Source organism: Sapajus apella, unplaced genomic scaffold, assembly GCF_009761245.1.
Source record: "Sapajus apella isolate SASKATOON/1434 unplaced genomic scaffold, GSC_monkey_1.0 scaffold1, whole genome shotgun sequence".
In the NCBI taxonomy this organism is placed as follows: domain Eukaryota; kingdom Metazoa; phylum Chordata; class Mammalia; order Primates; family Cebidae; genus Sapajus; species Sapajus apella.
In genome coordinates, this window is record NW_022436941.1 from 11778174 (window position 1) to 11850262 (window position 72089).

Below are 72089 nucleotides of genomic sequence, written 5' to 3' on the forward strand. Positions count from 1 at the left end.
AATCATCTTCACAAAAGCTAAAGTGAAACTGAACAAATTAGATAATGTGAGTTTAAAGAATGTACAAGATTGGCCGGGGGCGGTGGATCATGCCCCTAATCCCAGCACTTTGGAAGGCGAAGGTAAGTAGATCAACTGACGTCAGGAGCTTGAGACCAGCCTGGTCAACATGGCAAAACTCTGTCTCTACTAAAAATACAAAAATTAGCTGTGCGTGGTGTCAGGCACTGGTAATCCCAGCTACTTGGGAGGCTGAGGCAGAAGAATTGCTTGAACTCGGGAGGTGGAGGTTGCAATGAGCCAAGATTGTGCCATTGCACTCCAGCCTGGTGACAGAGAGAGACTCTGTCTGAAGAAAAAAAAAAAAAATGTACAAGTGTACAAGATTTAGGTTTGTCATTCTAAAACTGAAATTACAACATCTCAATTTGCAGGAAGAATCTGTAATGAAGCTCCTATTTTTAATAAATTTAAATTATATACTGGAATGAAATAGGATTAAAATGGGCTATAGTTTTATAACATTTAAATTTGGCAAAATATTGAAAAGTATCATACATAGGATTTTTTCATGAATTTTTTGGAGTAATATTTGTCAAAGATGGTTTCCTGAATTGAGAAAAAAATAAACCTAAAATATGAAGCTGAAAATTTCAGTTTAAATGAAAAGTAATTTAAATGGAGAGTCTTCCATTTAGTAGAATTTTCTCTGAACTTATTAAGCATGTCAACTTTCATAGGCAGAATACTTCATCAAGTAAAACTATCATAAGCTACAGACAAGTCAGGCAAATTCAGCATCATAAAATATAATTTTCAAGAAGACTGTGGAGAATTTTATGAAAAATCAATGATAAGAACACTACATTGAAAAGTTATTCTCTATAAATTAACAATGACAAAGTATTAAAAGCAGAAATAACTATAAACTGACTAAATTATATAAAATATATATCACAAAATCAATTATTTTGCTTATGTTATTCTAAATTTTCAGCTAATTAGTTTTGTTTTAATGTAAATAAATATATCTTTGAAAATAAATTTTAAGTAGGATAAATTTTTATAGTTTATCAAAAATATAAAACCAATTTACTATCCTATGTTTTCAAAATGTATGACATTTTGATGATTTTAGTGCCCAAGTTTGTTCTCAAAAATATCCTAATTTGGGGTATAAATTACTTGGCTACTTTACTTATTTCTAATCAGATTTATTGTTTTTATACGCTTTGCTCTGCTCATTATATAACCGCATGCCATCATTAGCAGATTATTTTTCTTTCTTTACACCACAGAAAAAGTCAATTTTCTTATACTCTTTTCCAGTCTAACATTCGCCTTCATTTTCTATGTATCCTCTGGAATATGTTTTTTCCCCTTTTGATGTCTAAGACATTGCTAATCTACTTACCTGACCTCTTGAATTCTTCTTTACCAAGACAACTTGCAGCAATCTTCTTCATCCTTCAACATCTAGCTCAAATATTTTCTCCTCTCAGATTCTCTAAGACACATTAATCTCATCTGTTTTATTCTTTCCCAAGAGCTTTACTTAAACATCTGTTGGAGCATATATTTGCTTTACATAGCAGCTAACTGCATGCCCAGTTTTCTTCCTCTAAAACATTGTGTTCTTTAAGACACCATATTTTTTGGTTGATTTCTACATTTCTTCCCTTCCAGATCCTCCCTACAGTGGTACAGTGGATTAAGCAGAGTGGTGCTCTATGGTTTGTTCAACTAATTATAATCTTCTATAAATATTTCTGATCTATCTCTCTGTACGTGTGCAATCTCTATTAGTTTTATGTTTTTAATGAATAAAATCATAGACCCTTTTCACAATGTACATTCTAATTCAAGCTCTTAACTACTCACATTCAAAAATGGCCTAAGTTTTTTCTCTCAAAAGGATACATTTTCCTGTTTCATTTACCACTCTTAGTTTTGCCCCAAAGTCTATGTAATCTTTCACATTCTAATTCTAATGCCTCTGACAAAAGGTAACAATTTCTTCTCAGTTTAACCTTCACTATTTCTCTGCACAAATAACATGTGGAGAGAGGTGGAACAAGATGACACAATAGAAAGCTGCCCTGAGTGTACCCCAACAGGAACACCAAGTATAACAACTATCTACACACAAAAAGCACCTTCATAAGAACAAAAATTCAGGTAGCATTCACGCCACCTGGTTTCAACTTCATATTACTGAAAGAAGCACTAAAAAGGGCAGGAAAGGCTGCCTTGAATCACCAATACTACCCCTCCCACCATCTCCCAGCAGTGGCTGCATGGCATGGGGAATCAGTGCTTGGAGAGGGAGAGCACAGCAATTGAAAGACTTTTACATTGAACTCAGTGCTGCCCTGTCACAGGGAAACGAACTGTGCTGTACGTAGCTAACACCTGCCCACAGAAGGGGCATTTAGACAGGCTATTGTCAGAAGGGAATCACCTATCCTAGTGGTCAGAACATGCGTTCCAGAAAGCCTCATCACCACAGGCCAGAGTGTCCTGGGGCCCTATATAAACTTAAAAGGCAGTATAGGCCACAAGGACTGAAACTCCTAGGCAAGTCCTAGTGCTGAGCTGGGTTCACAGCCAGTGGACTGGGGGACACATGACCTACTGAGACAGTAGCTGGGGTGGTTAAGAGTGTGTTTGTGCCACCCCTTCCCCAACACCAGCTTGCATAGGGCACGGCTCCAAAAGAGACCCCCTCCTTCTGCTTTAGAAGAGGAGGGGGAATGGTAAAGAGAACTTTGCCTTACATTTTGGATACCAGCTCAGTCATAGTATGATAGGGCACCAGACAAAGTTGAGAGGCACCCATTCCAGGCCCTAGCTTAGGGACAACATTTCTAAATACACCTTGGGCTAGAATGGAACCCACTGCCTTGAAGGGAAGGATCCAGTCATGGCAAGACACATCATTTGCTGAATAAAGAGCTCTTTGGCCTCAAATAACCAGCTGTGATGCACAGGAGGTATACTGTGGGCCTTGGGTGAGACTCTGAGATGTACTGACTTCAGTTACAAGCTTAGCCACAGAGAAGTAGGGAATCAAAAGGGCTCTTGTGGTCACCAGTTCCAGGCCTTAGTTTCTATGGCACTCCTGAACCTTCTCTCAGCCGAAAGGAAGCTCACCATCCTAAACGGTGGGCCCAAGGACTGGCAATATTCACCACGAGGTGACTGAAGCACCCTTGGGCCTTCAGTGAAATCAGTGGTAGCCTGGCAGTAGTCTCCATGGGACTGCTGGTTATAGCCATAGGCTAGATCTCTTTTGCCTGTGGAAAGAGGAAGGAAGCGTGGGAAGGAATGTGTCTTGTGACTTGAGTGCCAGCTCAGCAGCAGTACAATAGAATGCCAGGTAGACTTCTAAGGTTTTGACCCAAGGACCTGTTTCCTGGACAGCATCTAGATGGCTCAGTATGGAGACAGCAAGACTGTTTATATTGGGGAGAAAGTAAGAGAAGACAACACGAGTCTTTGCCTGGTAATCCAGAGAATTCTTTTGAACTTTATTAAAGACTCCCAGGTGGTACCTCTAGGAGTCTGCAAGAACCTCAGTGCTACACAGTGAACCCTAATGCAGATATGGCTTAGATCATACCACCTAAGTTCTTTTGAATACCTGTAAAGCATTTCAAAGAAGGATGGGTACAAATAATCTAAGCCTTCAATGTCTGCAGTAAATATCTAACTTTTAAATGCCTAGACACTGATGAATATCTATAAGCATCAGCACCATCCAGGAAAACATGATATTACTAAGCAAACTAAATATGGCATTAGGGACCAATCCTGGAGAAACAGAGATATGTGACCTTTCAGACAGAGAATTCAAAATAGCTGTGTTGAGGAAACTCAAAGAAATTCAAGATAACACAGAAAAAGAATTCAAAAGTCTGCAAGATAAATTTAACAAGAGGTTGAAATAATTACAAAGAATAAGTAGAAATTCTAAAGTTGAAAAATGCAATGGACATACTAAAGAACACACTGGAGTATTTTAATAGCAGAATTGATCAAGAAGAAGGTAGAATTAGTGAGCTTGAAGACAGGCTATTTGAAAATACACAGTCAGAGGAGACAAGAGAAAAATGAATAAAAAACAATGAATCATCCTTGCAGGATCTAGAATAGCCTCAAAAAGGGCAACTCTAAGAGTCATTGGCCTCACAGAGGAGACAAAAAAAGAGATAGGGATACAAAGTTTATTTAAAGGGTTAAAAACAGAGAACTTCCGAAACCTATAGATACTAATATCCAAGTATAAGACAGTTACAGAATACCAACTAGATTTAATCTAAAGAAGACTACCTCAAGGCATTTAGGATTCAGTCTCTTAATGGTCAAGGATAAAGAAAGTATTCTAAAAGTAGCAAGAAGAAAAACAAATTACATACAAAGGAATGCCAATGTGTTTGGGAGCATACTTTTCAGTGGAAATCTTACAGACAAGGAGAGAGTGACATGACATACTTAAAGGGTTGAAGGAAAAAACTTTTACCTAGAATAGTATATCTGGCAAAAAAAAATTCTTAAAATATGAAAGAGAAATAAAAACTTTCCTAGACAAACAAAAGCTGAAGGTCTTCATCAACACCAGGCCTGTCCTACAAGAAATATTAAAGAGATTTCTTAAGTCAGAAAGAAAATGACATTAATGAGCAATACAAAATCATGTGAAGGTACAAAACTGGTAATAGTAAGCACACAGAAAAAAGCCAGAATATTATAACAGTATAACTCTGCTGTATAAACAACTCTTAAGTAGGGGTAAAAAATGAAACTATCAAAAATAATACCTACAACAGGACATAAGCTGTACAATAACATATAGATAAACACATCACAACATTAAAAAGTAGGGAGACAAAGTTAAAGTGTAGAGTTTCTGTTAGTTTTCTTTTAGCTTGTTTTTTTAAAATTTATGCAAGCAGTGTTAAGTTGTTACCAGCTTGAACTAATGGGTTATAAGATAGTATTTGCAAGCCTCATGGTAACCTCAAACCAAAAAACATACAATGGATGCACAAAAAATAAAAAGAAAGAAGTTAAATCATACCTCCAGAGAAAATCACCTTCTTTAAAAAGAAGACAGGAAGGAAGGAAAGAAGAAAGAGAAAACACAAACCAACAGAAAAACAAGTAACTTATCAATAATAGCATTTAATGTAAATGGACTAAACTCTCTAGTCAAAAGACATAAAATGGCTGAATTGATAGAAAAATGAGGCCCATTGATTCTGTTGCCTGCAAGAAATACATTTCACCTATAAAAACACATATAGACTAAAAATAAAGGGATGGAAACAGATATTCTATCCCAATGAAAACCAAAAAAGAGAAGTAGCTATACTTACATGAGAAAAAAAAATATATTTCAAAACAAAAACTTTAAGAAGAGACAAAGAAGTTCACTACAATGATAAAGGAGCCAATTCAACAATAGAACATAATAATTATAAATGCATATTCACCCAACACTATAGAACCCAGATATATAAAGCAATTAGTATTAGAGCTAAAGAGACAGATAGGCCCCAATACAATAATAGCTAGATGCCTTAACACTCTGCTTTCAGAATTGAACCATTCTTCCAGATAGAAAATCAACAAAGCAATGTCAGACTTAATATGCACTATAGGCCAAATGGACCTGATAGATATTTATGGAAAATTTCATCCAATGGCTGCAGAATATACATTCTTTTCCTCAGCACACAGATCATTTTCAAGGATAGACCATATGTTAAGTCACAAAACAAGTCCTAAAACATTCAAATAATTGAAATAATATCAAATATCTTCTCTGACCAGAATGAAATAAAACTACTAATCAATAACTAAAGGAATTTTGGAAACTATACAAATACTTGTAAATTTCACCATATGCTCCTGAATGACCAGTGAGTCAATGAAGACATTAAAAGGAAAATTTAAAAAAAAAATTATACAAATAATAATGAAAACATAACATACCAAAACCTGTGGAATACAGTGAAAGCAATATTGAGGGAAGTTTACAGCTATAATTGCCTACATCAAAAGAAGGAGAAACTTCAAATAAATAACCTAATGATTCAGGCCAGACAAGGTGGCTTCTGCCTGTAATCTAGGCAGTTTGGGAAGCTGAGGCAGGTGGATCACTTGAGCCCATGAGTTCAATATGATGAAACCCTATTTCTACTAAAGACACAACAATTACCTGGGTGTAGTGGCATACACCTGTAATCCCAGCTACTCAGGAGGCTGAGGCAGGAGAATTGCTTGTACCCATGAGCTGGAAGTTGCAGTGGGCCAAGATCATGCCAGTGTACTCTGTCCTAAGTGGCATAGCAAGACTTGAGGGAAAAAAAAAAAAGAACAAACTAGAAAAGCAAGAGCAAATCAAACCCAAAATCAGAAGAAAAGAAATAAAGATCAGAGCAGAAATAAATGAAATTGACATGAAGAAAACAATACAAAAGATCAATGAAACAAAAAGTTGGCTTTTTGAACAATTAAATAAAATGGACAAACTGTTAGCCAGAATAATAATTTAAAAAATGGAGAGAAAACCTAAATAAATAAGTCAGATATGAGAAAGAAGACACTGCAACTGATAACACATAAATTCAAAGGATCATTAGTAGCCCCTATGAGCAACTATATCCCAATAAATTGGAAAATCCTGAGGAAATGGATGAATTCCTAAATAAATACAACCTACCAAGATTGAACCATAAATAAATCCAAAATCTGAACAGATGAATAAAAGTAATGAGATTGAAGCTATAATTAAGTCTTCTAACAAAGACAAACCCCAGGACCCAATGACTTCACTGCTGAATTCTACCAAAAATTTAAAGAAGAACTAAAATAAATACTACTCAAGCTATTCTGAAAAATAGAGGAGGAGGGAATAATTCCAAACTCATTCTGCAAGACTGGAATTACCCCAATACAAAACCAAACAAATAAATATCAAGAAAGAAAACTACATGTCAATATCACTGATATGCAAAAATCCTCAATAAAATACTAGCAAACTGAATTCAACAACACATTGAAAACCTCATTCATCATGACCAAGTGGGATTTATCCCAGAGATGCAAGGATGGTTCAACATATGCAAATCTATCTATGCAATACATGCAATATATCATATTTTATGTAAACAACATTACATATCAGCAACATATGAGGGATACAAATAATATGATCATTTCAATTGATGCTGAGAAAGCATTTGATAAAATTCAACATCCCTTCATGTTAAAAACCCTCAAAAAACTGGGTATAGAAGGAACATATCTTAATATAATAAAAGCCATATGTGACACACTCACAGCTAGTATTATACTGAATGGGGAAAAACTGAAAGCTTTTCTTGTAAGATCTGGAACATGACAATGATGACCACTGTTACCACATTCAACATAGTACTGGAAGACCAAGCTAGACCAATCAGACAAGAGAAAGGTATAATGGGTATCATCTATATTGGAAAGCAGGAAATCAAATTATTCTTACTTACAGATGATATAATCTTATATTTGGAAAAACCTAAAGACTCCACCAAAAAATTATTAGGACTGATAAACCAATTCAGTAAAGTTGCTGGATACAAAATGAGGGTATGTATTCTCTTCCAAGGTCCACACGGGGGTGTAAGGGCAAGAACTTTCCAGCACTATACCACCCCCCTCTCCACCTGGGATCTTAAAGGTCTTTGTTTAAACTTTTGTGCGTGCAAGAAAAAATCAAAGATCAATCACTCCAGTGGAAGTTTAAAGGAACTCCTTTCATAGGCCCAGAAAACCTGAAAGGGGCAGGAATTCCTCCCAGGTTAAACGTCCCCTTCTTCCACACCTCTTTGGACTCCATGTCTGGATCCTCTTCCACAATATCATGGAAGCTTCTCTCTCTCATCTTTTCTCTCTCCTTTTTCTCTTTCTCTGCCTAAATAAATCACTTTCTGCAAAACTCTTTGGGGTCTGATATTTACTTAATTGCTCACTGTGCCCAGTGTGGTCCCCTCTCCCATTCTTGGATGAGTGAAACCAAGAGCCTGGACGAACACCACCCACCAAGGAGCAAGCTGAGCCTCCCCCAGGTCCCAGAACCCAGTATCAAAAATCAACATACAAAAATCAGTAGCATTTCTATATGCCAACAGTGAACGATCTGAAAAAGAAATCAAAAAAGTAATCCCATTTACGATAGCTACAAAGAAAATTAAATACCTAGAAATTAACCAAAGAAGTGAAAGATCTCTCCAATGAAAACTGTAAAACATTGATGAAAGAAATTGAAGCAGATACACACAAAAATAGAAAGATATCCCAAGTTCGTGGATTGGAAAAATCAATATTGTTAAATTGTCCATACTACCCAAAGCAATCTACAGATTTAATGCAATCTCTATCACAATACAAATGACATTCTTCACAGAAATAAAGAAAATAATCCTAAAATGTATTTTGAATCACAAAAAAATACAGAATAGCCAAAGTTATTCTTAGTAAAAATAGCAAAACTGGAGGAATTACATTACCTGACTTCAAATTATAGTGCAGAGCTATAGCAACCAAACAGCAAAGCACTGGCATGAAAACAGACATGTAGATTAATGGAACATAATAAAGAACCCAGAAACAAATCCACACACCTACAGGTAACTCATTCTCAACAAAGTTTCCAAGAACATTCACTGGGGGAAAAGACAATATATTCAATAAATGGAAAAAGGTATCCATATGCAGAAGAATGAAACTTGATCTCTATTGCTTGCTTTATACAAAAATCAATTCAAAATTGATTAAGGACTTAAATCTAAGATCTCAAACTATGAAACAACAAGAAAAAATAAACATTGGGGAAACTCTACAGGACGTTGGAGTGAGCAATGACTTCTTAAGTAATACCCCATAGGCACAATCAACCAAAGCAAAAATGGACAAATGGATCACATCAAGTTAATAAGCTTCTGCATAGCAAAGTAGACAATCAACAAAGTGAATAAACAACACATAGAAGTAGAGAAAATATTTGCACCATCCATCTGATAAAGGATTAATAACTAAAATATCTAAGGATTTCAAACAATTCAATAGAAAAAAAATTTCATAATCTGATTAAAAATAAAGATCTGAGTAGACATATAAATGGCAAGCAGATATATGAATAGATCTCAATATCCTTGATATAAGAGAAATACAATCAAAACTATGAGTTATTATCTCACCTTAGTAAAATGGCTTTTATCCAAAAGACAAGCAATAACAAATGCTGGTGGGGATTTAGAGAAAAGTGAATCCTCCTACATTGTTGGTGAGAATGTAAATTAATACAACTGCTGTGGAGAACAGTTTGGAGGTTCTTCAAAAAACTAAAAGTGGAGCTACAATATGATCAAGCAATACCACTCCTAAGTATATACCCCCCAAAAAGGAAATCAGTATATTAAAGAGATATTGGCACTCCTGTGTTTATTGTAGCACTATTCACAATAGCCAATATTTGAAGTAACCTAACTGTCCATCAACAAACGAAGAAATAAAGAAAATGTGGTACATATATGCAACAAAATACTATTCAGCCATAAACAAGAATGAGATCCTGTCATTTGCAATGACATAGATGGAACTGGAGGTCATTATGGTAAGTAAAATAAGCCAGCCACAGAAAGACAAATATTCCACATTTTCACTTACCTGTGGGACCTAAAAATTAAAACAATTGAACTCATAGAAATAAAGAATAGAAGACAGTTACCAGAGGCTGAGAAGCGTAGTGGGTGTGGTGGGCAGGAAGTAGAGATAATTGATGGGCACAAAAAATTGTTCAGAAAAATAAATAAGACCTACTGTTTGCTAGCACAGGAGGGTGACTACAGTAAAAAATAATTTAATTGTACATTTAAAAATCACTAGAAGAGTATGACTGAATTGTTTGAAAGTCAAAGGATGGGTGCCGGAGGTAATGCTTATTCAATTTGCCCTTATGTGGTTATTACGCATTGCATGCATATACACATCCCACAAATATGTACACCTACTATATACCCACAACAAATTTATACCCATAACAAAATCCTATAAATATGTACACCTAGTATATACCCACAACAACTAAAAATTTTAGAATAACAACACATGATTTCTTCATAAATTGAATACCAAGAGAAACAAACACATACATTAATTGGCACAAATAGGTGAGAATAATAAAGCTATGGATATTTTAGTATAATGATGTTACATAGATGGTAGCATTCAGAAGATATAAATATAATCATATTTAATCAAATGCTTTTAATCATAACTCACCAAAAAAAGATGTGAGAATTTGTTTAGTTAACACGAACAATGAAAAATTGCTTGAAATTAATTTGTTGTAGGAGTTTTGTTGTATACTTAAAATTTCACATCATAAAATTCAAAAAGTAAATAAGAGAAAATTATATGCTATAAAAGTCTATGTAGTAATATGTATTAAAATGGAAATCAGATATTGAGTATGAATGATGAAAATATTACCCCCTTTATTTGCAGCTTCACATTCATTATAACTTCACGTACTTTATAATTTGTAAGTCATACTTAGTATTTTCAGTTTTATATGTCTATTGCTTTGGAAGTTATACATTCTAGTTCTATTTTATTTTGACTTAAAGTTTAAGTGTGCATGTGTGATCTAAAATCTAATAACATTTAATATCTCTGTTATTCCTAAAGGATCAAGGGCTTCTTCGGCATATTAAATTACAATCACCAACCCCTTCAGCCTCTCATACTTTATTTTGGTGCTTTTTTGTTGTTTTGTTAACTACAATATTAGGAATTGCTATTATTGTTTTAAACAATTGATGTTAATTTAAGTTTGTCTACAAGTTCAACTATTTATTTGAACATCATTTTATCCTACATCTCAGACATTCATTTCTCTTTTAAAATTTCTTTAGTTAAAGTCGACTAGTAATTAAATACAAAGTTTTTGTTGTCTGAAAATGGCTGTGTTTCAACTCTGTTGTTGAATAAAAATGTACCTGGGAATACAGTTAATGTCAACAGTTGTATTTCTTTTACATTCTACAACTTATACTTCACTACCTTCCAGTTTCCCTAAATATTGTTGAAATTATCTGTTTTATTTACAAACTGACTTTATATTCAGTCTGAAAATCTTTACTTTGCACAATTTCCTAAGGTTTGCTCCTGAATCTTCATTTTCCACCAGTTCTGTAAGATTCTCTATCCCTTTAAACATCATCTCTTCTTCTCAACTACCTTCTTTGTGACTCCCATTAAACATATATTAGACATTTTCAATCTACCCACTATATTACTTGGCTACTCATATATTTTTCATTTCTTTTTTTCACAATATTGCAATTTGAGTAATTTCTTCATATCTTCTGCTTTACTAATTATCACTAGTCAATCTTTTATATTACTCTAACTTTTCATCAGATATTATATTCTTTCAAAGAATATGCTTTGCTATTTTAAAAATATTATTTTAATGATTATTTCTTTAGTTGAAAATATCTTATTTTCCTTCTTTCTTGGAATAAGGTTTACATGGGACCATAATTTGGTTTTGGCCATTTTTTTTAGCTCTCTGAATATAACCTTCCCTTGTTTCCTGGCTTCTCTTATTTCTCAAGAAGTTTGTCAATAGTCAGTCAAATACGTGCTCCTTCGGCAATAATATGATATTGTTTTCTACCCATTTTTGAATTTTTTTCTCTGTGTCTTTAGATTTTAAACATTTTTATTGTATATCTGGGTGGGGTTTTGTTACTCCACTTGGAGTTCATGAACCTGTAGCTTGAATCATTTTCAGTTATGGAAAATGCTTAGGCATAATCTCTTCAACTATTGCTTCCACTCTTTTCTCTCTTTTTCTCTTTACTCTCTTTATAGGACTCTAACTGTATTTGTGTTAGACTTTTTACCTTGTCCTTTATGCTTTTATCCTATTTTCTTCTTTTCTATCACTTTTCTCTTAGTTGTTCATCGTGGATATTTTTTCTAAATTATCTTCCAGTTTGCAAATTCTCTGTTTAACTATCTCTACTCTGCTGTTTTCACCATCTACTACTTTTCATTTTTATTATTGTTATTTCCAATTTGAGAACTTCTATTTGGCTCAATTTCCAATGTGCCATGTTAGTTGTTTAATTGAACTATGGTAATTATTTATTTTGAGACATAATTTGCATACCATATGATTATCATTTTGATGTGGTTTTAGTATATTCATTGGGTTATGCAACCATCAACACTATAGCATTTTGGAACATTTTCATGACCACCAAAAGAAATTCTATATCAAAAGCAGGTACTCCCCATTATTTCTACATCCACCTTCTGACAACCCCTAATCTATACATTCCCTAGGTTTGCCTATTGTAGATATTTCATATAATGCAGGCATACACCATGCAGGCATTTGTGTCTGGCTTCTTTCAGTTAGAATAATGTTTTCAAGGTTCATCAATATAACATGTACCAGTACTTTGTTATTTTTTATCGACGAATAATAAATATTCTGTTGTATGGATAAGTCACATTTTGTTTATTCATTCACCCATTGATAAAAATTTCAGTTATTTCCATTTTTTGACTGTTTGACTAATGCTATCTTTTGCAGACAACATATAACTGAATAATTTTTTATATCTATTATTTCAATCTCTGCCCTTTAACTGAAGAATTTGATGCATTTGAATTTAATGCATTTAATATTAAAGTAGGATTTGTGTCTGCCATTTCGTTATTTGTTTTCTATATGTCTGGAAATTTTTTTTCTCCACTATCTATACAGTTCACTCTCTCAGAGTTCTTTTGTTTTGTTTTTTCTCAAATATCAGCTCCTCAATGAGATCTTTCCTGGCCACTCTTCAAAATGTAAGTGTTTTCAACATGCATACATTTCCCAACTTCTTTCCCTTCTCAATGCTTTCTTTTCAATATTTATCATTATCTAGTAAACTGTATAGTAAATTTATTTGTTTAATATATATTATACTGTGCGAAAACAAATATAACTTAATAAATTGTAAGCTCTTTGTGGGTAGATGTTATTTTTTCTGTTTGTTTAGTGCTGTATCTCCAGCACCTGGAAGACAGTCCTGCCTGTAGTAGAAGTGCAATAAATATTTTGTGGAATGAATCACCAAATTAACTGGACAATTTTCTATAAAATTGTTAATGAAGGCTAATTGTTGGGAATTTTTTTCAATCAACAATACTAAAAAATTATAAAATGTAATTTTAAATGCCACATTTATAATAAATTAAAAGAGAAGTCACTTATGATGTTTACTATATGTGCTATACGATAAAGTTCAGGCTTTTCGAAGGTAAGGAATGCAAAATAAAATTCAATACATGCATTAAAATCTCTACATGTACATGATCAGAAGGTAAACTTGGAGCTCGAGGGAGCTCCAATCTCAGCATGCCATTTTATTCTTACAGATGGAGCAAGAGGTGTTAAGTGGCTCTTGACATTCCAGACATATTCACTGAGCTCAAAATGCAGATATCTTTCTGCCACTTAACATTCTCTCTTTGGTATTTCAAGGGCTCGCAATCTCAACACATCTAAAACCAAAATACATTTCTTTTTACACTGGGATCTCATCCCAAGAATGCCATCTCATATCACCTTTACTCAGCTTCCTACAATAGATTCTTAACTGGTCATTTGTATTCCTCTCCAATACATTCTACACAATGCAGCCAGCACAAATTTTGCTAAAACATATCTGCTTAAAATATTTTATTGGATTCTCAGTTCTTCCTCTTTAAAAAAGAAATCCTGAACTGGGCCTAAAGCTCTGAAATTGGTTTGCTTTCTGCCTGCTACTTCATTTTAAACCACTCTCCCCCACTCTTCTTTATACAGATGCTGCACTCACCATTTCTTATTTCTTAGAATACACCGTATTTCCTCCTGTCATTGTATTCCTGTTTCCTGGCTCTCACTCTCTTACTCTGTCTCCACATACATTTCTTCTCTCCCTACTCACCTAGAGAGAGCTATTACTACACAGACACCAGATCTTAGCTCAATCCTTTCACTTTCAAAGAAGCATCCCTTGTCCATCTCCCCCTTCCATATCTCCACATATGTGTGTTTGTGAACATCTCTCTCTCTCAGATATCTTGGCTTAAATACCCTAGAAATCATGTTCCTTTTTCTTTATGGTACTTGTTGTAGTTGTAATTCAATACTACTCTTCTATGAGATTATTTGATTAATATTAATATTTTAAGCTCTACAAGGTCAAGGCCATTCTTGTTTTGTTCTTTATGTTTTGCCCAAATACAATGCCCAGACAGTAACTATTTATTAATGTATTATATACCTCCATATCAAGTAGACTGATACCTAATGTTATGGTGTCTCTATGATTTCCTTTTTGTATTACCTTCACTAACATTAACCTCTCTTGACCCCAGAGACTCCTCCACCTAGCAGATACAGTTATCTCAAGCTGTTGGGACTAATGAAGAGAGGACTGCTTAATTATGTGCTCAACTACTAGTAATACAAATATGACTCTATCAGGCAGACACATGGGGCACCACATACAAAAAAGATAGTTACATCATAAGTTACTGATACCCACACACTCTTTTATATCTGATACGTATAAAGATTATATTTTCTATAAGTAAATAAATATATATATATATATATATATGCATGTATTAGAAGTGTGTTTATGTATGTAGACAGAAAATCAGTAATGATCAGAGATGTAGATAAGTTACTCAACTCCCTTCTTTTACTGTTGACCACAGACCCAGCTATCTGAAAACTATGAGGTTGACAAACTTGTTTACGACGTGCGTTTCCACCATCCTTTTTAACTATCATTGTCCCTACTCTCATTCTTTTCTCATGACATCTCAAGATCTCCTGAGATCCTCTAGATACCTAACCACCACGTCTATGTCTTCCATCTTTGCTTCTTTTACCTTTCTTTTCTAGTATTGCATGTAAAAAAGTATATGGCATTCAAATTGATAAAAATGAACTCAAACTGTTGCTGTTTGCTCTTGATATGATAGTATCATCATATCACGACAATAACTTAGAAAATCCCAAAGACTCATCCTAAAAGCTCCTAGAACTAGTAAATGAATTCAGTAAAGTTTCAGGATACAAAAGTAATGTACACAAATCAGTAGCTCTATTATATACCAACAGTGACCAAGCTGAGAATCAAATCAAGAACTCAACCCCTTTTACAATAGCTGCAAAAATGAAATAAAATACTTAGGAATATGCCTAACAAAGGAGCCAAAAGTCTTCTACAAGGCAAACTACGAAACACTGCTGAAAGAAATAAAAAACAAAACAAACAAATGGAAACACATCCCATGCTTGTGGATGAGTAGGATCAATATTGTGAAAATTACCATACTGCCCAAAGCAATCTACAAATTCAATGCAATCACGTTGCACATAGCACCATCATTCTTCACAGAACTGAAAACAAAACAAAACAAAACAACAACAACAAAAAAACAAACAAAAAACACTACCCTTAAGCTCATATGGAACCAAAAGGAGCCTGTATAGCCAAAGCAAGATTAAGCAAAAAGAACAAATCTGGAGGCATCACATAACCCAAAATCAAACTATACTATAAGGTCATAGTCACCAAAATAGCATGGTTTTGGTAGAAAAATAGGCACATAGACAAATGGAACAGAATAGAGAACCCAGAAATGAAGTCAAATACTTAGAGCCAACTGATCTTTGATGAGGCAAACAAAAACACAAAATGGGGAAAGGATACCCTATTCAACAAATTGTGCTGGGATAATTGGCAAGCCACATGTAGAAGAACAAAACTAGATCCCATCTCTCATGTTATAAAAAATCAACTCAAGTTGGATTAAATACTTAAATATAAGATCCAAAACCATAAAAATTCTAGAAGGTAACATCGGAAAAACCCTCTTAGACACTGAGGCAAAGACCAAGAACTCAAAAGCAAACACATACACACACACAAACAAAGATAAACAGATAGGACTTAATTAAAGTAAAAAGCTTCTGTACAGCAAATAAATAATCATCTCAGCACTTTGGGAGGCCGAGGTGGGCAAATCATCTGAGGTCAGAAGTTTGAGATCAGCCTGACTGACACGGAGAAATCCCATCTCTATTAAAGTACAAAATTAGCCAGGCATGGTGGCACATGTCTGTAATCCCAGCTGAGGCAGGAAAATTGCTTGAACCCAGGAGGTGGAGGTTGTGGTAAACTGAGATCATGCCATTGTACTCTAGCCTGGGCAACAAGAGTGAAACTCCATCTCAAAAACAAAAAAAAAAAGGAAGAAAGAAGTAATCAGTAGAGTTAACAGACAACCCAGAGTGAGAGAAAATCTTCACAATCTATACATCTGACAAAGGACTAATAACCAGAATCTACAAAGAACTCAAACAAATCAGCAAGGAAAAAAAGAAAAGCCCATTACAAAGTGGGCTAAAGACATGAATAGACAATTCTCAAAAGAAGATATACAAATGAGCAACAAGCATATGAAAAACTGCTCAACATCAGTAACAATCAGGGAAATGCAAATCAAAACCACAATGCAATACCGCCTTACTCCCACAAGAATGGTCATAATCAAAAAATCAAAAAATAATAGATGTTGGTATAGATGTGGTGAAAAGGAACATTTTACACTGTTGGTGGGAATGTAAACTAGTACAACCACTATGGAAAACAGTGTAAAGATTCCTTAAAGAAATATAAGTAGATCTACCATTTGATCCAATAATCCCACTACTAGGTACCTACCCAGAAGAAAAGAAGTCATTATACAAAAAAGATACTTGCATAGATAGATAGATAGATAGTAGTATTCCACAGTGTGTGTGTGCATATATATATGTGCAAATATATATGTATATACACATATATATGTATATGCACATATATACACACATATGCACATATATATGTGCAAATATATATGTATGCACACACACACCATGGAATACTACTATCTATCTATCTATCTATAGATAGATAGATAGATATGCAATTTTTTTGTGTAATGCATATATATATATATATATATATATATGCACACACATACACCATGGAATACTACTCAACTACTCAACCATAAAACAGAGCAAAATACTGGCATTTGCAGCAACCTGGATGGAATTGGAGACCATTGTTCTAAGTGAAGTAACTCCAGAATAAAAAAGCAAATGTCGTATGTTTTCATTCATTAGTGAGAGCTAAGCTATGAGGGTGCAAAGGCATAAGAATGATACAGTAGGCTTTGGGGACTCTGGGGAAGGGATGGAAGGAGGTGAGAAATAAAAGACTACATATGCATTAGGAAGAGTGTACACAACTTGGGTGATGGTTGCACCAAAATCTCAGAAATCATCACCAAAAACCATCTAACCAAACACCACATGTTCCCACCAAAACCTATTGAAATAAAAAATAAAATAAAGGCAATGTAAAAATAATTACCGGATGATTTGTAAATATTCTCAGAAAAACAATTTCTAATGGTGAAATTTCATTATATAAAATAGACTGTCAGCTGGTAATTTTTGGAGCAAGAAATATGTATGTATCTCTTATTCAACAGTGTAGGTATCCTTCAACAACCAAAGACAGTACAGTTCTTTTCCCAATGGTGCTGGTGTTAGCTAGTGTAGGGAAAAAAAATCAGCCAGTATAACATATAAGGAAATATATCTTTTTACAACTAAAAAAGTATTTTAAACGAAAGAACCCCATGCCTAAAACTAAACATTGCAGTCCTTGTTATAGATTTTTTCTCTGTCTTTGGAAACTGCCCAACTATTTTCATATGGTGCTTAGTAGTAGTTCTCCACCCCCATGATTGATGTGGTTTGAATGTTAAAGTTTCCTTGTCGTCCAAAGTGATTTCCCAAGATGATCTGTTTCCTCTCAAACTTCAGACATTTTAACTCACACTCTGAAAATAGCTGAGGCAGTTCTTAAGAAAATCAAGTTAACTTACCATCAAGAGTATACGAAAAAAAAGGTTTTTTTTCTGGATCTGAGTCAGTGTTATTGGATGTTTTTGGACATGACTGAAGGTCTAAAACATGTTCTAACTGTAGTCACTAAGGAAAACAAATTCTTTTTATTTAAAGTTAAAGGAGATTAAATTTTAAACATTCATTGTTCCTCTATAAAATCATTTAAGCTTTGCTTTGATTACAGTTAATCAAACAAAGAAAGGCTTTAGGGTCATTGCTGGGATAACAGAAAAATGTCTCTCACTATTTTATTTTTGATTATCTGAATAGTTCAGGTAACAATCTGTGTTTTTGTCTAAATTGCTCAGGCTGTTCCTCAGCTATGGACATACCATGATCCACTTGAGTGGGTAACTTTAAAATAGCAACTATGGGAGTGTTTCTAATTTTCTCTTATCCAAGTTTTATTTAGAGAAAAGTGTTCAGTTTTGTACAAAAGAGACTATAAAGGGAAAAGGATTCCCAAATTAATGTAATGTGAAGATGAACTAAAATGTGTAGAATTATTAGTAATGGTGAAGTAGATGGTGGGATTTGACTGTGGAGGTCAGGCTCAGACATCAGACCAGATTGAGGACTAGATAAAACAGGGAAGAGTTGGAACCACCTCTCCATAAGGCATGCCCAGGAGTATGCCATGTCAGTTTGCCACTGCCATGGCAAAGCCCTGAAGTCACTACCCCTTTCCATGGGAATGACCCAACAACTTGGAAGTTAGTGTTCTATTTCTAGAAACTTCTGCATAATCTTCTCTTTAATTAAAAGTGGATGTAAATATGACTGCAGAACTGCCTTTGAGCTGCTACTCTCAACACAGTGCCTAAGGGGAAGCCATGATCTACAGGAACAGTCATGGAGCTTTAACACTGCCACCTCAATAAAAACCCTAGAAGAAAATCTAGGCAAAACCATTCAGGACATAGGCATAGGCAAGGACTTCATGGCTAAAACCCCAAAAGCAACGCAACAAAAGCCGAAATAGACAAATGGGATCTAATTAAACTCCAGAGCTTCTGTACAGCAAAGGAAACAATCATTAGAGTGAACAAGCAATCAACAGAATGGGAAAAAATTTTTGCAATCTACCCAGATGACAAAGGGCTAATATCTAGAATCGACAAAGAAGTAAAACAGATTTATAAGAAACAAACAAACAAACCCATTAAAAAGTGGGCAAAGGACACGAACAGACACTTTACAAAAGAAGACATCGAGAAGGCAAACAAACATATGAAAAAATGCTTATCATCACTGGTCATTAAGAAATGCAAATCAAAACCACACGGAGATACCATCTCACACCAGTTAGAATGTTGATCATTAAAAAATCTGGAGACAACAGATGCTGGAAAGGATGTGGAGAAATAGGAACATTTTTACACTGTTAGTGGGAGTGTAAATTAGTTCAACCATTGTGGAAGACCGTGTGGCAATTCCTCAAGGACCTAGAAATAGAAACACCACTTGACCCAGAAATCCCATTACTGGGTATATATCCAAAGAATTATACATTGTTCTATTATAAAGACACATGCACACATATGTGCATTGAGGTACTGTTTACAACAGCAAAGACCTGGAACCAACACAAATGTCCATCAATGATAGACTGGATAAAGAAAATGTGGCACATATACACCATGGAATACTACACAGCCATAAAAATGATGAGTTTGTATCCTTCATAGGGACATGGATGAATCTGGAAACCATCATTCTCAGCAAACTGACACAAGAACAGAAAACCAAGCGTAGTATGTTATCACTCATAGGTAGGTATTGAACAATTAGAACACATGGACACAGGGAGTGGAACATCATGCACTGCGGTCAATAGCAGGGGGCTAGGGACAGTGGGGTGGGGAAAGTTGGGAGAGATAATGAGGGGAGAAATACCAGATATAGGTGATGGCAAGGCAGAAAGCCACCTTGCCATGTATGTACCTATGTAACAATCCTGCATGATCTGCACATGTACCCCAGAACCTAAAGTACAATTAAAAAAAATAAAAAATACAAATAAAACTGTTTCCTTCTACTACCAGTTTGCTCGTGAACTCTTTCCTTACCAAAGCCAAGAACCCTCCTGAGCTAAGCCCCAATTTGAGGCTTGACCGCCCTGCACCAACAGTAGCCTCTGCCTCCACCCATTATCTGTCTTGACCACATTTGCCAAATACACTTCTTCATATGTAGCACCATTTCAGAGACTGGTAATACCAGCTTCTTATTGCTTTAATTGAATACTGGGAAAAATCCTTGACTTTGGTCTTTTCTTCTCTATCTATAAAAGACACAGCCTCTTCTTGCCTTTACTCTTGTTAATATTTCTAGAATTCCCTCATTTCTCATCATTCCCATCAGCTCTATTTCAGTTGAAACTATGACCTCCTCTTGCCAGAATATAGAAGAATCTTTGTCTGACTTCTCCAGCCACCTCTCTTAATAGTTGGAACTTTCAACCCCTTCTTTATACCATGTTCTTCAACAAAGCCGACTATCTTCACTACTACCTCCCTTCATACAAGGTTATATATCATAATCACCTTGATTTCCAGGCTTTGTGAATTTTGCTTTTTTTTTTTTTTGTCTGGACCACTGTCTTCACCCTGCCATTACTTCTTCTTACTTCTTTTTGTCTTCTATTTGTGATGCAATGTGGGGCTCAGCAATTAGCCTTTTTGACTCTTCTCACCATCAGAGGTTTGCTAGGTATCCTTCCTCTGTCTATTTTCAGTCAAAAGAAAAATTTTTAAAAACCAAGCATGTTTTAACTAACACAATATAGTTTTATTCTGTTAAAATATATTTTTCAACAGACTTTATGAAGTAATGAAAAATAATATTCATCCTTTACTTTTTAACTTTTGTGCTCCAGAAGCCAAGTTGCTGTTGACACAGCACTTTATTAAGGCAATGCTGTAGATGAGGTCTCATGGCCTGCCTCACAACAGATCCTTCTTGGGACTGGATTACAGACTTGTTTTTAAAGGAATACACCTCTCTGTAATTTTGTAACCTTTTCTGTTACTATCCAGAAGAGAATATAGATCATTTAACTCATTAGAATTTAAGCACTTAGGGCTAGGCATGGTGGCTTATGCCTATAATGCCAGGATTTTGGTAAGCCGAGGCAGGTGGATCGCTTCAGCCCAAAAGTTCAGGACCAGCCTAGACAACACAACAAAACCCTGTCGCTACAAAAAATACAAAAATTATCCAGGGGTAGTGGTGCACACTTGTAGTCCCAGCTGTACAGGAGACTAAGATAGTAGGATTGACTGAACCTAGGAGGTTCAGGCTGTAGTGAGACTAGATTGCACCACTGCACTGCAGCCTGGGTGACAGAGTAAAACATTGTCTACACACACACACACACACACACACACACACACACACACAAAAGAATTTAAGCACTTACGATTGTTTTCCCTCAATCAAAAAGCCTCAGAGCTAATATTTGTTCTATAATTCTGGTGTATGGCTCACATTTTTTCCTTATAAAGTTTTCCATTATTACCTCAAATTGTAGTTATTCAAAAATACTTGTGGATTAAAGAAGAGGCAAGTGAGTTTAGCAAATTTGACTTATTTCACCTAAAAGGAAAAGTAATCAGTTTTCAAAAGACCTTGCAAAAGCAGGACATAAATAAAGTCTAAAAGCTATCAAAGCTGTATCTCATAACTTCCCAGGCTGTGCTCTCTTCAAATCTTCCTGTTAGGTATCCTGGTTTCCTGAATCTCTCTGCTTACCTTAGGAAAGTATAACATTAGCACAATGAAATTAATGTAAAGAATTGATTCATTCAGCTGAAATAGACTTTTTCTTCTACTTGCATTTGGGAGTTGGTGAACCCTAACTAGAAGAAATAAGCCTTAGGAGAAGCACACTTGGGAAAGGAGGACCTTGAAAACCTCTCAGACCTTAATTGTCTATAGGTTATGTCACACTCTTTACCTGAGGGACAAAGGATTAGTTTAGAAAATATTTGTACACTATGTACTCTATTATATGACATGAGTTAATATTTCATATTAGTCAAAGATTTAAGTCAACAAAACTGATATAATAGTAAAATATAATATTTACAGTAGGAAGAACTAAAATAAAATAAGCTTTACTAAATCATCACTAATTATTTTTAATCTTTTTATTTTGAAGGTACTTTAGGATCTTGTAAAACTTCAGTATTCTTGGGCAAGATGGCCAAATAGGAATAGCTCCAGTACGCAGCTCCCAGTGAGATCGATGCAGAAGGCGGGTGATTTCCACATTTCCCACTAAGAAAACTGGTTCATCTCATTGGCACTGGTTGGACAGTGGGTGCAGCCCAAGGAGGGCAACCTGAAGCAGGATGGAGCGTCACCTCACCTGGAAAGTGCAAGGGGCTGGGGAACTCCCTCTCCTAGCCAAGGAAAGCCATTAGGGGCTGTTCCCTGCACTCCAGCCCAGATACTGTGCCTTTCACACAGTCTTCACAACCCACAGACCAGGAGATTCACTCCAGTACCTACACAACCATGAGGGCCCTGGGATTTCAGCACAAAACTGGGTGGCCATTTGGGCAGAAACCAAAATATCCACAGCAGTTTTTTTTTTTTTTTTAAATACCCCAGTGGTGCCTGGAATGCCAGCAAGACCAAGCCATTCACTACCCTGGAAAGGGGGCTGAAGCCAGGGAGCCAAGTGGTCTGCCTGCATGACTCCCACTCCCACAGAGGCCAGCAAGCTAAGATCCACTGACTTGAAATTCTGGTAGCAAGCACAGCAATTTGAGCTCAACCTACAACATTCAAGCTTAGTGAGGGGAGTGGTATCCGCTATTGCTGAGGCTCCAGTAGACTGTTTCAACCCTACATTGTAAGCAAAGCTGCCAGGGAAGTTCACACTGGGTGGAGTCCAACACAGCTCAGTAGCTGCAGGCAAACTGTCTCACTAGATTTCCTCACTGGGCAGGAAATCTCTGAAAAAATGAAGCAATCCATCAGAGACTTATAAATAAAGCCCCCACCATCCTGGGACAGAGCACTTGGGAAAAGAGCTCCTGGGACAGAGTACCTGCTACAGCTTTAGCAGACCTAAACATATCTGCCTGGCAGCTCTGAAGAGAGCAGCAGATTTCCCAACACAGCATTCAAGCTCAGATAAGGGACAGACTGCCTGCTCAAGTGATTCCCTGACCCCCATGTATCCTGACTGGGAGACATGGCTCAGCAGGGACTGACAAACACCTCATACAGGAGACCTCTGGCTGGCATCTGGTGGTTACCGCTCTGGGAAAAAACTACCAGAGGAAGAAACAGGTGGCAATCTTTGCTCTTATGCAGCCTCCACTGGTGATTTCCAGGCAAGCAGTGTCTGGAGTGGACCTCCAGCAAACTCCAGCAGATCTACAGCAGAGGGGCCTGACTGTTAGAAGGAAAACTAACAAACAGAAAGAAACAGTTTCAACATCAACAAAAAGGACACCCACTCAATGACCCCATAAAAAAGTCACTGACCTCAAAGGCCAAAGGTAGATAAATCCATGAAGATGGGAAGAAACCAGCTCAAAAAGGCTGAAAACTCCAAAAACCAGAACACCTCTTTTCCCCCAAGTAATCACAGTGTCTCACCAGCAATGGAACAAAACCGGATGGAGAATGAGTTTAATGAATTGACAGAAGCAGGCTTCTGAAGGAGGGTAGTAACAAACTTATCTGAGCTAAAAAAGCATGTTATAACCCAATGCAAAGAAGTTAAGAACCTTAAAAAAAGGTTAGACAAAATGCTAACTACAATAACACCAGTTTAGAGAAAAAAGTAAATGACCTGATGGAGCTGAAAAACACAGCACGAGAACTTCGTGAAGCATACACAAGTTTCAATGGCCAAATTGATCAAGCAGAAGAAAGCATAACAAAGAATAAAGATCAACACAATGAAATAAAGCAAGAAGACAAGATTAGACAAAAAAGAGTGAAAAGAAATGAACAAAGCCTCCATAAAATATGGGATTATGTGGAAAGACCAAATCTATGTTTGATCAGTGTACCTGAAAGAGAAGGATAGAATAAAACCAAGTTGGAAAACACTCTTTGGGATATTATCCAGGAGAACTTCCCAACCTCGCAAGGCAGGCCAGCATTCAAATTCAAGAAACACAGAGAACACCACAAATATAATCCTCAAGAAGAGCAACCCTAAGGCACATAATTACCAGATTTGCCAAGGTTGACATGAAGGAAAAAATATTAAGGGCAGCCAAAAAGAGAAAGGTTTTTATCCACAAAGGGAAGCCCATAAGACTCACAGTGGATCTCAGCAGAAACCATACAAGCCAGAAGAGAGTGGGGGACAATATTCAACATTATTAAAGAAAATAGTTTCCAGACCAGAATTTCATATCCAGCAAAACTAAGCTTCATAAGTGAAGGAGAAATAAAATCCTTATGGACAAGCAAATGCTGAGAGATTTTTGACCACCAGGTCTGCCTTACAAGAGCTCCTGCTCAATTCTGTCTTCTCCTATTGGTACTTTCATTTTGCATATGGTTGTGCATCTAAAAGTGTCCCACATATCTCTGAGGTTGTATTTTTTTTTCCATTTCTTTTATCTCTGTTCTTTAGGTTGTATATTTTCTAATAATCTAATTCAAGTTCACTCATTCTTTATTCTGTATTCACTCATTCAATCCTACTGTTGAATCTCTTCAGTGCATTTTTTATTTCACTAGACTCTGGAATTATTTTACTTCTCAACTCCAGAATTTCCATTTGGTTCTTTTTCATAACTTCTATAATTGATATTCTCTATTATGAGATCTTGTCAACATATCTTCCTTTACTTCTTTAAGCGTGGTTGCCTTTGGTTTTTTGAACATATTTATAATGGCTACATGAGATCTTTGTTAAATCCAACATCTGGTTGCTCTCACAGATAGTCTTGTTGTCTGCTATTTTTTCTCCATGTATAGGTCAGACTTTCCCCTCTTTTTTTGAGGTGGGGGTATGTCTTGCAAATTTTTGTTGGAAATAAGACATCTCAGTAATACATTACAGCATAGAGTCTAGGTGCTGGGTTCTCCAGCAACGTCCCACCACTGAATCTGGGCCTTGCTATTGTGGTTTGTCTATTTGTTTAGTGATTGGCTTGATTCCTTTAGCGAAGTCTATCCTCTGCATTGCCTGAGTGAAACTTCTAGTGCTCCTAAGGCAGCAGCCTTGGGAAGGTGTGGTCACTTTGGAATGACAGTGGTTTGGCAGGGCTTTCTTTGATTGTCTTTCTCTGGCCACAACCAGCTATTAAGTACCATTAATTACATTTGATTGCTCAATTGTTTTCAACAATGCCCTGTGGCATAAATTGTTCTGCAGATGGTCTAATTAAATTCAGAATTCTTTGTAGGGATAGTTTTTGAGGTAAGTGTTTCAGATTTGTTTTAACCCCAAGTCAGCTCTTAACTGTCTTAACACTTAATTTTCACTAATTTTCTCTGGTAAACTAGCTGGCCTATGGTTTAGCTTATATTGCTAATATATTGTTCAGTCTCCTCTTAATTGCTTTTTACCACAACATCCATTAATTTTTAGAGTGCCCTACTGGCTTGGCTTGAACTTTCTCACATTCTATTGCAAATGAAGTCAGTTCCTTTAGGGAGAGCATTTTATGGCCTGTCTTTCTCCCTGGGCAAAATCTCTGATCCTCTCTGAAGCTCAGTGCAGAAAAAGTGACAGCTTCTTTTGAGTGGCACTCCTGCTTTAGGATCTGGCATTTAGCAGCGGGGAGGGGATTGAGTACAGTAGGCTCAGGTCTCAGCTTTCCCCTCCTAGCTTTGAGCCTGTGCCTTATGAGCCAGGACAGGGATGATAGGGCTCCAGTGTTTGCTACTGTCCCTGGTATACCTTATGTCTCATGAATGGAGGCTAGTTGGAAAAAAAAAGAGCCCCCAATTTTTGGTTATACTTGCCAAAAACTTAGCCTCTGCAACTTGTATTTGGGAGCAGTATAAGAAATGCTGATATTCTTCTCCTCCTTGGAGGATACCATAGACTTCTATTTGAGAGGTAGGGGAAGAAAAAGCCCTGTGTTCTTGGCAGTGGCCATCTGGAGTGCAGTGCCATCATGCCAAGATGGGATAGTGGGAAGGAAGAAGCAGGCTGTCATTCAAATAAAACACTCTCACTGTTTACACAAAGGTGTAGTAGGCTCTCTTGAATAACCATGTCTTCATTTGCTATATGTCCCTAGGATCATTTCAAGAGGCTTAATTAAAATGGTTGAAGTTAAAGAAATTTTTTCACCAGTTTCATTGGGAGTGGGTACAGCACATTTTCACATTGTGATATCAGAAGTGAAATGTCCTTATGCATTTATTTTTAGTTAATGAACATATCAAGCCCAGATGATTAGACTCAAAATCATTAGCAAATCAAATTCCTTTCAGAAATTTGAAATTGGGAAGCCAAGGTCCTGCACTAATTATTAGGAAGGGCACATGCCAAAATATTACAGAATGAATTTTCATCAGGCAAATAGAGCCTGGACAATTAAAATGGTTGATAATGCACTGAAGTGAATGAAAAAGTGGAGATAATAGGATAATTGTTAAAGAGAACAGAAAATCCTATGAGAAGAAGAGCGACTAAGCGAGGGACAATGAGACTGCCTTAATGCCAGTTCCATTTCTTATGCAGTCAGGCTCTACTCTGGTCCCCATCTTGAAGCCTTGAAATCCCTGTAATCCTGTTATATTTGTTTAACACAACTACCCTACCAATAAAGACTAAATTAAAGCAAGAATTCTCTATGTAGTAACAAAGCCTCCGGTTTCATTTTTTCTGCTCTCTTACTTATCTAAGCAACACATTGGAGTAAAATAAAAGCTTAAAAGTCCTAAGGGTAAAATAATCAGAAAAAAATGCCTGTTTTGGCAAAAAAATGAAGTTCAAATAACCTGGAAAACTTTCTGATATTAAAAAAACCTAAATATGCTGGGTAAAATGTAATAAAAATACTTGTTTTTAATTTTAGTAACATATACATAACATAAAATTAGCCATTCTCAAATGTGCAGTTCAGAGGCATTAAATACACTCATATTAGCATGAAACCATCACCACCATTCAGCTTCATAACTTTTCCAGCCCCCAAAGTAGAAACTTTACACCCAATAAACAAAAAGAGCTGCCACTTCTTTCCTCTCTGCAGCCCCTGACACCACCATTCAACTATATGTCTCTGTGAACTGAATTACTCTAATACTTCATAGAATTGAAACCATTAAATATTTGTTCTTTTGTGACTGGCTTATTTCACTTACCATGTTTTGAAGGTTAATCTATGTTATAGTATGCGTCATAATTTCCTTCCTTTTAAAGGCTGAATAATATTCCAATGTAGGTATATGTCACCTTTTGTCTATTCATCCATTGATGAACACTTGGATTGCTTTCACCTTTTGGTTATTGTGAATAATGCTTCTATAAACATTTATGAACAAATATCTACTCAAAGCTCTGTTTTCAATTCTGGGTAATTTGTAAAGAAAAGAAGTTTATTTTGGCTCATGGTTATTCAGGCTGTACAAGAAGCACGGTGACTGCATCTGCTCCTGGTGAGACCTCAGGAAGTTTCCAGTCATGGCAGAAGGCAAAGCGGGAAGCTGGTGTATCATACAGCAAGAGTGGGAACAAGAGAGTGAGGGAGGAGGTGCTAGGCTCTTTTAAACATCCGGATCTCACATAAACTCACACAGGAGGAATTCACTCATTACCACAAGTATGGTACCAAGTCATTCATGAGGGATCTGCTCCCAGGTCCCAAATGGCTCCCACCAGGCCCTACCCCCAACATTGGGGATTATGTTTCAACATGAGATTTGGAGAAGACAAATTTCCAAACTATATCATATACTCAGAAGTAGAATTTCTGGATCATACAGTAATTTTAAGTTTAATTTTTTAGGAATTTCCATACTGTTTTCTGTAGTGGCTGCAGCATTTTACATTCCCACCAGCAATTCCCAAGAGTTCCAATTTACTCACATCTTTACCAACACTTATTATTTGTGATTTTTGGTAATGGTCATCTTAATGAAAACCTGTAGCAAACATATATTTAAATCCACATCTGAGCACTCAGGGAAATAAAGGAACTCTCTAATAAGAAATACAAAGATGGCAAAAGCCAAGGTGTTAAACTATGGAAGGGTCTTAGGTGTTTAATGGTCATCAGGGCATAAGAGACAAATGTTGAGATTATGCAAGATGAAGAACTGACTAAAATGCCTAGAGAAAGCTAGGACTATCAAAGAGCTACACACTTTGTGAAGGAGAAGTCCAGGGGAAAAAATCATCTGCTCGTTTACAGAGATGAACAGTGAAAGCTTGTCCTTTCTGGGCTATGCTTTAAGTGAAAAGATATCCTCTAGGACTTTGTAACCAGAGGTGTGTTCTTAAGTATATTTTGAATCAAATGCATACTCCTGTATGGTCTGGGAATGCAGAAGCTAGCATAATGGCATAAAAGTGGTCAGGCTATCCAGTCTAGGAATGCTCTTGGCAGAAGAAAACATAAAATAACACCAGGAACTCACACCTTTAATTCAGTCCCCATGAAGTTTTCTTAAATAACATTCTCCCTCCTTTCTAACATAAGCATAATTAGCTCAAATTATAAGACATGGGGTATGTAAAGTATCATAGACAAGCTATTAAATGCAAGAAACAGCACATTTACACTTCAAGTAGACTGCAGAAACATCACTAAATGGTAACATTAAAGTGTTATGGGCCAGGTGTGGTCTCATGCCTGTAATCCCAGCACTTTGGGAGCACGAGGTCAGGAGTTTGAGACCAGCCTGGCCAACATAGTGAAACTCCATCTCTACTAAAGATACAAAAAGTTAGTTGGGAGGGGCTGGGCACAGTGGCTCACGCCTGTAATCCCAGCACTTTGGGAGGCCAAGGCAGGTGGATCACGAGGTCAAGAAATCGAGACCATCCTGGTCAACACGGTGAAATCCCATCTCTACTAAAAATACAAAAAATTAGCTGGGCATGGTGGTGCATGCCTGTAATCCCAGCTACTCAGGGGGCTGAGGCAGGAGAATTGCCTGAACCCAGGAGGCGGAGGTTGCGGTGAGCGCACCATTGCACTCCAGCCTGGGTAACAAGAGTGAAACTCCATCTCAAAAAAAAAAAAAATTAGTTGGGGGTGGTGGTGCATGCCTATAATCCCAGCTACTTGGGAGGCTGAGGCAGGAGAATTTCTTGAACCTGGGAAGAAGAGGTTTTACTGAGCCAACATCATGCCATTCCACTCCAGCCTGGGCAACAGAGCAAGGCTTCACCCCAAAAAAAAAAAAAAAAAAAAAAAAAAGTGTTATACTGTTTAAAGAAATGAAAATAAAAGAAAAAAATATTATAACTTCAAAATGTACCAGGCTGATTTGAAAAAACTTTAATTTCAAATCAGCCTGGTACATTTTATAATACAAAATAAAAAAGAAAGTAATGTACAATATTAGACACAACAGAAAACAGATATAATAAACTCAATTATAATTCTAAAGTAATTGTCCATAATCCAGCATATGTAAAATAGAATGTGAAAAACATGAAAAAAGTAATTAAAAGACATGGAGGAAAGAATGAGAAAGGCCAATATGCGTTTTGTTAGAGTCTTAAGAAGAATCACAGGTGATAAATGAAAGGCAATATTGACAAATAATGACAGAATTTTCCAGAGTAATTTAAGAGACGGATCATCAGATTCACAAAATACACTACATCACAAGCAAGGTAAATATGACCAAATTCATGCCTAACCACACAATAATTAAACCAGAATTTTCTACAGAAATAAAATCTTAATACCATAACAGCCATAAAGAAAACAACAGATTATCTAAAATGAAAAAAAAAAAAATGGTTGGAAGTAAAGAGGAATAATAACTCCAAAGCGCTAAAGAAAAATAATTGTCAACCTATATTTTATACCAAAATTTTAAAAACTACCTTTTAAGAAGCAGGATACAACTAAGACATATTTCAAAAAAAAAATTGAGAATTGTTTTCACCAAAATATCTTTACCTGAAAATTTCTAAATTGTCCCAGAAACAAAGAGTTAAGGAAGAAATAATGACAAGCAAAGGAATCGATAAATTTGTGATTTTATGTATATAATTAATTATTATAAAACTATAAGACTAACAGATAAATTGATTCAGGAACTAACTTAATGTGGACTAACTTCAAAGTTAAAATATTCTAAGATACTGTTCAGAAAGTATAAAGTTATTGATTCGCTTTGGACTTTCTCAATTATTCATAAGTAAAAATTTAAAAATAATTATAAAAAAGAAAATTAAAATACTTAGCTTCTAAACCAATAAAGCATAGTAAAGAATTAAAAAAAGATCAATTCAAACAAGATTTTAAATGGAGAAAATGTTAAGCATAAAAAAACAAGGTAAGTGGAAAGCATAAAATGTGATAGAAAAAATACGTGTGATTAAGCTAAATTCAAGACATATCTATTCTAGAAATAGACTTAAAACACATTGCTGAAGGTTAAAATTTTTAAAAAGCCATACACATGAGTAAACAAAAGTCACCGTAGCCTTATTAATTGACAGTAAGGCAAGAGGGTATATCTGTCACGTTTTTTGACAGGTGGTATATATATACTACCTTTCTAACTTTTTGGCATGACTAAAATACTTACCAATCACAAAAGATGATAAGGAAAATGGCCTAGGGTTCCGAGTTAGGAAACAGTCTAAGGGCACCTAGAAGAGCCTCAGCAGCTAATAATATAATGATGATTTTGCTTATGGGACTGAAAATGTTACCGGTAGATTTACATAATGATGTGTGTAACATGCTAAGAAAGCTGTCAGCTGTGAGCTGTGAATCAGTAATGGAAAAAGCACAATAGTGTCATTTTGGGAAAGATCCAAGAGAATTTTTGCTTTTGTCTCTCTAGGCACTCCAGATTTTATTTCACTTGAACAAAGATCAAGTGTCCGATTTTATGGTAACTGTGAGGATGTCCAGGAAATCACTGTGGACTTTCCTGTCACCTGGAACAAATTTTGAATAAAGAAGGCAGGGGTTTGCTTTGGCAAGCATTTCTAATTTAATGTCACCACAGAAATGACAGAACATACACACACACACACACACACACACACACACACACACACACGTGCTATTTCCCTGTAAATGCTGAGAGATTACAGGGAACAGTAGTGGCAGTGAGGACAAGGAGCAGAGAAATGAAGATGAGTAGGATGCCAAGAAAGAAAAAAAATCCAGCTTTTATTAGATAATAAAAGTCAGGAGGGGCTGGAGACTGAAAAAGGAAGGGACAGACAGAGAGAGAAGGGGAAAGAGAAAGGAAAAGGAAGAGGATGAAGGAAAATGAGGAAGAGAGAATGAAAGAGAAGTGGAGATGAGAGGAGGAGAGGGCAGGGGACAGAGAAGCAACAGCCAAGTGTCAGTCTCTCTTAGCAGTCCATATAGGGTTGCTGCTTTATACCAAGAATAAGATGGTGCTTCTAGACCTTGCAAAAGGACAGTATCCTAAGGTCTTCCAAACCACGACAAATCCACATAAACAAACAAGTCTAGTGCTGGTATTCCATTATGCATGTCTTCTCTAGGTAACATTACATACACTACCCACACACTGATTTTCTTTATAATATGGTAATATTATGAGCTAAGTGTTTTCTCTATACATAATATATGTATCTCCCAATAAGGCAAGTATTGCTTTTGTCTCCATTTTACAGATGGGTTCACAAAGGCAGAGAGAGCTGAAATAACTTGGCTGAGGCCATAAAAGTAATAAGAGATGGAACAGGTATCTGAACCTAGGCAATCTGGTTCAGTTCCTTTCTCTTATTCTGGAGGATAAACTGCCTCTCACCCTCAGAAACGCAAGTGTGAGAGCCCACTCCAAACATGAAAGCAGGACAAAGGACTGGGCCTTTGCAGATCTCCTAGAAATCTCTTTTGCGGAGCAATCCTTCTCCATTCTCTGGGCAGCATTAGTGTGGATTTTATGGGTCCTATAGAAGAGGGGAGGAGGTGGGTGCACACCCTTTCTGCACCATAGTTTCTCCATTTGCAACAAAGGCAGGGTAATACGAATAAAACACTGAACTCAAAGACAGAACTATGTGTTAAGCTTGGCCCAGCACCCTACTGTGCAATCCCAAGTGAGCAGGTAGAAAAATACAAGGCACTGCAATGTATGAAGCTCTTTCCAGACACATCTCATTTACTGCTCCTCAAAACCACAGGCCAGGGCTATCTCTCCTTTCAATAGCAGAGTAAAATTAATTGCAGAGAGTTTACTAAATAAGCACAATGCCACTCTCTGGTGGAGCTTTCCTTTGTTCCCAATTTTGTGTGACTCCAAGTTCCATTTAGATTCCATCACATCTTGCACAAGTTCCTGTCTCTCTATGGGTCTAAAATTCCTCAATTAAATCATAACAGTTGGCATAGAGGATGTGTGAAGTATCATTTCTCAGACTTTAAGACAGTCTTATCTCAGAGCAAGCCCAACAACTCAACTCAAGACCCCAGAGCTGAAGACAGAGCTCTCCGGTGTCATTGAAGAAGTGGAGTTTGGTGCGATCACATGTGAGGGCAGTTAATGAAAATTAAAAATTTATATTTGGCTTGAGATGCTCTCTGGGTAATTTTGTCCGAGTTTTTCTCTCCTGGTTGTTTTTCTTAGATTAAAATTTTTGCCAGCATTCCAAGGGTATACACTCACTCATGTGAAGGGGCCCAGTAATGAGAGGGAGCGCCACTTTGGAGTCAAACTCTGCCAAGTCTAATACTAAAAGTAGGTGAATGAGATTTGACTGCCTCCTAAATTGAATGTCTGTGGAATTTCTTGGACCTAAAATAGAGTCCAGAATAAGACTGTACCGTAACATTCACTAGGTGTCAGTGTTTGACAAACTGTCTTGCCAACATCATTAGTGGAATGTTCATTTTGGCACAAGTTGTCTATGGAAAATGCAATTAGGAAAAAGTTGTGCAAGTAGCAATTAGAAACTGAATAACTTGCCTTATTCCTTTTATTCAGATTACCCTTGGCTACTTCGCCGAAATAAAGCTCAGTGGGAAATCACTTGCAGACCATCACAGTAGCCTCTGGAATGCATTGCCTGAATAGAGAGTGGGAAGAACAGGCAAGGGTTTTCTTCGGTGCTTGCCTGCTTCTTCTTTCTGACAATTTCTTACCTTTTTTCTAGACCCTGCCTAGTGGCTGTATTGGCCATTAAGCCCCTGCCTCCCTCCTTGGCCACAGGATATTACCAGTGCAGGGAGAGGAAATCTCCTTCCAAAGAGTGGCATTTTAACATGTACTCAGTCTCAACAAACCCTGAGCTGCTCTACAGTGGAGAGGTACAATGTGCCAGTCAGTGTTCCAGTTGCAACTGAAACAACAGTAAACTAAACCGACAAACATCCCTGACTTTCTAGTGAGTGGACACAGAAAAGTAGCAGAAAAGGAAAATACGTGGTATGCTAGGTGGTCATAAATGCTATGGAAGATAATAAAGAAGAGAAGGAGCGAGTGAATTCCTGGTGTGAAAAGTGGCTGCAAATTAATTTCAGTGGAAGGCATCCCTGAGTAGATGGCACATAAACAAAAATCTGAAAGAGCGATGGAAGTAGTACCCATCTCAAGAAACGGCATCCAGGCAGAGGAAGTGGCAAGAGCAAAAACCCGGAGGGATGAATACCCTTAGTGGGGTCAAGGAAGAAGCAAGGTCAGTAAAGCTGGAGACTAGGAGGAAATGAGATCCAAGAAGTGAAGGGCAACATGTGGGCTCACAGTGTAGTGGGCCTTTGGACCATTGTAAGATAGGCATTTACTGTAGGAACCTTTGGAGCATTTTGAGCACAAGAGTCAATATAACCTGCCTTAAGTGTAAAATATGACTTCATGAAGAAGGGCATTCTTTAGTGGTGTGAAGGTAGAAACAAAGAGAAGAATTATTACTCTATTATAATAATTCAGGTAGGTGGTGAGATTGAAGTGCTGAGAAATGCAAAGATTCAGGTTATATTTTTAATGTGTAATTTAGAAGTACTGCTGTTAGATTGTTTCTGGGATTTGGGAAAAGAAGAGAGTCAAGGATATTTCAAAAGATTTTGACATGTGTAACTGGTACTGACATTTCCTGAGATGGAAAAGGACTTAGGAGTAGGAGAGAACAGTGTGGTGGGGCAAGGGAGCAGTTGAGTTCTGACTTGTCAATTTTCATATACCTCTTAGATCTCCAAAAGAATATACTGAGTAGGCAATTTGATACACAACTGTAGAGCTCAGGGAAATGGCCTGGGCTGGGAATATGAATTTGAGAATTTTAAGTGTATAGGTGAAATTTAAAACCCTGAGATGGAACAAAATCATCAATGAAGGGAGTGTAGACAAGAAGAGATGAGGTTCAAAGACTGAGTCCTGGACCACTTCACCATTTAGAAGCTGGTCAATGGGAAGGATCCAGCAAAAGAAGTGGAAAACGAATAGGGAAGCAGGGGCAAGGCATGGAATATGTGGTATACTGGAAATTCAGAGAAAAGAGTGCTCAGAGAAGAGGGAGTGATCAAAAAGCAGGAAGTGAGCAATGGGGGTGGAGGGAATGAGTCAAAAGAATATTTCTATACCCTAAGCTGGTTATCTTCTGGTGTAGCCCTTTCATTATGCTTAGAGGGAATATATGTTAGCTATGTGAGATACTAACATTTGCTTAATGTTGCTTCTTTCCTGACTGGTCAATATTAGCTACCTTCACCCTTCATCCTTCACCTTAGCCATTCTTACATGACTGCATGCGTATGCTCAGCATGCACACATATACCCCACATGTGCTTCTAAGCAAGCCCTTGGTCACCATAAGGTACCCTCTTCTGTCTTCCATAGGGATGTCTGTCACTGTTTCACCTAGAGCCACAGATGAGCCTTTAATGTGTTAAAAGTCCTCAAGGTATTATAGACCAAACTTAATACACGAGGAGGGAGATGTAATATTATCACGATTAAGCATTTGATTTTAATTATCTTTTAAAATTTATTTTGTTTTAGATATAATTTTATTTTTATGAAAAATAACTGTATATATTCATGAGGTATACAGTGATGTTTTAATACCTATAATGTATAGTGATGAGATCAGGGTAATTAGCATATCTATCATCTCGAATTTTTATTATTTCTTTGTGTTGAGAACATTCACTATCTTTCTTCCAGCTACTTGAAACTACATTTTATTGCTGATTGCAGTCATCCTACAATGGCACAGAACTCAAAACATTGTTTCTTCTCCAAAACCATGCTAAGACTAAGCCAAATGTTTTGTTTTACTTCTTCCTTTTTTTCATCTTTTTGTAATATGACCAACTTTTGAGTAAATATACTGAAAAGATTATGCTAAAGATATAAATAATTTAATTCAGTTAAAAATAAATATTTTGTAGAAGCTAATTTGGAAGAGTTCTTAATGGTCAAAAATAGAACCAATTTGAACAAGAAACAAATAACAGAAGGTAACATATTCACAGATTCCAAGGATTAAGATGCACACATCTCTAAGGGGCTTCTATTCTGCCTACCATTATTCAGACGGGGGAAGAATTATTCTGCCTATCACAGGTATTACTTTTGAGAGTAATTAAAAATATAGGGGTTATATTACACATCAAATCTCAATGAGGTTTTTTCTCCACTCACACACTGCCTTGTCACAGACACTCATTTGTTATATAACAAGGATATTGGAGAACATGGAGAGAAAGGATTTGTATAAGATACCAATTCTTCAAACTCACATAAGCCAGCCATTCCAAGAACCAGCTTTTAAATAAATCAGCAAGTTTCTAAACACTTGACAGATAGTGAAGCAGAAATGAACGTGCCTTCACCCAGCTTTGAAGATACAAATTTAACAAATAAGACCTTTATTTGTTGAGTATTCATATTCAGTGTCATGAAGCAGACTTATAAAATGTGCAAGTATTACACAAATAAAATTGTAAATTGGCTATGCTTCCTCTTTGAAAATAAAATTGTTTCCCTGAATTTGTATGCCGAACTTTATATTATTCCCCATGTTAAGGGTGCAGGTCAGAACCTGAGGAAAAAAAGTAGCTTGGAATATCAGTTTTCTGTTTGTTTCTTATGAACAGTGGAATCCTTCTTGAAACAAACTCTTAAAATTAGTCATCAAAGTGTAACAACCTTAAAACCAAGCTCTCTGGTTGAAACAAAGGTAGAGACCCACACAACCTCATTTCCCTTTGTAGGTGCCCTGGTGACATCTCTGGAGCATCCTAGGCTTTGAGCATTACTCCTTGACTAGTTATGCTGAGCTAGTATAAAGGGTAAACTTCCAAAACCATGTGAAATATAGGAGCTTTTATGCATGCCATGAAATTATTTGGGAAGGAGGAAGCTTATCAGGATTTGTCAATGAGAGAAGAGCATCCTATGTACAACAGAGAATCTGGAAGAGGTGTCACATAAAATATTAACTAAAATACATAGGTTAATTTTCAAGTAAGAGGATGTGTGTGACTAGCAAAACCTTAATAACTACCTTCTTTGGGGGTAGCAGATGAATTTGGAAGGGAAGCTCCATGTTGCTGTTTTAGATAATATATTGTCAGACGGAATAATTAGAAGTATTAAAATCAAAGTTGTAATGAATGTGCATATACGGTACAGCAAATTGGATTACCAGCATATGGAGATATACAATATATCTGACATTTGAATCACTTTCCAGCCTCTTGTTAATAATTCTCTAAGCTGTCATCTGCTACTCTCTAAATCTTCCTTTCCATCTCATTGTTCCTATGGTTTACTCATCACCATTCAATCCCAACAGACTCATGCCCAAATGCGTGCTGTGCCATACACCATATCTCTATTACCTGTCCAATGTCCCCAATCCGATATGAGTTCAAAATTATGTTTTACGGTCATTTATCTCAAGGCTGTTTTCAATATCCATGAAGCCTCAACATTTACATGGTCTTCTTAATCTAATCTCCTAGTTCTTTGTGAAAATGGCAAGGATTTGGCAACATTTGCAATTCTTCCATTGAGTTGAAGAATTATTTTCTATTTTAAGCACTCAATTTAGAAACATTTCTTAGAAAATTTAGCTTTTTTAAAAAAAAAACATTATTAACTCACACTCTCTTTTGTGTTTGGTCATTGCCTTGTTTCCATTTATAAAAGGGGTTTTATGCCTCTAGAAAAACAGCTCTTCAAATGTTGAAATTTAACCAATAATCCTTGATTGTGAGTTGATTTGGTTTCACTTACCTTTATTGCTATAAATTGACTCAAATCTTTTGGCTATAATGGAACAATCCATATAATTGGCTGCTGATATGGAAATTAAAGGTGAATTAGCCAGGTACAGCTGTACAAACTGGATTAGATAATAAAATGATTGAAAGATTGGCTTGAGAACACCGCAATGCAGTCAAAGTTATCATTCATATGGAACAGACTGAATATGTAATCTGAAACTACAAGTTGGTGGTTTTGCTGCTAGAAGCAGCTCACAAGAGGTAAAAATACTCATTTAACCTTCCTTTCACAACTCAGGAATCTAGTATTCACAGTCTAGGCAAGAAAATAGGAACATGATGAACATATAGTCTGAATTCTGGTTCCACGCGAACAACCCCAGCTGAATTCGAAGTGCTGCAGCCATATCTACTAAAAAGTTAAAATTCATCCTCTTGAATGACATCAGGTAGACCTTTTAATATTTTATTGTATCCTAGAAATTACTAAGAATAAAATCCATATGGATTAGTCAGGGTCCCCAGAGAAAGAGAACCAATTGTGTGTGCATCTGCACATGTACATAGTTGGATGGATGGATAGATAAATGGATAGTCAGATAATTTTAAGGAATTGACTCACATAACTATGGGAGCTGGCAAGTTCAAATTTGCAGAGTGTACTAGCAGGCTGGAGACCCACAAAAGAGTTGTTGCAAACTGAAATCCAAAAGCAGTCTGAATGCAGAATTCCTGCTTTCTGGAGTATACTTCCAACTTTTCTCTTAAGGCCTTCAATAGATTGGATGAGGCCCACCCACATTATAGCAGGTAATCGGCTTTACTCTGTCTAGTGATCTAAATGATAATGTCATCTTAAAAAAAAAAAAGTCTCACAGCAACATCTAGACTGATGTTTAAACGAATATCTGGGTGCTGTAACCTAGACAAGTTGACACATAAATTTAACCATCGCACTTTATTCTAGTTTTCTTTGTTTATTCTTTCAAAAATATTTGCTGAGCTCCTATCCTGTTCTAGGTACTTCCCTAGATACTCATGATACAGACAGAAAGAAGAGTGACTGGATCCTTATTCTCATAGGGCTCACAGCCCAGTCAAGAATATGAACAGGGAAAAACACAACAGTACATTGAATGAGGTTTTGCCTACTGTTTAGGAATTTTGGTTGATGCCAGAGAGAAACAGGAGATAATTATCCTGAGAGTCTAAAGAAAATTGCTTGGGTTTTGCACATGTAAGTAAGCACATAATATATGGTGTATGGAATTCTGTACTCCAAAGTCAACTAATAGACTCAAATGCCTCAGAATGGCCTAAATTTTTCAGAATCTGCATACCGCTTGGCTTTCAAGAAATAAAATTTTTATCAAGATATTTCTATCTAAATAAGTTAAATATTCAAGCTAGCTTTACATGTCTAGGTATACCATTATCAGTTCAGGTATGTTTTTGACAACATTCTGGTAAGTCATATGATTTATAGGACATTGCCTGTCCTATAAATAGACAATGGCCAAAAAATGATCATTCCATTTGGATCTAATGTGTTTTTTTGTAAAGTTATAGTGGGGCCCAAGAGCCTAACTGGGATAATGATCTCACATAAAAAATGTCTAGGGGGCCATCCTGTGGGTATTCTCACTCAGTCCACTCTGCTTTCTATGTGGAATATGCCTTAGTGATGTAGGCAGTAGTACCAATCAGCTTTCCAAAAGGGAGGCAGATTTCCTAGGAATTAAAATTAATTCAAGTTATTAAGATACTAGAGGTTAAGGAAACCAGCTCTGAATTCAAACTGCTTAGGTATAAAATGAGACTTATGAGCTATGTGACCTCAGGCACATAGTTGAATCCTCTATGATTCAGTTTGCTGATTCATAAATTAGAGGCAGTATAGTGCCTATCTCATTGGTTTATTTTGAGTATACAAAATAATGTATGCTAAAATGCAGATTTATTATTGTCTTCCGCTGTCCTTTAAAACTTATTTAGTAGAGAAATAATTCCCTGGCTTATAATTCCCTCTCTGAAAGGACTCCATCTTTTAAAAATGGCTTGGTCGCTTTAAGTTTAAACAGGTTTCAATTATGATATTAGAATATATAGTCCCAAACAAAGTTATCAAAACTGTGCTTTATCTGTGATCAAAACCTCTCCTCTACCCCAGATAGGAGCAGCACCTCTCTCTTTCTTGCACCTAGAATTTCTCCTCCCTCGACATGCTTGCTCTGCTTTTTGACATTTTCAGGGTCTATCTTCGAAGAAGAGAGAGCTAGAAAAAATGAGAAGTCTTACATTGTGAGTGAAGTTGTCATCTACATCATTGAACCCCACTGCCTGTAGGTATCAGATGTATAATTGCTCTCACTATCTCCAGATCAGGTATTCCTAGGCTAGAGGCCAAGTAGACTTCTTGAAATGACACAAACTATTTTTCTCATATATGAATATATATGTTCTTAGAGAGACCTGCATTCATAATTTTCACTCAGTCCCAGAAAACAAAACAAAACACTGCTCTACATAGAAACAATGCCATTCTGAAAAAGTCAGTCTCACTGTCCCTCCTTGCTCCTGTCGTAAAGGGCAATTCAAGGGAAGAGAAGGATCTCAAAAAAGATACTGGTCTTCTTAATAATAAAGTATGTAATAAAAGTAAGGCAATGTGAATGCATATGTAGCCTTAATTTGTGGGACTGATTATAGAGTTTACTATTATCTAACTCATAGAGTGGTAATAAAAGCGGAAATAATACAACTATGCATTGAGCACCTTCTTTGTTGCTGGTACTAAATGATTCATGTGTGTGTCAATGGAATCTAGCAAATAGTAGGTACTTCATAAGTAGTAATTCCTGGTTCTCCTTTTCTTTTTCATTCTCCCCTGCTTCTTCCTGCCATTCTACGATCATTCATTTACTGACTGTACTCAGTTTCCTAAGATCTTCCTTCCATATTCTTCCAAAGCTTTCTATAAGGTTGTTCAGCAAGAATTCATCAATGAGAAAACTCTTTACTTGTCCAAACACATTTGAAATCTCAAGCAAGAGTGGGATGTTCAGGAGCTAAAGTAATTCATTTTGGATACCTGTACTTCTTAAGATTCCTTTTCTTTTTTTTTTTTTTCCTTAAAGGGAAAAAATATGATTTTCACTAGCATTCCTATACACCAACAAAAATCGAGCTGAGAGCCAAATCAGGAATGTAATCCCATTTACAATTGCCACACAAAGAATAAAATACCTAGGAATATAACTAACCAGGGAGGTGAGGAATCTCTACAAGAAGAACTACAAAATACTGCTCAAGGAAATCAGAGATGAACCAAACAAATGGAAAAACATTTCATGCTCATGGATAGGAAGAATCAGTATTTTTAAAATGGCCATAGTGCCCAAAGCAATTTATAGATTCAATGCTATTCCATTAAACTACAAATGACATTGTTCACAAAACTAGAAAAAACTATATTAAAATTTATATGGAATCAAAAAAGAGTAATCCTAAGCAAAAGAATAAAGCTGAAGGTAACATGCTACTCAACATCAAACTATACTACAGAGCTACAGTAACCAAAACAGCGTGGTGCTTGAAATGGTTTGGCTCTGTCCCCACCCAAATCTCTTCTTCAATTGTAATTCCCATAATTCTCACATGTCGTGGGAGGAACCCAGTGGGAGGTGATTGAATTATGGGGATGGGTCTTTCCTGTGCTGTTCTCATGATAGTGAATGAGTTTCATGCAATCTGATAGTTTTAAAAAGGGGAAGTTTTCCTTAACAAGTTTTCTTCTTTTGTCTGCCGCCATGTGATATGTCTTTGACCTTCCACCATGACTGTGAGGACTCCCCAGCCACATGGAACCATGAGTTCAACAGACCTCTTTCTTTTGTAAATTGCCCAGTCTCAGGTATGTCTTTATCAGCAGCATCAAAATGGACTAATACAGTACTGATACAAAAACAGACACATAGACCAATAGAACAGAATAGAGAGACTTGAAATAAGGCCACACACATACCAACAACTAATTGATCTTCCACAAAACTGACAAAAACAATAATGGAGAAAAGACCCCCTACTCAATAAATGGTGCTGGGATAACTGGCTAGCCATATGCAGAAGACTGAAACTGGACCCCTTCCTTACACCAGGCACAAAAATTAACTCAAAATGGATTAAAGACTTAAATATAAAACTTGACTATAAAAACCCTTGACAGTAACCTAAGAAAAACCATTCTGGACACAGAAGTGGGCAAATATTTCATGACAAAAATGCCAAAAGCAATTTCAACAAAAGCAAAAATTGACAAATGGGACTTAATTAAACAAAAGAACTTCTATGCAGAAAAAAGAAACTATCAACAGAGTAAACAGACAACCTACAGAATGGGAGAAAATATTTGCAAACTATGCACCTGACAAAGGTTTAATACCCAGAATCCATAAGTAACTTAAATTTACAAGAGAAAAAAACCCTATCAAAATGTGAGCAAAGGACATTAATAGACACTTGTCAAAAGACATACATGGGACCAACAAGCATATGAAAAGACCTCAACATCATTGATCATTAGAGAAATGCAAATTAAAACCACAGTGAGTTACTCTCTCACACCAGTCAGAATGGCTATTATTAAAATTTCAAAAAATAACAGATGCCGGCAAGATTGTGGAGAAAAAGGAATGTAAATTAGCTCAACTACTAAGGAAAACAGTATGGTGATTCCTCAAAGACCTAAAAACAGAACTACCATTTGACCCAGCAATCCCATTATTGGGTGTATACCAAAAGGAATAAAATTGTTCTATCATAAAGACACATGCATGCATATGTTCATTGTGGCACTGTTTACAGTAACAAAGATATGGGATCAACTTAAGTGTCCATCAATGGTAAAGTGGATAAAGAAAATGTGGTACATATACACCATGGGATACTAGGTAGCCATAAAAAAGACTGAGATCATGTCCTTTTCAGGGACATGGATGGAGCTAGAGGCCATTATCTTTAGTAAACTAATGCAGGAACAGAAAACCAAATGCTGCATATTGTCACTTCTAAATGGCAGCTAAGTGATGAGAACATATAGACATACAGAGGGAAAAAACACACACCAGAGCCTATTATAGGGTGGAGAGTAGGAGGAGGGAGAGGATCAGAAAAGATAATTATGCATACTAGGCTTAATACCTGGGTGATGAAATAGTCTGTATAACCAACCCCCCATGACACAAGCTTACCTATATAATAAACCTGCACATATACCCCTGAACTTAAAAGTTTAAAAAATGATTTTAATAACTTCGTGATGTGCTTTTTCTCTTTTATCATAAAGATCACATTATTAAAAATACTTGAAAGCTATGAAAATGTTACTTGCAATTGTTTCTCCCTAATAAAACACGTGTATTCATCTCCAGTAGTCATCCATAGATGTTTGTCTCCTTATATCACTGTAATTAGAGCACATGTGTTTATCAGAACCATTTTCCTGGTTGCTCCATAGTCTTCATAATTATCCTTATACTGACTCTCTGATATCTCATGAGGTATATCATTTATTCTTCCCTTACTGATAGTTACTTTGATTCTTCCATTTTTCTCCTGTTATAAAAATAAAATAAGGTTTTATGCTTCTTTTTAAAAATTAACATCTGTTAGGTTCAATTCCCAGGAATGGCTTTAATAAAAGCTTTTTCTATAGAAACATTTTCTCTATGGCATCATCAGAAATCTCAACTTGCCCAATAGTATGGTCTACCTTCAGTAGACAGATAAATCTGCTGAGTTTACTGAGCTAAATTTATCAAACCTGCACCTTCAGGACTTGCACTATTTTAAGACCAAAAGCCATATTGGGACTGCTGAAGAGGCTGCAGAAAGTGGCCACTTCTAATTTAAGGGACTCTAAATATTATCGATTAGCTTCTCCCTTAAGCTTGGAGGTGAGGATGTGTGATGGAAGCAAGGAGGACAGGGGGCAGATAGAGGTGGACAATACTCTTATCTGTCTTTCCTTCCTGGCTCAGGCTTCATGGAAAGTTTTCTTAAGGAACTGAAAGTGTGTGTATCTTAGAGAAAATATCCATCTCGTGTTTATAAAAGATCACTCTGGTAAGCTCTTGGCAAGCCTGAAGGATCATAGCTGTCATCTTTGCCATTCTTCATAGTCTGGAGAAAATGAATGATGATAATGTTACTCATCTACAAAAGTTCAGTTTTCTCTGTAAACACAGCTGTGTCTTGAATTAAGCAAACTCAATAAGTGAAAATTTAGATTGATTGAAAAATAAACTGAAGATGATTATTTCTTCCATTAAAGAATTCTGTACCATATAAAAGATTCATCATGGAATTATTTGAAATTGTGAGGTCTATTAATGATCCTGCAGTATAATTCTGTTTATAAGGATGTGATTAGCAGGCAACTTTCTAAGACCTCATCAATTGCATATTGAAAGGTATAATCACACTGACAATTCTACCTTCTCTTTTGAGAAGGATTCTGTTTATTATTTATTTTTCCAAAGACAAATCAGTTTTATATGATTATTTTATCATTGAGATATGAACTTAGATATAAACTAATTTTCCCCTTAAATTTACTTTAGAATAGGAAAACAATTTCTATTATTTCAACACTAGCTAAAATACTTTTGCCTGAATGACCACTTTAATAATGGAGACATTAGTAAGAATATGGTTTTTAATCACATCACCTGTTTTCAACATAGCCTTGCATCTAAAGGATTAATGTACACGCCACCATTCAATAGAGAATAGTGATATAAAAAGTGGACTGTAGGGTCAGAAAGACTAGAAGGATATCACTATTTTACAGTACATGTTTTATTTCATCTCTCAGAAGTCAGCTTATGGATATGTAATTATTTGCCAGACTAATAAGTGAATCTAAACCTGGCAAAGGTCACAAAATGGAAGCAGGTAATGAGCAGTGGAAGGAAATATAGGAGCATTCATATTCCCACTGCTCAACGTAGGAGGAGTTATCAAGAGAGGAGTTAACATGGTTTGAACAAAAGGATAAAAGAAAAATTACCAAAGGCTAAAAGAAAAATAGAATAGCTAAAAACAATAATGTACTTACCAAAAATTAGAAGAAAAAGAGAGAAATGGGGCTTTTAACATAAGTGAACTAAGTCCTTATCTTCTGTAGCAAAGGAGTCCTCAAGATAAAATGTCTAAATTTGTAAAATCAAGAAAAAATAGCATCATGGAGTAGCATCACATTAAAACTTGTTGATGAAACCACTCAAAGAACTGAAATAGAGGTAGCCAAAAGGGATTCTTTTGAGAAGTAGAAATGGGGCAAGAAAGGATGATGTGCACAACAGTGATTTTCAACAACTTTCATCTCTTTGCTTCTGGACTTAAAAAAATCATATATGTGTTTTACTTTGATTTTAACAAAAACATTGCATGTATACACATGCACACAGTCACACCAGAATCTTCAGCGACTCAACTCTTGATCAAAAAAATGCAAACTTCTTAGGATGATCACAGGGTTATCTATGGTCTAGATATGGGTTACCTGCCTAATAATCTCTTTCACGAGTTTCCACTGTCTGCCTGTGATCCAACCGTATTGAACAGCTCACACCTCCTCCAGACTTGTATTTTTCTTTTGTCCCTCAATATTCCTGCATGGTCTTCTACTTCTTATTTGTCCATTTTCTCTCCCATCCATTTCCCATCTTTTACTAGCTCTCTGCAGTACCACTGGGAGCTGACCCCTGCAAAACATATTTTTTAGACTCCTTTTCTTGGACGGTGGGAGGGAGGGAAGAAAAACTGGTATGCAGAAAGAAGACAGAAATCAGGGAATTTTCCCCTCATCTGTGCTGCAGGCAGCTTCCCAGGCAACACTGCATGTTCTCTCTGGTTCCCACTTCCAGATGAGCAGACACTTTTATAGCTCTCTTTCCACCCTGCAGCCCTAGATGCCCTTGCTCCTTGCAGGTACAATCATCTCTTCTTTTTGTGTCTCCAAACTTAGGGATCCTGAGTGGTTTCCTGGAGTACTAAACTCTGAATTTCTTCACCTTTTGCTATGTGCCCTATCAAGTCTCCCAGCACCTTTGTAGCTCTGTTATAAATCCCTCATCTTGAACTAAACAGAGTGAGTTCCATTTCCCTGACTGGACCCAGGCTGATAGAGCTGGTTAGCTTTATTTGCGCATAAAGACTAAGATCTGGGGTCACCACCTTCAGGAAGCCTCCTTGGTCTGGGTCAGTAGCTCTTCCTCGGCCACCTAGGGCCCTCTGTGATCGGCATTCTCATTCTCACACTGCATTGTACTTGTTTCTTTGGTCTGTCTCCCTAGAGGAATGTGGATTTCTCAAGAACAGACTGTTGTATTTGACTGTGTCTTTTGTATGGAACTCTACCGGGCCCAGTGAGCATCCAGAAAATATTTTTTAAATGATAATGTTAGAAACATGGAAATTTTTCTTTTGAAACTAACGGGAGAGTTGACAGTCCTTAGATGGAGTCCTAAACTATTTCTTATGAATGTCTTTTATAGGGTTTTCTCAATAGAACTGCATCTTCCACCTACCAGTGCCTTACACAGCAAAATACACAATTTATATAGAGACTCAGTATTAATGGCAGTATTTTCAATTAAGCTTTTGGTTTGATAATATGCGCATATACACACAAGATCTAGTACTTTCTACCCTAGTCTTCTCAACTGTGTTCTGTATTATGTGTTTAAGAAATTACTAGTTGCAGCCCACAAAATTAATTTCATGACAATCTAATGGTTCACAAACCGTTAGTTGAAAAGCCTGTCTTAAGTAGTAAAGATAGATTTTACTAATACAGGAGGTCTTCAGTGATGCAGAAAAGTTGTCTCTGTTATGTTTTTTAAATTGTGTCCTCAAATATATTACAGATGCCTGAAGTCCCACTGCAGAGTTTTAGTTGCCATATTTAAACACCTAACAATGATAACAATTACAATTCTCCTTGAAAGATGTAACACTATAAGCTGTTATCAAACACACTTGAATACAAGACACACACAAAATGTAAACACTTAGACTTAAGACAACCTCTCCAGTTATACTTCAAGCATTTGATTGAAGAGTTTATTTGTGTTAAATTGATATTTTGATCAATAGGAACTCATGTACCTCTCTTTTGAGATACATACTTCCAAAGCTGATTATTAATCCATTGAATTCTGTCTTACAAAAAGTTTGAAAATGTTATATCCTTGACTTGGAAGTTGCAAAGAAATCAAAATATTATGGTTTCACTGATCAAATATTTTGTACAGCCTCATTACAGAATATCTTCAGCAGATTTAGATTGCCCTGATCCGTTGATATTTCCTAGTATACAGGTATTTTTTTCTAATTAGATATTCATGCAAAGATGCAAAATATTTTTTTCCAAGATAAATAACAAAATACCATCACTGAGCCATCTGTGAACAATTTCACATCTGAAATGCATAATCAAGTTTGGAAACAAAAATACATAATGAATGGTTCAAGTCAAAGTCCACAGCCTGAACAAAGAGGTAGATGTGATCCAAAGCAAAAGAAATGTTGCAGTCTTTCCTTCTGCTTCAGTTTTTAAAGAGTGTCAACTTAGGGTTTGATTGATTGGGATGGAGGAAGCAGATGAGGGTTTTGCATACGATTATTTTATTTTTACAGTTTTTAAAGACAGGTATGTGTACTTCTACCAAGCTACTGTTTGATATTATTGAAGGACCTTGTATGTAGTCTATAGCAGAGCAAGAAAAATAAATTTATTGGACCAGACAAAACAATGCTAGAAAAACCTTAGCTTTAGTCTATCCTGCATATGCAATATCCCTTGTATTTGCTACAGGGCAGTCTATTTAAATGGAACAGAGTAGAGAGAAAGAAATAGTGACAAGAATGAAAGAGAAAGGGAGATCACCATGAACATATATTTATAGGGTTAAGTGTCTTTGTTTGGGGAGTTTGGATCTTACCAAAAATACGTAGCATTATATTACAAACCAGGTCCTGTTTAGAGCCTAGGTTTCTCGCCAGTTGTTAATTTGTCTTTAAAATGGATACTGTTATGGATTGAATCGTGTTCTCTGAAACCTCATATGTTGAAGTCCTAACCCCCAGTACCTATGAATGTGATCTCCTTTGGAAATAGGGTAATTGTAGATATAATCAGTTAAGTTAAGGTGAATTATACTGGAGTAGGGTGGGCTTCTAATCCAATATAATTGGTATCCTCATCAAAAGAAGAAATTTAGACACAGAAACAGACAGAGGGAAGATGATATGAAGAACACAGGAAGAAGATGGCCATCTACAAGTTAAGAAGAAAGATCTGGACACGACCTTTTTTTCACAGTCTCTGTAAGGAACCAACACTACCAACATCTTGATTTCAAACTTCTAGCCTCCAGAACTGCAAGACAACAATTTTCTGTTGTTGACGCTACCTAGTTTTCTGTACTTTTTAAAATTTTCAATTTTTATAATTTTTATGGGTACATAGTAAGTGTATAAATTTGTGGAGTATATGAGATGTTCTGATATGAGCATGCAATGTGAAGTAAGCACATCATGGAGAATGGGGTATCCATACCCTCAAACACTTATGCTTTGGTTACAAACAATCCAATTACACTCTGTAAGTTATTTTAAGATGTACAATTAAGTTATTTTTGGCCAAATTCACCCAATTCTGCTATCAAATAGTAAGTCTTATTCATTCTATTTTTTTTGTACCCATTAACCATCCCTACCTCCCTCCTCCAACCCCCACTATCCTTCCCAGCCTCGAGTGACCATACTTCTACTCTCTATGTCCATGAGATCAGTTGTTTCAACTTTTAGAACCCACAAATAAGTGAGAACATGTGCTGTTTGTCCTTCCTGACTTACTTAACATAATAATCTCTAGTTCGATCTATGTTGTTGCAAATGACTCGATCCCATTCTTTTTCATGTCGGAATAGAATTCCATTGTGTGTAAGTACCGCCTTTTTTTATCCATTCATCTGTTGCTGGACACTTAGGTTGCTTCCAAATCTTAACTATTGTAAACAGTGCTGCAACAAGCATAGGAGTTCAGATATCTCTTCGATATACTGATTTCCTTTCTTTTGGGTATATACCCAGCAGTGGAATTGCTGGATCATATGAAAACTCAACTTTAAGTTTTTTGAGGAGCCTCCAAACTAATTTCCATGGTGGTTGTATTAATTTACATTCCTACCAACTGTGTATAAGGCTTCCCTTTTCTCCATATTCTTGCCAATATGTGTTATTGCCTATCTTTCTGATAGAAGCCAACTTTAACTGTGGTGAGATATCTCATGGTACTTTTGATATGCATTTCTCTGATGGTCAGTGATACTGAGAACATTTTTACATGCCTGTGTGCCATATGTAGTATGTCTTTTTTTTTTTTTGAGAAGTGGCTATTCAAATCTTTTGACCATTTTTTATTGGATTATTAGACTTTTTCCTATAGAGATGTTTGAGATCATTATATATTCTGGTTATTAATCCCTTGTTAGATGGGTAGTTTGTAAATATTTTCTCCCATTCTGTAGGTTTTCTCTTCACTTTGTTCATTGTTTCCTTTGCAGAAGATTTTAAACTTGATGTAATCCCATTTGTCCATTTTTGCTTTGGTTGTCTGTGCTTGTCAGTTAATGCTCAAGAAATCTTTCCTCAGACCAATGTCCTGGAGATTTTTCCCCAATATTTCCCTTTAGTTGTTTTATAGTTTGAGGTCTTAGATTTAAGTCTTTAATCCATTTTGATTTGATTTTTGTATATGGTGAGAGATAGGGTCTAGTTTCATTCTTCTGCATATGGATATCTAGTTTTCTCAGCACCATTTATTGAAGAGACTGTGTTTTCCCCAGTGTATGTTCCTGGCGCCTTTGTCAAAAATGAGTTCACTGTAGGTGTGTAGATTTGTTTCTGGATTCTCTATTCTTTTCCATTGGTCTATGTGTCTTTTTTTTAAATGCCAGTATCATGCTGTTTTGTTTACTATAGCTCTGTAGTATAATGTGAAGTCAGGTAATATGATTCCTCCAGTTTTGTTCTTTTTGCTGGGGACAGCTTTGGCTACTCTGAGTCTTATGTAGTTTCATATAAATCATAGGATTTTTTTTGCTATTTGTGTGAAAGATGTCATTGATATTTTGATAGGGATTGCACTGCATTTGTAGATTGCCGTGGGTAGTACAAACATTTTAACAGTATCAGTTCTTCCAATCCATGAATATGGAATATGTTTCCATTTGTGTATGGGTGTCTTCTTCAGTTTCTTTCATCAGTGTTTTATAGTTTCCATTGTAGGTATCCTTCACTTCCTTGATTAATTTCATTGGTAGATATTTTATGTGGGTTATTTTTTATTTCTTTTTCACATTGTTCACTGTTGGCATATAAAAATGCTACTGAATTTTGTATGTTGATTTTGTATCTGCAACTTTACTGATTTGTTATCAATTCTAATAGTTTTCCTGTGGAGTCTTTAGGTTTTTCCAAATATTAGATCATGTCATCTGCAAACAAGGTTAATTTGACTTTGTTATTTCCAATTTGGATGCCCTTTATATCTTTCTCTTGTCTAATTGCTGTAGGTAGGATTTTCAGTACTGTGTTGAACAATAGTGGTGACAGCGGGGATCCTTATTGTGTTCCAGATCTTAGAGAAAAGGTTTTCAGCTTTTCCCCATTCAGTATTATACTATCTTTGGATGGGTTATATATGGCTTTTATTATATTAAGATATGTTTCTTCTATATCCAGAGTTTTTTAGGGTTTTTATCATGAAGGGATGGTGAATTTTATCAAATGCTTTTTCAGCATCAGCTGAAGTGATAATATGGTTTTTGTTCTTCATTTTGTTGACATAATGTATCACATTGATTCATGTGCATATGTTGAACCATTCTTACGTCCCAGGGATAAATTCTACTTGGTCATAATGAATAATCTTTCTAATGTATCGTTGAATTCATTTTGCCAGGACGTGGTTGAGGATTTCTGCATCAATATTTACCAGTGATATTGGCCTGTAGTTTTCCTTTTTTGATGTGTCTTTGTCTGATTTGGTATTAGGGTAATACTAGCCTTATAGAATGGCTTGGGAAGTATTCCATCCTCCTTTATTTTTTGGAATAGTTTAAATATAATTCTTCTTTAAATGCTGGGTGAAATTCAGCAGTGAAGCCATCAGGTCTAGGGAGCTTACTAAGGAGACTTTTCATTACGGCTTTGATTTTGTTACTTGTTACTGGTCTGTTCAGATTTTTGGATTTCTTCCTGACTCAATCTTGGCAGGTTGTATAGATCTAGGAATTTGTCCATTTCTTCTAGATTTTCTGATTTATTAGTATATAGTTGCTCATAGTAGCCACTGATGATCCTTTGAATTTCTGTAGTATCCCTTGTAATGTCTCTTTTTTATTTCTGATTTTATTTATTTGGATCTTCTGTATTTTTTTCTTAGTTAGTCTGGCTAAAGGTTTGTCAATTTTGTTTGTCTTTTCAAAAAAAACCAACTTTTTGTTTCATTGATCTTTTGTATTTTTTTAATTTCAATTTCAGTTATTTCTACTCTGATCTTTATTATTTCATTTATTATCCCAATTTGTTTGGTTTGCTCTTTCTTTTCTAGTTCTTTAAGATGCATCATTAGATTGTTCATTTGAAGTTGTTTCTTGTTTTTGATGTAGGCACTTATAGCTATAAACTTCCCTCAGTACTGCTTTTGCTGTATCCCATAGATTTTTGTATGTCGTGTTTCCATTATCATTTGTTTAAAGAAATTTTCTATTTCCTTCTTAAATTCTTTATTGACCCACTGGTCATTCAGGAACATATAAATTTCCATAAATTTTAAAAGTTTCCAAAATTTCTCGTTATTAATTTCTAGTTTTATTCTATTGTGGTCTGAGAAAATGCTTGATATTATTTCAACTTTTTTAATATTTTAAGACTTGTTTTGTCGCCTAACGTATGGTCCATCCTTGAGAATGATCCATGTGCTGAGAAAAATAATGTGTATTCTTCAGATCTTGGATAAAATTTTCTGTAAATATCTATTAGATCCATTTGGTCTATAGTGCACATAAAGTCTGATGTTTCTTTGTTGATTTTCTGTCTGGTAGATCTGTCCAAGGTTCAAAATGGGATGTTGAAGTCTCCAACATCCATCTTCTGGAGATTTTGTAATCTCTAATAATATTTCATTTATGTATCGATGTTCCCATTCTGAGTGCATACATCCACACACACACACATATATAATACATATTTAAAATTGTTATATCCTCTTGCTGAATTGGCCCCTTTATCATTATATAGTGACCTTCTTTGTCTCTTCTCATGGTTATTGCCTTGAAATATATTTTGTCTGATATAAATATAGCAGCTCCTGCTCTTTTCTGGCTTCACTGGCATGGAATATCTTTTTCCCTTTATTTTCAGTCTAGTAATGTCTTTATAGGTGAAGTCTGCTTCTTATAGGCAACAAATCAATGGGTCTTAGTTTTTCATTCATTCAACCAGTCTGTCATTTGGAGAGTTTAGTCCATTTACATTCCATATTATTATTGATGAGTAAGAACTTATTCCTGCCATTTTTTTATTTGTTTTCTGGTTGTCTTATCATATTATCTTCCTTATTTCTTTCCTTCCTGTCTTCCTCTAGTGAAGATGATTTTCTCGTGATATGATTTCATTTATTGCTTTTTATTTTTTGTGTGTGTATTCATTGGATGTTTTTCTGCTTAAGGTTACCATGAGGCTTGTAAATACTATCTTACAATCCATTTTTTTAACCTAATAACTTAACACTGTTGGCATAAACAAACAAAACTATAACTAGTAAGAACTCTATGCCTTAACTTTGTCCCCATGTGTTTTTTAACTTTCTGTTGTTTCTATTTATATCTTACTGTACCGGCAATGTATCAAAAAATTGTTGTAGTTGCTATTTCTGATTGGTTCATCATTAGCCTTTCTACTTAGGATAAGAGTAGTTTACACAGTACACTTACAGTGTTATAATATTCTCTGTTTTTCTGTGTGCTTACTATTTATCAGTGAGTTTTATACCTTCAGGTGATTATTTATTGCCCATTAATGTTCTTTACTTTCTGATTGAAGTAATCTCTTTAACATTTCTTGTAGGACAGGCCTGGCATTGATGAAATCCCTCAGCTTTTGTTTGTCTGGGAAAGTCTTAATCAAGGATAAGACTTAATATTTTAAGGATATTTTCACAAGATATGCTATTCTAGGGTAAAATTTTTTTTTGGTTTTTTTGTTTGTTTGTTTTTCAGCACATTGCATATGCCATATCACTCTCTTCCTGACCTGTCAGAGTTTCACTGAAAAGTCTCCTGCCAGATGCTTTGGCGCTCCAGTATATATTATTTGTTGCTTTTATCTTGCTACTTTTAGGATCATTTTTTTATCCTTGACCTTTGGTAGTGTGATTATTAAATGTCTTGAGGTAGTCTTTTTGAGTTAAATCCACTTAATGTTCTACAACCTACTTGTACTTGGTTATTGATATCTTTCTCTAGATTTTGGAAGGTCTCTGTTATTATCCCCTTGAATAATTTTTCTACCCCTATATCTTTCTCTGCATCCTCTTTGAGGCCAATAACTCTTAGATTTGCTCTTTGGCGGCTATTTTCTAGACCTGTAGGTGTGCTTTTTTATTATTCTTTTTTTCTTCTGTCTTCTCTGGTTGTGTATTTTCAAATAGCCTGTCTTCAAGTTCACTAATTCTTTCTTCTACTTGATCAATTCTGCTATATAGAACTCTGAGGCATTCTTCACTATGCCAGTTGCATTTTTCAGCTCAAGAATTTTTAATTCTTTGTAAATATTTTAATGTCTTTGTTAAACTTATCTGATAGAGTTCTGAATTCCTTCTCTATGTTATCTTGAATTCCTTTGAGTTTCCTCAAAACAGCTTTTTTGAATTATCTGAATTAAAGGTCACATAATTCTTTCTACAGGATTGGTCCCTAGTGCATTATTTAGCTCATTTGTTGAGGCTATGTTTTCCTGGATGGCATTGATGCTAGTAGATGTTCTTCAGTGTCTGGGCACAGAAGAGTTAAGTTTTTATTGTAGTCTTCACTGTCTGGGCTGATTTGTAGCTGTCCTTCTTAGGGAGACTTTTCAGATATTCAGAAGGACTTGAATGTTGTAATCTAAGCTTTATTTACTTTAGGGGACACCCAAGCCCACTAACGCTGTGGTTCTTGCAGACTCATAGAGGTACCACCTTGATGATCTGGATTTTCAGGCACAAACTCCTGTTTTCTTTTTTTACTTTATCCCAAACATATAGAGTCTTTTTCTCTGTTCTGAGCCTCCTAAAGCTGGGGGTGGAGTGACATAAGCACCCCTCTGACCACCATCACTATGACTGTGCTGGATCAGACCTGAAGCCAGCACAGCACTGGGTCTCATCCAAGGCCTGCTGTAACCACTCCCTGGCTACTGCCTATGTTTACTCAAGGCCCTGGGGCTCTATAATCAGCAGGTGGCAAAGCCAGCCAGGTTTGTGTCCTGCCCTTCAGGATGGAGAGGTCCCCAGACCCTGGATGGGTCCAGAAGTGCTGTCTGAGAGTCAGGGTCTAGAGTCAAAAATCTTACAAGTTCACCTGGTATTCCGCTGTGCTGCTGCTGAGCTAGCACTCAAACCATAAGATGCAGTTAGCAGGTGATAAATACTTCCAGGATGGGGCCCTTTCCTTCAAGGCAGGAGGCTCCCTTCTGGTCCGGAGTATTGTCTAGAAATGTCACCTGGGAGCTGGGACCGGAATGTTGGCTTCACAGCTCTGACTGATGCCCTATCCTGCTGTGGCTGAGCTGGTATCCTAGATGTAAGACAAAGTCCTCCCCACTCTTCCCTCTATTCTCCTCAAGTGAAAGGAAGGGGTATTTTTTGGAACCACAAGCTGTGCAGCCTGGGCTTAAAGGAGGAATGATGCCAACACTCCTTTGACTGCCCCAGCTGGTGTTGTAGTATGTCACATTCCCCCCACCGCTCCCCATTTCACTGTCTCTGGGCTTAGTTCAGCACTAGGACTTGCCTGAGAGTTGAAGTCCTCATGTCCTAGACTGTCTTTCAAGTTTAGTTGGAGACACAGTGTGCTGTAGCTCTTGGTGGCAAGGTTTGCAAGTATTAAAGTAGGAACCACTGGGATCTACGATTCCCTTCTGGCTAGGGCTGGTGTTAATTCTCCCTCTGTGGGTGGACATCAGCTGAGTTTGGTCTGATTTTTCTTTCTGCTCTAACAGAACAACACTGAGTTCAGTGCCTCACAATTGATGTGTTCTTCCTCCCCAGTGCCCAGAGATGATCTTATACCACACAGCTGCTGCCAGGGTTGGGGAGGGGTGGAATCAGCAATTCAGGACTGCTTTTTCTATCTGCAGTGCCTCTTTCAGTGATATGAAGTTAAAACCAGGTACTATGAGTGCTCTCCTGATTTTTGGTTCTTATGAAGGTGCTTTTTCTGTGTAGTAGTTGCGGGGAGGGGTGACCATCAGAGGAGCTTTCTATTCTGCCATCTTACTCTGCCTCACCACCACACTTTATTAAGGCAGCCCTAGAAAACCAATAGAGATACTAAGGTGGATGTTCATTAACTCACCAAATATTTAGATGGTCTGTAACACTGTAAGCATTGCACTAAAACAAGGATGGAATGTTGAGATGCCTCAGTCCCTTTGCTTTAGTTGTCAAAAGCAAACAGCCCCATGTTTGGCCAGAGTTTAGTGGTCACAAGCAAATAGAATATCTCTTTTTAATCACCATATTTGAGGTAAAGTAGAGGACAAACATCATTGTCCCACTTGCAAAGATAAAGAACAAAGGAAGGGAGGTTAAGTGACTTTTGAAGCAGAACATCACAAAGGTGAACTGAACTTTTGTCAATTTGCCAAGGAACAAATGGTTTTATTTGTAAGTTAAGGTTTAGGGAGAGTGAGAGTAGAAAGCCTCTTTTTAAGCTAGGGGTCATTTTGGGGTTGAGTATTACATAATGTGTGAAACGTTGAAGTCTAAACATTTGTCTCACTCTGCCATTCCCACACTCCAATCTCATTTATGTTTATTTGTTCTTCTCTTTACTGATAGTATGCTTGTGAGATATCATGATGGTGGGCTCAACAACAATGGGGAGAAGAACGAAATTGCATTGCATAACTATGAAGAAGACCCTAGTAGGATGATCATTAAATGTATTTTAGGTGCAGAGAACCTATCATATTGCATCATTTCTTTAGCAGAAATATCTGTTTTTATGGAAATCAGTAATTGGATTATTTGTCATTTTTATTCTCAGCTGTGAGAAATAATTGGCAATGCTTGAAATGACACCATCTCTGAAGGGCTGTCAATAATTGTATAGGCTGACTGATGCTTTTGCCAAGTTTTACAATGATTCCCATGAAGACAAATACAAGATTCATATTAAAGAGATGATTTTTTGCTGTGCAAAAATTGACCTTGCATGACATTTAATATGAACAGTTAGGCTATGGTATGAACTCCAAAAAAAAACTCTCTGCTTTATTGTAAATGTATGCTAACATAAACGACACTATTAGATACTAACATTAGGATAGCAATTTGATTTTTGTGTCTTTCAAGCACCATCTTTCTTTAGTAGAATATATCAAATACTTATTTATCCATTAGAGGGCAGACTTTCACAAATTTTAATTCTGACATCACTTAGAAAATTTAAATGGTCAATTTTCTGACAAAATAGTCTCTAAAAAGCCTTAGAAAATTTTTATTATTTCAATACCTATTTAAATCATAATTTCGAAGACACTACACATTACGTCTTCATATAGGATGTAACTTCTAAGAGCACATTACATATGTTTGTTCATTTATGTGCTATTTGTGTTAAGTGATCACAAATGTACAAAATATTTGCACCATTAAACTGATGCTGATAAGGGTATGTAATAAAATGTTAAGACTTCAATTATTTTGGGGGCTTTGGAAACTCTTGTCTTCAAATTTTTACTGGCCTATCTATCTAAATATTTCATCTTCTTTTATTTCTCTGTGTTCTAGGCACAGAGAGAGCAGCCTACAACTCAATGCAGCACAGTATTATCAAACCAAAGAAAAACTAATGCATAAAGAAGGTTCTAGAAGGAAACATTCACTGATGTGATCACTTATGGATAGGAAGTATGTTTAAGGAAAGGAAAATTTGCACTATTAGCTTTCCATATTTTTATATAGTTTGAATTTGATATAACAAAAATGCTTTAGTATAAAATGATAAACCAAGCGGCATCTTTTATTTCAAAAATGTTATTACTTCAGTTAAACCTTATAGCTCTCTTTCCATCCCAAAGAAATTGTTATAAAGATACTTTTGAGGAATTGAGTCTGTATACAATCACAGATATTGGGTTTAGAAGCAGAAGACAAAGAATAATATAAATGTTGGCATTTGGCATTTGGAAATATTTATACTATTGGTATTGTTAAATAGTTTAGGGAAATTTACAATTTAAAGATAGTAAGTCTCCAGTGAACATAGATTTTTACCATTTCCTAGTTCTACAAAAAAGTGTTTTAACCTATAATAAATTTAATAATTAAAACAAAATCATACAGAATTAAGAAAGTTAACATAATTTTATAACATAAAATTAGAGGCAAAACTTTGACTTGCTTTTACTCCTAGTAGAAGCTCATATGCAGATAGCTATTGAGTACTTATTCTAGATATTCAATTGAAAACGAATGTCAACAGGGACGATGATTCATTTCGCAAAATCCTTAATTCTATGATGTGAATTCAAAGCACATATCCTGTCTACTCCATCGTTATGCTTCTCACCACTTCCCAAATCTATCCACATTTTATTCAGACTCACAACCGTCTTAGTTTTTTATTAGGCTTTAGGAGATGAACTCATAGGCACATCTAACCATCTGATATTTTCTGCTTCCCAGATTCTATTCATGAACTTCAAAACTGGGGGGGTCTTTGTTAATGACTATAAAGTAAAGTGGGTATTATGCAGCATATGCTTTCTGAGAAGTTTCCTTTTCTAACTGAATGATTTGATCCTCCAGACTTCTATGTCTATAATAGGGCTGAAAGAGCAAGTTCCCAAAAGTTAAGCTATCTCTGGTCAAAGACCTCAGCTATTTGGAGAATTTACAAATGGTAGCCTGGATTACTTCTAAGAAATTAATAGATATAATTCTTTTTCATATTTTCAGAATCATCCAATATTAACTTCACTCTCTACTCATGTCTCAAATCTATGAGTAATGTGCACTTTGTTTATTGGGACAGAACTGCTGAGTGAAAATGGCCAAAAAGGAAATCTGTGGCTTGGGAAATTCTGTGAGTTTGATGGCTTAATGGTGGTATGAGATAACAAGTCTAGACTATATAAATTGAAATGCTATTATATGCTTTAAAACAATGGGAAGATCTGGAAAATGCATTTACCTAATTCATTTCAGGCCCATGCAAATACCAGAAAACTAACCTGCAGGATAAATGCAAATCCTAACACTCATGCATTATCATCATTATTTCTGAACATTAAATCCTCAAAATTAATTAATTCCCCCCCTTAGTTTGTCTTTTTGAGCCCACAAACATCTTCAGTTTCTTCTTAATTTGATTGCGTGGTGTGAATTGAGCCAATTGAGTGCTGGTGTTATCCATTCACCTAACCTGAATTTGATATCAAAACTGTGCCAGGGTTGGGTGAGTTCTTCAAGAAAAATAAACATCTTACTCTCTGCCCAGCCACAAGGTGGGGCATTAAGAACACGTTGACATGCTACCTCTTGAGAAATGTACGAAAACTTAAGAACTGAGCGAGAAAACTGAGGCTGTTTGGAGTTGCCAGGTCATTGGGCTCCCTCCAATATTCCCATTTCCATAGATCTTTTTCAAACCATGACCACTCTCAAGTTCTCCTAGTCTTGCCAGTTCTCACTCAAAGAAAACGGTCTCACCTATTGCTTCCTTGGGAACAGTTTTGTTGGCATGAACTCCCTCAGGTTGTCTCCTTTCCTGCTACAAATATAACCTTATGTTTTCTAAGTCTTATTTCCTTTTTCAACAGGAGGCCAGCCTCCAACCATTTCTCTAGCCTCTCAGTATACGATCTTCATCCCATCCTCTTCTATTCAATTACTTTTTCAGAACTTTGTTCTATCAATTAGTATCTTCCTTTCCCTTAACACAAGATCATATTCAAATTTTTTGCTTCAAACAAAACCCCAAACTTTCCTTGGTGAACCATATTCTTTAAAAGATGTCATCAACACACAAACATCTTACCTCTTTAACAAATTTCTTGAATAAGTATCCTACATTTCCATTCTGTCATCTTGACTTCAATCTATACCATCACCAGCTATGATCTTCTTACTCCTGAGTTTTTAGTGTAAAATTATCCTTGCAATGCTTCCAATGTGTACTTGAGTGAACTCTAATCAGTCCCTTCAATACTTGAAATTTCTGTAGTATCTGACCCTGACCATACCTGAAATTATCTCTGTGAATGAGTCTGTGACATCACACTCCTTCCTATTTCTCAGACTTTTTCTTTAATGGTTCCTATTTTCCTTCCAATATAGTAAATCTTAGGGTACATCAGAAGCACCTGGAGAATAGATTCCTTGATTTCAACCAAAAGTTTCTGGTTCACTATGTCTGCGGTAGGGCCTGATAATTTGCATTTTAATTTGCATTTTGATTCTGATGCTGCTAATCAAGAGGCCCATACGTTGAGAACCACTGCTTGGAACACATATGTTCTATTTTTTAATCTGCTTTGCTTCTATTTTTATACTTTTAATTAAGAGAATCTACCTATTTCCATGCTTCATCTGTTGCTTGTATAAGAGTGACCCCACCCAACTCTATGTGAAAGGCCCAATCACATCCTCTCCTAAACTCCTCACCCAGGTTGTCTACTACCTCTGCTTAAAATATAGGGTCCCTCAAAATCAACATGCCCAGTATGGTACATGTCATATCCTACATCCCAAATTGACGTCTCCATTTGTGCACTTATTCCTACTTGTCATAGGCATCAACCCACCTGCACAAGCAAGAAACTTGGAGTCGCCTTGATTTCCCTGGCCCTCAATTCTTCTCACCTCTCATGTAATAATTCACAAGTTTTTCTTGCAAAACACCTAATGGTTACAGGTAGAATCCTGTCAATTCTACCTCCAATATATTCCTCAGCTTGGGTTTTCTCCAGTTTTTCTTGTTTGCTATATCACAAATGCATTCTACTTTGATGTTCTGCTTTCATTATCTCCCATCCTGTTCTAAAATTTATCCGTGTAAAATTAATATCAGATCATATCATTTACCCCTTATTTAAAAACAAAATTTTTAATGACTCTGTATTATCTACAGTATAGAGATACAGTGACTTAGTGTGACATTCAATATTCTTCATAATCTAGCCCCCACCTAACTTCATCTTATGGTTTTCATTTTTGGTTATTGATTTATGGTTATGCCTGACCACTACCACATCCAGAATCAACCACACAGAGTTTATACATGTCTACATGAATGCTGGATTCTTTCCATCTGCATGTCACCCCAATTCACCAGCACTCACCTGCCTTCTTACTCTTAGCACAATTAACTGCTTTCTCTTAGGCTCCCATACCATTATATTCATATATCTTTTAGAGTTCATTCCACATGGTATTATGGGCCTTTATACCTACATCAAGCTACATTGCCAGGTTGAAACTCCTTGAAGCTCTGAGCTATACATCAGTTATGTTTGTATCCATAGTGCACAGCACACTTCTTGCCAGACTGAAAGCTTGCAATAAATATTTAATTTAATTGAAGCTCTGCAGTTAAAAAAAAAAAAAACTTCATAAAATAGATAGGCAAATACCCATGAGACATGGATTTCCAGCCACTGTGGCTGGGACTCAGATTTCCATTTCTCTTTCCGCAGCATTACCAGAGCTGGAGTAAATGCTCAAGTGTCATGGGTGTGCCCTAATTTGGACTGTTTGGTGATTAGCTCAAAGAGTATGTTCCTAACTAGTTTTGTACAGTATATTTCCTGAAGCCCTAACTCTTCAACTTCTCTGTTGAGATAGAATACCTTGTCTGTTGAGACAGAACACAGTGGAGCCAGGATGGACTATCTATTGTGTAGTCCATAATTCTACCATAAAGCCAATGTTAGCCCACCATTTACATTGATCAAGTGACTCCACCTATCTGTGCCTGCCTCTTCACTTCTAAAACCGGTGTAACAACAACCTCTACCTCATACTCTCTGGCCTGGGCTTCTCGCCTGGACTCCCTGGATTCATTCTCTCCCTCTACTATTTGTGAATATTTAAAGGAGTTAATTTAGATATTAAATAGTAAATGAATAAATGTCTATTAGGTACTCAATAAATAGTAGCTATTTATTGTAACTACATAAACAGTAACTATGTTAGATCTATTTTGAAACTATTCCAAGGACCAATAGCACAGAACTCCAAATATTAAAGTTTCCAGGGTGTGGACACTTTATATGAGGGTGTCTCTATTTTATTCATAATCCAAGCTTGCCCAACCCACTGCCCAGGCACCACCTGTATCTTGGGATGTGTTTGAATGTGTTCCAACACAAACTTGTAAACTTTTTAAAAACATTAGGAGATTTTTTTTGTAATGTGTTTTTTAGTTCATCAGCTATCATTAGTGTTAACGTATTTTATGTGTGACCCAAGACAATTCTTCTTTCAGTGTGACTCAGGGAAGCCAAAAGATTGAACACTCCTAATTATCATTAGAGATACAAAATTATTTTTAACAGTTGGAACTGGAATCTCTGAAAATGCCTTTCAGCTCTCTAAATACTATAAATGTGCCTTATTTGTCTTCTATAAACTGACTTTCTATCATGTAGAAACATTCCGTTTGCTGGTATATTTCTATATACCATATACAAGAGCAATGTGCTTGTATCACATTGCAATTCTCATAATGGATATGGGGGTAGTAAATGTTAATATAAGGAAAACTACATTGAATCTATTTTTTCTTTTTATTAATAAAAATTGTGTTTCTCCTTAACCCACAAACATATTAAATTATCTTCTAGGAAAGAAAAACTAAAAGTAATTTGACATCAAAATCTAAAATCACTCAAACTCCTTTATCCATCCCACACAGAGCTCTTAGTGAAAATATTTTCCTATTGAAAACTTAATTTTATTCTGCATTTAGAAAATATTCAGTCATTCTTATAGCATTCCTGGGTCTTAAGAGAGATAATTCCAAAACCCTATCTTCACTTCACCCGCTGAAATTTGAGACTCTAAAGGGAATCTGAGACATCAAGAGGTTAAATGGCTTTCTCAGGACCACACACTATGTTAGGGTCAGAGCTGAGGTTAGAAACTGCAAGTTTCTCCATTTCTTGCTTAAGTGTTTCACAAGGCTACCCTTCCTCTCTATTTATTTAGGTGTAGTGACTGTATTGGTCACCAGTGAGGGTTCACAGTGTGACAATCAGATATTTGAAGGATGACCTTTTAAGAAAGCATTTTGTGCCCTTTGTTTAAAGTAACACAGATACTCTCAAAATAAATCTTACTGTCCATTTGTCTAGAGCTGGAAGTTTGTGTATGTCAACATAGCAGGTAACGAGCTTTGGGACATATGGACCTCTTGTTTGGGGTCCTTAGAGAAAATCCCTTTCTCGTGGCCATCTTGTGTTACATTTTTTGTAAGAAATCTATACTGTATCTCCAAATCACATCTTCAAAAATACTTATTTGTTGTTATAAAATACAACATTTGTGATATAACCAACTAGCCAGTAGCTCCCATTAGACAGGAATGCAATGTACAATTGAGTAGGTCATGCAGTGACCAACTCCATGTTGTATCATTCTCATCACAGTCTATATGAATGGCGCCCTCTGGAGTTGTGCAATATATGACATATGTGACCACAAACCATGGTTTTTTGGATGAAGCTGAAGGTTGTATTCATGCAGAGTAATTTCCAGCTATATCTTTGTGCTTAGCCTATGAAAGCTAAATGTACTTACTGATACTAGCCAACAAATGTTTAAGAAAATATTATATAATATATACAAGCAATTCAAATCTGCTCCTGGGTTATTGAAAAATTTTTTTGCCTCATCTTTCTGTCATTTTTAAAATTAATCTATTTTCTCTTTTCTACTAGCACAACATCTCTCTTTCGTCATTGGAGTCCTATGTTATTTTATTGTTTTTTCTTTTACTTTTCTCCCAAAATTTAAGGTTGGGGGTGATGTTTCTGTATCTTATTTTAGTTCTTAATAATGAATATAGGGGTAGCAAATAAAAATATGCCAAGCACAATGTTCAGTGTTTTTATTCCTCGTTGATAAAAATCTTACTTCTCCTTAAATCATGAGCATATTAAATTGTCATTTTGGTAACTTAATTTGTATTGGATTGAATTATTATGGCTCTCCCCAGCAAGTTCCCTCTCCTTCTCTAATCCTTTTAAGTTTACTTTATTACTAGTTTATCTCTGGAGTCAAACAAGACTATGAAACATCAAACTAGAGCAATGTTTCTAGTTCTAGTGGTTCTGGATAAGCGATTCTGTGACTACGTTTCTAGATGTCCTGCAGCTTCAACTGAAAATAATGAAAGAGGTAGGTCAAACCAATCCCAGTGCTTATCACAATTTTGCAGATTAGGAGTCATTGAATTCTTTTCTACAAACTGATACACAGCAAACTATTTGTGATTTAAGGAAATGCTGTCTGATATGCGTTGGCTTTTCAATTCTACTTTGACCAGTAATCTAAGTTACAGTAAGCACTTAGGGTTAGCCTTAAAAAATAATGAGAAACCACCATTCTCCAGAGAGGCTGGGTAGTAAGCTAAAACATGAGCGGAGGCTAATTCATGACAAAGGAGCCCAATCTTGTTATTATCACTATCATCATCATCATTATTCCAGCATCTTTGCTTTTCTTATTAGCTATCACATATTACTTACACTAAGTTTATCTCCTAATTTGTAAAATGAAGATATATATATATCTCGCACAGGATTTTTATAAGACTGAAATGAAACAATATGCATGATTGAATTGATACTGAGTAAGCATTCACATATTTTGGCATTCCTTCAGTCCTTCTGACAACTCAAAGTAAAACAAAACAAAACAAAACTAAGACACAAATCAAAGTTTTTTGAGGCACTAAAGTTAAAAAATATTAGCTTTACTAGGGGGTGTGATTTATTTTTGGAGCCAAACGTCATAGCAGGATTTAATTGATTCATTAGTTGGCAGTGAATTCAAAGATCTTTGAGAAGCTGGGGATACACTTCGTTCTGAGTGACACCTGAACTCACTACCATGGTGCACAATGTGAAGCCCTGTCTCATGTCTGCCCAGTATGTGACATGGTATCTTCAGGGTGTCCAGGGTTCTCTGGCAGGACTTAAAACGTGGCCTGGAGATAGCAATAAGCATGAATGTGCCTAAACAAGTCTCATGTCTATTTTTTAAATATTCTGAGATACATCTATAAGAGCAATTGAAGTTCTTCTCAAAATGAATGATAGTTCAAGACATATTTAAAAAGTAATTTGTCTCACTTGTTGAACAAATGCAAAGGAGAGCCTGACAAAAAAGGTCACAGATTACAAATGAAAAATTTAGGAAAATAATCTGCTTTACAGATTTCCAAGGAAATAAATAACTCACAGGTTAAGTGTAAACCTCTTGAACAAACAATTTTGAAGGGTTTTAAGTCCTCCTATTGACCTCAGGTAAAATAATCACTTAGATATCCTGAAATAGCAATGATAAAATAAGAATCATTTTTAAAACTCGGTATTAAAGTTTGAGAGAATATGCTTTAGGAACATTCCATTATTTAACTCACTGTGTGTGAGGCAGTATCTAATAAAAAGTATATCCCTATATCAATTTCTATTCTTTCTGTTGTAATTAACACTCCAGCCATGTCCAACTGTTTAAAAATAAAGGGAATTAACTCGGCCTATCTTACTGAAAAGTGTTCAGGCCTCAGGTTTGATCTGTCAGCTCAATGACATCACCAAAAGTGGTTTCTCTCTCTTCATTATAGGCTCATATTTCTTGATGGTGGCTCCATTCTCAGGCTGGGTATCCCTTGTGGATTTCTAGAAAGTTATTGACTAAAAGCTCCTTGTGATTTAAGGAAATGCTGTCTGATAAAAAGCTCCTGATGTTAAATACTTCCTTATTCATTTCCAGTGTAAAATGAGAATGTCTACTTCCCAGATACCTCAATCTCAAATCCCCACATTGAGTCTCCCAGCCCTCATTGGCCTGGCTTGTGTTATGTGCCTGCTCCTGAACCATTACAGTCAAGAATATGAAGCATGACGACTGGTCTAAGTCAGTCCGGGCTAGACAGAGTTAGGGGTGTGGCATATCCTCAGCAAACCACACACACAGCTAGGAAATTCAGAATAAAGACAAGACAGAGGGAATAGAAAAGGATGAGGCGAAAGTAACCCACAAATACCTAACATCGTGATTCCCTCAAGCTTTTTAGAATCCAGTGAGGCCAATAAAAGAAGAGAAAGCTAATAATGCCAGACCTCTTTAATTTGCAAAATGTTTGTTCTATAGACTATCCTGGTTAGAAGAGGCACTTTGAATCTCAATATTGTCACCATTCACGTAAGATTTAAAATAAAGACTTCCTGGATCTTTCTTACTTGCCCTACATACCTTGAGTTTCTTAGGTCCTGGAAAGAATACCTTCTGACTCTGAACTGAAAGACCAAGTTCCATTCAATCAGTCACCTGCTTAAGAGACAGGGGAGTGGAAGTAATCAGTCAACAAATGATTTTGTATGATATAAATACCTTACCTGTAAACTCATTTTTTTTTACCATATAGATGGATTTTCTATTGTTTATATATAACAAATAACAATAATATAACCTGCCCTGTTCTTTTCCTCCTAATTTAGAAATAATCTTGTTCCATCCTTAAATGTAATTAATTGCTTTTCAGAAAATGACTCATATGATTTACTCACTTTAAACATTCTTTCATTAATTCACTTAATGGATACTCTTTGAGTATATGTGACAGTCCAGTACCACAATTATACCAAAGTTTATTGCTGCTACACCCTGCTCCTCCTACACACTCAAAAGAAGAGAATGAGGCACAGAAAAGGAATGTTCTGTTTGTTGTGTTATTTAAACCTTTATACTGTTAATATCCAGACTTGAATTCTAAAATACAAAACATATAAAGAAAGTTGAGGGAAAAAGAAATGCTTCCAATTAGATTATAATTCTTGTATTTTATTTATTTGTTTACCCTATGGCCAAATTTTTTTCAGCTTTTTTCATAATTTATTACAAATACATTACTTAAAAAATTTAAGTTTTCTACGTTAAAAGATTTTTATTATATTCTATGCAAAGTTCCACATTCGTATTTCTGGTTCCCCTGCCCCCATAGCACTTTAGGATTTTACGGAGGAAAAGACATCATGTAGAAATAAATGGAGGTGAATCACTTTGATTAATTTAGAAACACACTAAATTATTTATGGATGTATCTCAGAGTATTTTTAAAAATAGACATAATTATTTATCATTTTTTTGGCATCAGTTTTGATTTTTCTTTCTAAATAATTAGCAGGATATAGGCTTTCATTGACAAAATTATCTCTAGGACTAGCCTTATTCATTTCAGAAAATAGCTTCATTTTGTATTTACTTGGTATTGTATCTCTCAGCCCATCAAACCTGATTCCTGGATGTTTCTGTGCTAAGCTGCTCACACTACATAAAGATATTAAGGAGGCAGGCACCATTATTTAAAATCAAGTATTCTACTAGCTGTATAAACCTGGTCAAGTCTGCACATTTCTAAACCTTGGTGCTGTGAAATAGCAGTGAAAATAAATAGTCCACAAGAATTCTGTGATGAGAGAATAAAATAACGCACACAAGAAACTCAGCAGGGTTCCCTGCACAAAGGAAGAGGCTGCTGACATGTTAGCTATTGCTGGGAGGTCATTTTATCTAGAAAGCATTCTTTAATTTTTTTATAGATCGTATTTGAGACCGAGTTTTGCTCTTGTTACCCAGGCTGGAGTGCAATGGCGCGATCTCGGCTCACCGCAACCTCCGCCTCCTGGGTTCAGGCAATTCTCCTGCCTCAGCCCCCTGAGTAGCTGGGATTACAGGCATGCACCACCATGCCCAGCTGATTTTTGGTATTTTTAGTAGAGACGGGATTTCACCGTGTTGACCAGGATGGTCTTGATCTCTTGACCTCGTGATCCACCCACCTCGGCCTCCCAAAGTGCTGGGATTACAGGCGTGAGCCACCGCGCACGGCTAGAAAGCATTCTTCTAGGGAAGCTCCCCTTTCTTTCTGGAGGTAACAAATCCCCTACATACAACAAATCTTTAAAACTTGGTCCGTTTTGTTTCCTAATAATATGGAGAACGTGATTATGCTTTTAGTGGAATTTGTAGCAAATTACGCAGTTTTATCTTCATCTTAATGTGTCACTATCTGATGAGGTCTAGACAGCTTTTAAGTGAAGTGAACATTTGTTTGTGAAGCTTAATATAGTAATTCAGGACCATTGTCTCCACTGGTGCTAGGAACTGAAGAAACTTCCACATCTCTACTTAACTTTCTGCAGTAGGCACAAGAGATTTGATGTCTGAACGTTCTAGAAGTGTGCGTACCTAGCACTGACAAAGCAAATCATTTTTAGTTTGACGATGATCAGATAGGGTAGATCTTTAAAAATGAGGATAGGATTATTTTAATGTGGAAAATTCTGACTAATATGAATGGACTTGTAGGACTCTGCTTGTAGAGCAACTAATCATTTTCCCAACTAATGACATAATTTGCCTGTTCCAGAAGGTAGAGCTGTGTCTTGTCAATGATAAGAATACATTCTAGAAAATGCATCATTAGGTAATTTCACTGTTGCATGAATATCAGAGAGTGTACTTACACAAACCTACACGGTACAACCTACTACATACCTAGGCTATATGGTACATAGCCTGTTGCTTTTTGGCTACAAACCTGTACATCATGGGTCCCCAAATGTTTTGGCACCAGGGACTGATTTTGTGGAAGATGATGTTTCCGTGGACTGATGTATGGGGAGAAGTGATGGTTTGGGATGAAACTGTTTCACCACAGATCATCAGGCATTAGATTCTCATAAGGAATGCTCAACCTAGATCCCTCACATGCACAGTTCACAACAGGGTTTGCTATTTTATGAGAATCTAATGCAACCACTGATCCGATAGGAGGTAGAGCTCAGGCAGTAATGCTCACAGGACAGCCACTCACCTCCTGCTGTATGCCTGGTTCCTAAGAGGCCAGGACTGATACCAGTCTGCAACCTGAGGGTTGAGGACTCCTGTTGCACAGCAAGTTACTGTACCAAATGTTGTGTGTAACTGGAACACAATAGTAAGTATTTGTGTATATAAACACAGAAAAGATACCATAAAAATATTGTATAAAGGATAATAAATGGTACCCCTGTACAGGTATATACCATGAATGAAGCTTGCCGGACTAGAAGTTACTCTGGGTGAGTCAGGGAATGAGTTGCAGGTGAATGTGATGGCCTAGGATATAACCGTACACTGCTGTAGACTTTACACTTATAAAAATATTTTTCTTTCTTCAGTAACAAATTAACCTTAGCTATTGTGATTTTCTTACTCTGTAAACTTTTTAATTTTTAAATTTTTAACTCCTTTGTAATAATACTTAACTTAAAACACTGACATATCATATAGCTGTATAAAAATATTTTTTCTTTATATCCTTATTATGTAACATTTTTTCTATTTTTAAAACACTTTTAAGTTTTCTGTTAAAAACTAAGACATGAACACACACAATAGCCTAGACCTACCCAGGGTGAGGATCATCAATGGATCATCAATATCACCGTCTTCTACCTTCATGTCTTGTGCCACTGGAAACTCTTCAGGAGCAAAAACACATATGGTACCATCCTCTCCTATCACAACAATGTCTCCTTCTGGGATATGTCCTAAAGGATCTGCCTGAAGCTATTTTATAGCCAACTTTTTGTTTCATTAGTAGAAGGAGTGTACTCAAAAATAGCAATAAAATGTACAATGTAGTATAATATAGTAATTGCAGACACCAGTAACTAATCATTTATCAACTATGCACCGTACACAATTGTATGTGCTATATTTTAATATGATTGGCAGCACAGTAGTTTCATGTACACTAGCATCACCAAAAATATGTGAGTAATACATTGCACTGTGGTTATGACACCACTAGGCAATAGGAATTTTTCAGCTCCATTTTAGTCTTAGAGGACCACCATCATTATATGCAGTTCATCGTCGATCAGAATGTTGTTATTTGGTACATAGTTGTACTTGAAATGCCTTCATATTTTTTAGTTCCTCACACCCAACCTCTCAATCAACCCAAGCTGATGACATTCACAGGGCAGAGAGAAGATGAGTAGGAACAATAGATTTATGCCAATTCACCCATTTGTGAAGGAGAGAGAACTAAAGAAAGTGTAAAGATGAATAGGCCCCAAACTATCGGTTTGTATTAATCTATAAAGTGCTGTGAATTCCTTGGAAATATAGTTATGGTCTTTCTTTTAAACCGAACCAAAGGAAAGATGATAAAATGCCAGGGAAATTGATATAATATTTATTCAAGCTGAACAACAAATTCTAAGTTCATAGAAAATTATAGTCTGACAAAGTAGGAGTAATTTTGTCATTTAAAAAAATGTTTGCCTTCCAACTACCTATCAATTATCTTCCTATATAGCATTTAAAATAAGAAAATATAATATTTTATAAATTATTATTAAATAATATATTAATTTGTTTCAGTTTCTAGATTTAAATACCTTCCCTTCTGGAGCATTCTCATATTCTCATATGAGCATTCTCATAAAATTCTCATATTAAGCAGATATTTTTAATGAAAATTTATTGGCAGTCATAGACTAATGTCACAATGATGTTAACTAAGCAAATATGAAAAAAAGATGTTATGGCAGCTGTTTCCAAGACGTTGTCGAATCACAGAACATGATGTCACTTTCAGCTAAAAGTCCATTTATTATTTTTTCCTAGAAAGTTCTGCCATTTCTCATAGTAACTCTCTAAAATTATTTTCTTGTTTGCTTTTTAATTATCTGTTTCTCCCATCCTCACTAGAATTTAAACTCCATGTAAATGAAGAAATTGTCTATTTTTTGCTATATCCCCAGCACCATAAAAGAAATGCTCGGCACATACCCAGTGCTTTATTTTGTTTAACAAACACATGAATGGATACTTATGGAGAATTTCTCTTCAGGATAAGCAGTCAATAGCTAAAAGGTAACCTTGGTTTCAGTGAGACCACCAATAATCTGTGTTCTCAAATGACATTTTAGGATTCTTTCCTGGAACTTTGCTTTGAAGGAACTTAATGGATCTATGTTTAGGAACAGCACTGCAACCGCCCTGTGAAGGCCCTTGCTATATTCTGAACAAGAGTGAAATTGAAGATATTTTTCTCAAAATTAACATGTTCTCTTTGTAAAGACACATCAAAGTGCTTACTTCAGCTGCACGTATACTAAAATTGGAACGATACAGAGAAGATTAGCATGGCCCCTGTACAAGGATGACAAGCAAATTCGTTAAGTGCTCCATATTTTTAGGTGTCAGAAATAATGCCACATATCTACAACCATCTGGTCTTTGATAAATCTGACGAAAACAAGCAATGTGGAAAGGTTTCCCTATTTAATAAATGGTGTTGAGAAAACTGGCTAGCCATATGCAGAAAGCTGAAACAATCCCTTCCTTATACCTTACACAAAAAATAAGTCAAGATGGATTAAAGACTTAAATGTAAGACCTAAAACCATAAAAACCCTACAAGAAAACGTACACAATACCATTCAGGACATAGGCATAGGCAAAGACTTCATAACTAAAACACCAAAAGCAACGGCAACAAAAGCCAAAATTGACAAATGGGATCTAATTAAACTAAAGAGCTTCTGCACAGAAAAAGAAACTCTCATCAGAGTGAACAGGCAACCTACAGAGTGGCAGAACATTTTTGCAATCTATCCACCTGACGAGGAGCTAATATCCAGAATCTACAAAGAACTTAAACAAATTTACAAGAAAAAAATTAAAGAAAACCATCAAAAAGTGGCCAAAGGATATGAACAGACCCTTCTCAAAAGAAGACATTTATGCAGCCAACAAACATGAAAAAAAACCTCATCATCACTGGTCATTACAGAAATGCAAATCAAAACCACATTGACATACCATCTCACATCACTTAGAAAGGCGATCATTAAAAAGCCAGTAAACAACAGACGCTGGAGAGGAAGTGGAGAAATAGGAACACTTTTACACTCTTGGTGGGAGTGTAAATTATTTCAACCATTGTGAAAGACAGTGTGGCGATTCCTCAAGGATCTAGAACCAGAAATATCATTTGACCCAGCAATCCCATTACTGGGTATATACCCAAAGGATTATAAATTATTCTATTCTAAAGACACATGCACACGTAGTCTACTGCAGCACTATTTACAATAGCAAAGTCTTGGAACCAACCCAAATGCCCATCAATGATAGACTGGATAAAGAAAATGTGGCACATATATACCATGGAATACTATGTAGACATGAAAAAAGGATGAGTTTATGTCCTTTGCAGGGACAGGGATAAAGCTGGTAACCATCATTCACAGCAAACTAACATAAGAACAGAAAACCAAACACTGCATGTTCTCACTCATAAGTGGGAGTCGAACAATGAGAACATGGACACAGGGAGGGGAACATCACACAATGGTGCCTGTTGGGGGTTGGGGGGCTAGGGGACAGTAGCATTAGGAGAAATGTATAGTGTAGATGATGGGTTGATGGGTGCAGCAAACAATCATAGCACGTGTATACCTACGTAACCAGCCTGCATGTTCTGTACATGTACCCCAGAAGTTAAAGTATAATAATAAAAAAGACAAACCAAAAAATACTCTCATAGCTCTCTGTATCAGGAAAAGAAATAACTTCTTCTGAACAAGGGCTTATTTTTCTTTCTTGATGTCAAAACTCATATGATTAATTTAGTGTTTCTTTTTTGTTTGCTAGGAAATTCAGAGCTAAATTTGTAGCTCACCTGTAATGATCTTACAGCATGCTTTCTGTATATTAAGCTTCATTTTGTTTCTCTCTCCTTATTTTCTGTTCAATTTTCATTCAATTAGTACCTAATTTCCTCTCGGGGCTTTTATTTATTTGCTATATCATATTGCCTGATTCTTTGCAATCATTTTGTTTGGAACAGGCAAGGTGGAAATGCATTTTAAAGTGAGATCATGTTCCAAAAAGCACTATGTTATTTTTGGATCTTATATTTTGAGAAAGTAGGTGGAGCCCTGAGTGACACAGAGCCCTTGAGGATATAACAGGTGTGCTGTAAGATAAATTGGAGAACTTCCCTTTTTAGTGACTTGTTTTTTGGCCAAAGTATTTAAGA

The 72089-nt window shown here is 36.1% G+C and overlaps 1 non-coding gene across 1 annotated transcript; it reads left to right on the forward strand.

Annotated features, from left to right (window-relative positions):
• Positions 1-70133: 70133 nt before the first annotated feature.
• On the forward strand, positions 70134-70240 carry LOC116554104. Its single transcript, XR_004270051.1, has one exon. It is a non-coding gene; the product is annotated as a U6 spliceosomal RNA (small nuclear RNA).
• Positions 70241-72089: the final 1849 nt, after the last annotated feature.